At 40.8% G+C, this 50,664-nt stretch overlaps 3 protein-coding genes across 5 annotated transcripts; all 3 read left to right on the forward strand.

Annotated features, from left to right (window-relative positions):
* Window positions 1-1,203: 1,203 nt before the first annotated feature.
* On the forward strand, window positions 1,204-10,525 carry LOC146630349 (oxysterol-binding protein 1-like). 3 transcript variants are annotated; one of them, XM_085356868.1, is made up of 18 exons: window positions 1,204-1,277; window positions 2,063-2,233; window positions 2,499-2,707; window positions 2,838-3,000; window positions 3,099-3,210; window positions 3,303-3,501; window positions 3,614-3,728; window positions 3,815-3,878; window positions 3,976-4,143; window positions 4,234-4,479; window positions 4,727-4,847; window positions 5,066-5,169; window positions 5,298-5,393; window positions 5,674-5,858; window positions 5,987-6,216; window positions 6,398-6,436; window positions 6,631-6,678; window positions 7,925-10,525. In XM_085356868.1, the coding sequence occupies exons 2-18, from the start codon at window positions 2,100-2,102 to the stop codon at window positions 8,065-8,067; spliced, it is 2,376 nt and encodes a 791-aa protein (XP_085212994.1). In that variant the 5' UTR covers window positions 1,204-1,277; window positions 2,063-2,099; the 3' UTR covers window positions 8,068-10,525. The 3 variants fall into 3 exon arrangements, with proteins under 3 accessions (XP_085212994.1, XP_085212992.1, XP_085212993.1); XM_085356866.1 differs by lacking the exon at window positions 6,398-6,436; XM_085356867.1 differs by lacking the exons at window positions 6,398-6,436; window positions 6,631-6,678.
* Window positions 10,526-12,272: 1,747 nt separating this feature from the next.
* Window positions 12,273-19,124, forward strand: casp3a (caspase 3, apoptosis-related cysteine peptidase a). The gene is made up of 6 exons (XM_085356869.1): window positions 12,273-12,472; window positions 12,831-12,970; window positions 16,491-16,619; window positions 16,755-16,930; window positions 17,028-17,136; window positions 17,252-19,124. The coding sequence occupies exons 1-6, from the start codon at window positions 12,408-12,410 to the stop codon at window positions 17,479-17,481; spliced, it is 849 nt and encodes a 282-aa protein (XP_085212995.1). The 5' UTR covers window positions 12,273-12,407; the 3' UTR covers window positions 17,482-19,124.
* A 4,603-nt stretch (window positions 19,125-23,727) lies between these two features.
* stox2a (storkhead box 2a) lies at window positions 23,728-47,002 on the forward strand. The gene is made up of 4 exons (XM_085355770.1): window positions 23,728-24,310; window positions 35,838-35,990; window positions 39,450-41,994; window positions 46,524-47,002. Exons 1-4 carry the CDS (start codon window positions 23,971-23,973, stop codon window positions 46,723-46,725), a joined length of 3,240 nt encoding a protein of 1,079 aa, XP_085211896.1. The 5' UTR covers window positions 23,728-23,970; the 3' UTR covers window positions 46,726-47,002.
* The last annotated feature ends 3,662 nt before the right edge of the window (window positions 47,003-50,664 follow it).

Raw genomic sequence — 50,664 nt, forward strand, 5'->3', positions numbered from 1 at the left:
AATAAACCAATCAGATGGTGTAGACATACTTAAGATAACTTCCTGAATTTGAAAATGAGCACCAGAATAAGGATGAAGGGTGATTTCAGTGGCACTGGTGTTGGTACAAGACGGGCTGGCATGAGTACTTCAGAAAATGCTGATCTACTGTGATCTAGATGCAAGATCACATCTTTGGAATAGTGGAATAGGAGATTCACAAAGTGGATCTGCAGCAATGAAGATGCGGTCATGTCAATATGGACCAAACTCTGAGGAATGTTTTAAGCACTTTGCTCAATCTATGCTACAAAGAATTAAAGTAGTTCTGAAAGCAAAAAAGGCTCCAACCTGGAGGACTAAACTCTTAGTTATACGTTAATACATAATCTGTAAGTTCTCATATAAACTGGGCTGAAAGTCATGCTATACATACAACAATGTAGTTTGGATTTTTTTTTAAAGGAAAAGTAGATAAATGAACTTATTTTACATGCATAATACCATTCATATTGCTTTACACTGTAAACCAGAACAATACTAATGGGGCATAGCCAGTTGATTCAGATGTAAAGGTATTTATAAATATACATACCTTCTTTGAATTAGTATGAGAATGAGTATGGACATTAAGCATGTTTTCTTTACACTGATATAGCCTGCTTCTTTTTTGTCTGTGGAGAACCACAGACATTATTAGAGAGACAAAGACCCCTGAACTGAAACGTATGGGAGAATTCTACAATAGCAAAGATAGTATACATAGATACAGACATTCATACACTACGACAATTATAGTATAATAGTAATTATTTTTTGCATTATGTGATAAAATTATTTTTCAAACAAGGGATAAATAAAGTTTTTTCTCATGATCAAAAACGTCAGCAAACCGTTTTGTTGTTGTTGTTGTTTTTTAAGTTATTAAGTAGTGAAGATAATTTATGGGATGGTTAATTTTCAACTATAGAGTCTTACCAAATAACTTTGAGTCGTTTTTTTTTTTTTTTTTCATTTTCACTGCAGGTAACATGTATGTGTAACATTGCATGTGACAAATAAAGGCTTGATGGATTGTATTACATTGAAAATAAGAAAACAATATCTGGATCTTCACAGGGCGTACAACCATTTACATCAACTGCCGAGAGGCGTTTAGATTGACTGGCGGAACTAAAGCGCACGGTTTAGATGCTGGTCGAACCCTATTTTGTTGCACAACCTGTAGCAAAGTGGTTAGCGAAGCAAAAACTAGCGAGCTAACGTCGCATCATCAAGCTAGATATGCCCGCCCATCGGTGAGTCTTGCAGCTATATTACATTAAGTTATGCATCGGATGGATGCATAGTGAGAGGGCTGCACGGTTTAAAACGATAATTGTCAACGTCTGCGGCGTGTCAGCTTTTCCAAAGCTTCCTGTTGTTTAGCTAACCGCAAGCTTAGTGACAGCGGGCAGAGTTTTAAGTAGCTTTGATGTGGTATTCGGGGTAAGTTGACTATCAGTATCCATGCTGTTAATTTGACACTTCCATGTAATCCTACGAGACCAAGGGAACGGTTGAGCTCACTGTTATCGGCGCTGAGCTGTGTTTTCTGGATGTTTATTAGTTTCCTTCAAATGCGATAAAACTGTAGCGAAGCAGGTTATTGGAGTCGTGTCAGCGTCCCTCAGCTCGTTTTGTTTTCACTGGAAGGTGCCACGACAAGCCTAAAAGTTTCACGGAGCCAGAGCTAGTGCCAGTGTTGAGTCATATTTTTTTTTACCTTTGACAAGCGTGGCTATGTAGGTTTAATTCTGATGACTCGGTAAACATAAACATAAGTGATTGCAGCCGATCTTAGTGGCGCAGGTTGAATCTGCTTCCGTTACCCGTAACGCATTGTGTCTTATATAGCCAAAGATTGATGAATTATATGGTTATAAGATGGTATAAACTTTAGGATGTAGTTACAATGTGTCTTGATTTACTGTAAGTGTGATGTCTTTATAGTGAGCTTGTATCATGCACATCATGTATCAAATGTGATGTGCATGACACAAACTTTACAGTAATGCACCTGTAAATGTTTTTCTCTCCACAGCCTGTAACATCACTCAGTGAAAGCACAGGCTGTTGTGATGTCAGAGCCAAAGTCCCCTACTCCGACCCCTGGAGACACATACAAGGGTTGGCTCTTCAAATGGACAAACTACATAAAAGGTTACCAAAGACGCTGGTTTGTTCTCAGCAATGGCTTGCTCTCTTACTACAGGTAAGTTATATGAAGAATACTGAAGCTATAATAATTTGCAATGAATTTACTCTATTCCAAGCTCAAAAAGAAATTGCAAAAGTATAGCTTAAAGAGGATCCATGCATTAAAATTTTATTATAAGTATGCCTTGTAATAAAGGCCTTTTTACAGGACAGCAACAGAACCACAATAACACCACAAAGCCATCTGAGCAGTACACATCTATAAATGTAAGTGATTTGCAAACTGCAGATTTGACTGCTGTTGTCGTCTCTGTCTTCAGGACTCAGGCTGAGATGGGTCACACATGCAGAGGCACCATTAACTTGGCCACAGCCAACATTGCTGTGGAAGATTCGTGCAATTTTGTGATTTCTAATGGAGGGGCACAGACCTATCACCTGAAGGCCAGCTCCGAAGTAGAGCGCCAGCGATGGATCACTGCTTTGGAACTTGCAAAGGCGAAGGCTGTCCAAATGCAGGCGGAATCTGGTAAGAGGGACTCTTACCAGAGGACAATGCAGGGGACTCCATAGAGAAAGCTTACAAAGCACCCAGAAGCAAACTCTTTCACTGAATTGTGTTTGTGTTGACTAATGACACTCTCTGTTTTCTTCCTTAGATGACTCAGGTGACGATTTCCCTGCAGTCTCGCCAAACTCAGGACAGGGTGGAGACTGCCGTAACACAGAAATCCAGTCTACATTACGCACACTTAACAGCAAAGTGGAGGATCTTGCCACCTGCAATGATCTCATTGTCAAGCATGGGTCTGCTCTCCAAAGGTAGTACTTACTAACAGACTATTATCCATTAACTAATCTTTTTTTTTTTTTTTTTTTAATTACGCTTACCCATTAAAATCTTTATTTCACAATTTTAGGTCTTTATCAGAACTTGAAGGACTTCGTGTCGCAGTGGACATGGGAGAAAAGGTCAAACAAGTCACAGAGAGAGCCACGCTGTTCCGAATCACATCCAATGCCATGATCAACGTAAGTCAATCAAGCGTTAATAAAAGTTGAGCAAACAGCTCTCCCCCTGAGTGTGTTACTGATGATGTCTATTTTTTTGCGTGATCCTCTAGGCATGTAGAGACTTCCTTTCCATGGCTCAGAGCCACAGTAAGCGCTGGCAGAAGGCCTTACAGACTGAAAGAGAACAGAGGATACGTCTGGAGGAGACTCTGGAGCAGCTAGCCAAACAGCACAACCACCTAGAAAGAGCTTTCAGAGGAGCAACAGTTCTCCCCCCTTCATTCAGTAATCCTGCCTTAGGAAACAAAGGTGAGAGTCTTTTCATCATCGGAAATTCTTACTCTGCCACCTTCGTTACCGATCTGCTGAGGTCTGTCGAACCGTTAAGTTATTCAGTCTTCCAACTCTTTCTTCATTTCAGGGGGTGTTTCAGGGAAAGCCGATGCCAGTGACGAGGATGATGACAATGAGTTCTTTGATGCTATGGAGGAGCCAGCAGAGTTTATTACTGTCCCCGCTGACCCCAAATATCACAGGTACAAACTGATATTTTCTATTGTCAGACGTTTCTTTTCCTCCACATGTGTTTTGTTTTATACTTGACTCTTATCCTCTTCTACAGGAGATCTGGCAGCAACATCAGTGGGATCAGCAGTGAGACTGGGACGGATGATCAGTCGGTAAATGTGCGTTAAATTTTTATATCTAATTATTTTTGTATTAACTGCATTACCATATCAAAGCCACCTAACTCCTGATGATATTTTCTTTATCTTCCATCAGTTTGATGAACTTTCTTTGGCATCAAACCCAGAGTCTCCACAGCCGCTGGAGCTGGAGCCAGTTAGGCAAAGGCGAACTCGTATCCCGGACAAACCAAACTATTACCTCAATCTGTGGAGCATCATGAAGAATTGTATTGGAAAGGAGCTCTCAAAAATACCGATGCCTGTAAGAAATCTGTGCACACAACAGCGTCAATGTGACTTTTCCATTTAAAAATAATCAGAAGTGATGAGATGTGTCTCTGTGAATTTTTAGGTGAATTTTAATGAGCCCCTGTCAATGTTGCAACGTCTGTCTGAAGACCTGGAGTACTACGAACTCCTTGATAAGGCTGCAAAGAGTCATAGCTCTCTAGAGCAGATGTGTTATGTGGCAGCCTTCACAGTGTCTTCCTACTCCACCACAGTCCACCGCACAGGAAAGCCCTTCAACCCTCTGCTCGGAGAAACCTTTGAGCTCGATCGGCACAGAGAGTGCGGTTATCGCTCTCTTTGTGAACAGGTAGTTAAAAAAAAACAAACACACATTGTAAAACACAGAAATGGTCTACATTGCATTGTTTTTTCACAAATTATAATCGTTTTGATTCAGGTTTTACCTGTTTCCATTGCAAACATGCTTTATTTACTCATGTAGTATTTTGTCCTAGTCATGTTTGTTTTCTTAATGCACTCAAAGCCATTGTATAACTACAGTGACCATATGTTAAGCTTCCTGACTCTTCTCTCTCTTTGTTACCTCTTCTTAGGTCAGTCACCACCCACCTGCCGCAGCCCACCACGCCTTCTCTGAAAAGGGCTGGACCCTCAGACAGGAGATAACACTAGCCAGCAAGTTTAGAGGGAAATATCTCTCTATCATGCCTTTGGGTGAGTGCGTGTGTGTGTTTGTATAGCTGCAAACAAAGACACAGCATGCGAGAACAATACACCTGCTAAGCCTGATGTTTTTATCCAGTGAACACCGTCTGTCTTACACTACTGTAATTCACTATTTCAGTGTAGAATTTCATTTTTTCACTTTAGTTCATGGGATATATGGGATACGTTTCCATCACTTGCAACATCATTCCCTTTTCTCTCTCCAGGTTCTATTCAGTGTATATTTGAAAAGAGCAACAATCACTATTCTTGGAAAAAAGTGACCACAACAGTTCACAACATTATTGTTGGGAAATTGTGGATCGATCAGGTAATGCCAAAATGTTTTAGCTTAAACATTATGAAAACATTAGATGTTTTCATATGATGTTTTGATTTTAATCTGCTAGAGAACAAAACACGCAGAACATTTTCTTTCTTTATTTTGTCCTGTGCCAGTCGGGAGAGATAGATGTGGTGAACCACAAGACAGGAGATCGCTGCCACCTCAAGTTCGCTCCCTACAGTTATTTCTCCAGAGATGTACCGAGAAAGGTTGGCTCCTTTTTTTCCTTTTTCTTTTTTTGTGTTTGTTTAAATAAGATAATTTGAGTGAGGTTTCCTCAGGCAGTATTTTCCTTTCAAGATGATGTTATTACATCCACTAGTACATAAGTTGATTCTGTTGAGTCATCCTCATCCTCTTTCCTTCTGCATATGAGCCGTCATTTTCCCAGGAAACTTATAGGAAGCCTTTAATGGCAATGGTTTTATTATTTTCTCTCCTCTACAGCCTGCAATTAACATATCTTAATTAATTAATGTCTCCTTCTAGGTAACAGGAGTAGTAACAGATAAGGATGGAAAAGCGCATTATGTCCTGTCAGGAACGTGGGATGAGAAAATGGAGTTTTCCAAAATTATGCAGAGCAGTAAAGGTGAAAATGGCACTGAAGGCAAACAGAGGACTGTCTATCAGACACTCAAAGCCAAAGAAATCTGGAGAAAGAACCCGTTACCGTAAGTGTTTTAGTCTTAAAGCCTGGCGACGTTCAGAAGTGTGAACGTGTTCTCAAACATTTGGAGCGGAGCTGTTGTAAATACTGCTGCTCTTTACTTTTAATGTTTTTATATTGTTGAATTTGCAGGGAGGGAGCAGAGAACATGTACTACTTCTCCTCTTTGGCTCTGACTCTCAATGAACCCGAAGAGGGAGTTGCGCCAACAGACAGTCGGCGGCGACCTGACCAGCGGTTAATGGAGGAAGGCCACTGGGACGAGGCCAACGCAGAGAAACAGCGTCTAGAAGAAAAACAACGCAGCACCCGTCGAGAAAGAGAGAGAGAAGCTGTGAAAGCAGCCAGCTCACCTGAGGAAGGTAGGACGACGGAGAGCGAGTTTGTGTTTAGCATGGGTTTGATTTTTTTTTTTTGTTTTGTTTGTATTTGTCTTATATTTCTGTCTGATGTTGTGTCCATTCATCTTTTATCCATTTTTGTCTGTCTTGGTGTTTCTTGTCTTTCCTTTTTTTTTACCCCCCCTCCTCTCTTAATGCTAAGCTGTCACTGAGGCTTCGATCAATGACTCGCCTTTGAAAAGCAAGTACTCAGCTTAGTCTCTTCTCACCTTTGGTGTGAACTTCAGACCGCACAATCAAAAGTGCACACACGAAATGTTTGTGCGTTCAGTATTAAGGTGCTCAGCATCCTCCTCTCTTAATAACAGCTTATTTATATTAATATGTCCCCCCCCCCCCCCCCCCCCCTCCCCCGTTCCTTTCTGTTTCATTTAGCTGATGCAAAAGAGCCTGCTCCTGCTTCAAGTGAGATTTCTGATGAAAGCAAGTATCATTTTACAGTTTTATACAAAGTGTACTTTTAAAGGTGCTTTGTGTGGCTTTTTTACTGAGCAAGTACCGTTTATGTCCACGGGGTGGTTGCTGGGTGCGTTTGCTGCTATCAGTGACTTCACAGCTCATATGTGTCATTTTGGATGTTCCAGTGATTTTCACTTCCTGGTTATAATGAACAAAACTATAAGTGTAAAGAGATTTTCACTCATTGTTAACTCATGTTCACATTTTAGACCAGCAAAGAGAAGATCTATAATCTAACCCTCTATAGAACCACCTAATCAGGTCAAATCTAAATGACCTATCAGTTCTTAAAGCACAATCAGTTTATTACACAAATCAACTTATTTCTTTGTTACGATTAGTCTGTTGGGCTTTTGTTAAATTTTTGAGCAGAAAATAATGCCTTAGATGCGACACATGGCACTTTTAAAATTTGAAGAAATCTTTTTTATGTGGATTTTGGATGTGTCTTTATGTTTGTGCTGGGTTTTGCTCAGCTGACACTGAGGATTCCCCCCCTCATACACCTGTTGCATGCAAGTAGTCCATTTCGTTTTCACTCACTGTCATTTTCAAATCACAGCAGTTCTGTTATGTCTCAACTTCCAAAGAAGAATCATCCTTTTTTTGTTTTTCTTTTTCTTTTAATAGCCCCTTATGGACCGTCACTCTTCCCTTATATAAGCAAGTATTCTGATCATGATTTAATGCATAGCACCAGTATATCACATTTTCTAGTAATGTAGTTGAATCCTAATGACCAGAAAAACATCCAACTTCCACCATTTTCCTCTTTACAATTTGCTCTCTTAGTGGAAGGCAGGGAAGGCCCTTATGGAGCTCCAGCCAAAAGCAAGTAACATTCATTTCGACTGTTGTCCCATCTCTTAGGCCCTCTTAGAGTAGCTGTATACAGCTGTAGAGGCCTCACAACATTGTAGAGTGGCAGTTTGTCTGTGATTGACCAGCATCCTCTGACTCTGAAGCAGCTAGTGTGTTATTTGTGAGCCTGGTCCTCTCCAAGTGGTTATACAGAAAGAGCCCCCTGCATTTTGTTTGTATAGGATGCATCTGAAGATCAAGGTAATGCTAACATTTATTTGTTTCTCATGGGCAGAACTCTGAATGCATATCGGCTTAATTTAAGCATGATATGTAATCCTGGCTGAGTGGGGGCGGGTTAACCTTTACTGTAGCTTCTAAATTGAAACGTTCTTTTCTTTTTCAATAGGTGCCCATCCAGACACCTACCAAGCACTGTGGTTTGAGAAGATAGATGATCCTGTGTCCGGAGAAACGTTGCACATCTACAAGGGGGGTTACTGGGAAGCTAAGGAGCAAGGGAACTGGGATATGTGCCCTGACGTCTTCTGAGCACAGCTGAACAATTTCCCCACTGAGGTGTACAAATGACACGATCGTTAGAGGGACCCCTTTTTCCTATCACATTAATTAGGAAATCCAGTTTGACATCAGCCTAGCCCGTCATCTGACCAACCTCCTTCAGCCCCTCCGTTCAGCAGGATCAAGGTTGGCTGGACTTCGCGTTTAAGTACACACGATTGCCTGTGTGGCATTGTAGTCACCCTGCAGCTGGTTGGTGTTCCTCCCACTGCCTCTCAAACCCTGAAGTTTAGCTTGGTTTTGGTCCACAGCTTCTTCCCAGTCCAGGGTTTTCTGATCCAGCCTTCAGGTTGCAGTTTGCAGCAGCTCTTTCTGAAAATGTCATTCTGCAGTTTCTTTGGATGTGCTATTGTTGGAAGGGTTATTGACCCAGATGGTACCTTTCGATATGAAAGGCTTGCTCTGATAGGTTGAGGTACTACCTAACATGATTAATGTATGTTTTTCTGCCACATTCCTGTTTGTTTTCCAAATACTCCAAAGCCTCCTCAGCACAAAACCACAGCAAGTCAAAGTTAAATCGCATCCTTTTATAATTCCCACAGTAATATCCACGTTACCATTTTCAGGCCACAAGTTTAGCTTTTGGCATTTTGGAGATAAATGAACATACATTCGATACAGAGATACAGAGCCAGACTGATATAGGATTTCTAAGACTGATATACTGGCCTAAATTTGACACAGTGACCTTTTAATTTTCTTTTTGGGCACATAAACACATTTCCTTAACATTTGTTACATGTATTTATTTATCTACTCGTTTACGCTCTGCCTGACTATGCTCAGAGCATCTGGTTGTGTTTCTGTTGTGTTTCAAACACAGTGTAGCCAACAGGGAAGTGGACAAAGCGTAACATCAACAATCAGAATATTCCTTGTGTTTCTGTGTTCTGCATTTCATTCTCATTTATAGGTCATTCTAAATGCCAATACTGACAAATCGGCAAATAGCTGATATATCAGTCGGCCTCTAATGCAGAATTTGCCTTTGAATTTATAGTGATTTGTGGTGCTGCTTCAACCCCTGAAACAACAACTATGGAGGTATAATATAGCTATATACTAAGACTTTTAAAAAAATGGTTTGAACTGTCTTATTTTCCCCCATTCTAATACTCCTCCTATGCCCTGTAAGTACACCGCAAAGATCCAGAAGTATTTATTATAACTGTGCTGTCCCGCTTATTGGTGGAGTTACTCATATAAAACCTGAATATGGCTTCATACATCGTTCATTTCATACTACAGGAGTAGTAGAGTACTACTGAAATGGCAGTTACTGTTGCAGATGCATTTTTAGGTTGTCTGTGTCTGTGGTCACTGTCACTTAACCTCAGAAAACACTCTTTTTTTGGGGGGGGGGCGTCTTTGCTCAAGAATTGAAACAACAGCTATGACATTTGCGTTTGTGACATTTGCATTGGGGAAAACTGCCCCACTTCTCAAAGCTGATAAATTTCAGATGTATTTTTCTAATTTAGCTTTAAAAGTTTCACTCCTGGTTTCACAGTAGATGTCGAGGCCATCCACGTGAGTTTGTGACTAAATTTAAATCAGCAGATCTGCGCGCTGAGTTGTCACGGAGCTGCGTGGAGTTTACTGCTAACTCGAGGATTTGCAAACTGAGGGCATTTGAAGCGAGTGGTTTGGCCTTTGTGGTTAACTTCAGACTTAGCGAGCATAGCTTTAATCTTGATTACAAATATTTGTGTGCTGTGAGTTTAGATTTTCTTTTTTGTTTTTTTTAAATAGCAATAACAGTGCCTCTGCTCCTACAAGAGGCACAAATTGAAATGCGGGGGTAGCGTTGAGCAAGAACACTAAAGCTGCACAAACCGACTTTTGTCTCGGTCTTTGCTGTTGTTTGTCTCGAGGTGGTGGATTGTGCAGGTGATAGAAAGTTTTAATCAATGTCATATTAAAGTGTACTTAAAATAAGCTCTACCAACAAAGATGACAAAAACAGCGCTAGAAAATGATTTCCGTGTGAATACACCAAATAGTGAAATAACTGTGATCATAAGTAGTTGTGTTGATGAAGAATATAAAAAGAGTGATGCACTTTTAAAGTTTTGTTTTGGGGTTTTTTGTGTTTCATTATCATTGTTTACTCCATATGAACATAGTTTCATTTTCTGAATCGAGGGCACCGTGTTACAACATGTAGCTCTTTAGCAACCAAGTTAGCTTTCAGTTTGAAATATTCGTCTTTATTTGTGTTCTGCCACCGTCATCTTCACCGAGGCTCTGCGAGCTATTTAAAAACACTTCTTTATAGAATAGGTGTACAGATTTGTGTCCTCTGTTGTTTTTATTACATGTAACATTTCTGTTTCTGTGTTCGTTTGAATTGTGTGGTTCTGTCATTTCATCTTTATGTTTCTAGTTTTTTTTTCTGTCGGTTTCCACCAGTTTCATCACTTTGTTCCAGCTAGTGTGTTTTTTTTTTTTTTCCTCCTTTTTTTCTGACTGTCCTCGTCTACAACTGTCCAAAGCTCAGTTGGTCAGATTTTGATGTTGGCTATTGAGATATTTGTGTGAGCTTGTTCTGGAAACTTTTCCTAAACCATGTTCAATAAAATATGAAATGAATTACAATTCTAAGGAAACTTTTCACCTTTTTCTGTCCTTTTGATGGAGTTTTTAAAAGGATTGTTTTAGAGCAGGGGTGCTCAATCCCAGTCCTCGAGAGCTACTGTCCTGCAGCTTTTAGATGCATCCCTACTCCAACACAGCTGAATCAAATGTTTGATTACCTCTTCAGCATGCCATCAAGTTTGGAAAAGGCCTGATAACAAGCCATTCATTTGATTCAGCTGTGTCGGAACAAGGATGCATCTAAAAGCTGCAGGACAGTAGCTCTCGAGGACTGGGATTGAGCACCCCTGTTTTAGAGATTGTGGCTGGATTAAAGTCTGAATTGAGATGAACTGCTTATCTTTGGTATTAATTTTATCAACTCTCAACAAAGCGGTTTTACTAATATAATGTATATGTGTAATTTCAAAGCAGATGACTACTTTTTATTTCAACCTGTTTGAATTGCTGTACCCCTTGAAAACAACATACCAACATTTAATAATGTAGTGTCTGTGTAAATAAGCTCCACGTCTAGTTAAAGGTGGAACTTGGGTCTTTTATAAACAAGTACTCCTGGATGTGCAAAGGTTTAATTCATTTTAAAGATGAAACTATACTTTCAAATGTTCACACACTGGACACTATATTAGGGACACCTTACTCATACAGGGTTGGGTCCTTTTGCCTTTAGAGGTGCATTAATTACTTGTGGCATAGATTCAGCAAGGTGCTGGAAACATTCCTTTAGAGGTGACATTGTGGACCATATTGACATGATAACATCACACAGTTGCTGCAGATGAGTTGGCTGCGCATCCAGTGATTCAAATCTCCTGTTTCACCACATTTCAAAGGTTCTTTCTTGGATTGGGCTCTCTGTAAGCCCTAAAGATGACTGCTTGGAAAAATCCCAGTAAGTCAGCAGTTTCTGAAATGTATTTGCAATATTTTCATTTAAAATGGGTCCACAAGAAAAAACATTTTATATGAATTAACATAAAAAGATTTATTTCATAAATACGGGACAGCAAGCTACCAAAATGTTTCTGTAACTTTACACATTTACAATGTAAACCCCGAGAATGTGCTGATAGATTTATTTCTTTTCAGTTACTAAAGATGAAAAACTTTGGCATAGAAAAACTAATTTGCACCGTAAATGTGTAACTAAACGTTTTTACACTGACGGTCTGATTGAGTTTAGATCATAGTGGGCTGGATGTGGCCCACGATATAAAATGAGATTGACATCTCTGGTGTCTACGCTCGAATGCATCTACCATGTGATTGGCTGATATTTATGTAAAATTGTGGTTGAATGGGTGTACTCAACAAAGTAGCCAGTGATTGTATTACACGAGTTAAAATAAAAATAAAATGTAAGAACCCGAATTAAATTATATTTCTGTTATTGTGAAACGCCTTGGGTCGATTGTTAGTTAAATTCAGTGATCAAACGTATGTTGTTTGCGTCTGGAGAAGTCGTTTCGTGGACGTTTGTAGCTGTTCTCGTCTCGGCACGCCCCTGAACGTAAAACGAGCGCATCTCTGAGTGACATCAGCATCTTTTGTTTACCAGTCAGCAGAGAGTCCCTCAGGACCACACAGCAGCAGTAAAGGGAGAACATCCGCTGCCAGAGCACGACTGGGCATTTTTGAGGCCTTCTCTTTGTCACATAGAGAGCGTGAATTTGTTTGGGTAGCGTTTAATTACTTGCCTGTGAAAAATGTCGGAAAACGGATCCGGATCTGGAGTGGACGATACAGACGCAAAGCCAGGCAACGGAAAACAGTGAGTCACTGGATTAAGCTAGTTAGCGATCTTTATGTGTTGCGATCTATTGTGTTCATATCCTGTTGACGGTTCATGGTAAGAGTGAAACCGTTTGTCGTCCTTGACCTCAAAGATCACAGCCGCTCGTTTTGTCATCATCTTCTTCTTCTTCTTCTCCTCCTTTTTTACTGCTGTATTAACGCTCTGCTGTACTTTAACATTGTGCTATTTGATCGTTTGATATAACGGAGCTGCAACTGTAGTCCAATCTTTGCATGCTTCTTTCTTTATTTACAGCAGCATTTCTCTGACGTGCATTATTTGCTGAGTTTCTAATCACACAAACTTCTAAACTAAATGTTGGCTTGTCCGTCAGATCAGCGGGCTCTTCGTCTGCTTCTGTCCCCATGGACGTGGATGCCAAGCCCCAGTCACACAGCTTCAGATACCGCCTCGATTTCCCCAGAATTGGCCAGTGTATCATCATCAACAACAAGAACTTTGACAGGAGTACAGGTGAGCATTTGGGCGGTCTGTTAGTTTCTGAAATTTAAACTCTAAACGAAACAGCTGTAAGTAACATCTAAAATTAATCTTCCTGATTCAGTTTCAGGCGCAAAGTGAAAGAGGTGATAAAATGTCACATATGTGAGAAGCTGTAGAGCTACACTTGGTATATACAGCAGGTCTGTGACATTTAACGTGTGTAACATTAGACAAACTGATGATCCATTTCTCTTTAGGTGAAATGTGCGATGATTTGACCAGCACTGCATAATATAGATGAGTTGGGTGAAGAAATTAAGGCTTTAATTTTGGAACTATGCATGCAAAAGAGCTCATCAGGGTTCTGCTGCATGCATACAGTTCATAATTTAACTTGGATCTACTGAACTCCATTATGCACTTTAGACATAAAAATTGACCTAGAGCTCCCTTGTCACAAAGGGTGACTTTAGCAGGGAGCTCCGCATGTTTGATTTGGCAGAGTTTTTACACTTGACGCAACCCCGAAGGGATTTGTGTCTTCGACTGGAATCAAACCAGTGACCTTTCCCTTCCTAAGAGAATGCATAAACCACTCCAGTATGGCTGTACATTTGACATGAAGGTCTTAAAACGTGTTAAAGTGTTGGGATGTGTGTGCGGGAATTGTGCTGCTGGAGTTCAGGGCTTTAGCAATTTATATTACAACCAGTTCATTGCAAGATATTTTATGGATCTGGACAAAAAAGCAACCACTATGTGGGTTACAGGTTATTTATTAGCTCAGTTTTGCTCTTGTTGCACTTTGTTGTTCAGCCAAGTTAGGGCCCTTACGTGAAGTAATAAACTAGTGATACAGAGACCAAAGCTGATATAGAGGACAATGTTTGCACAACTGTTGAAACCAGTTGCTGTATTAACACATTAGAAAATGTATTTGCTTTGTTTTCTTCATGCTTAGTAAATAAAAACAGGTATGGGTGGTGCACCGAGTTAACTATTTACATAGGGAAGTGAATCCAGACTAATGGTAAAGGTTAACTTTGGGTAATGGATCCATTGTCTCAAATTTTCTTTGTTAAAACTTTAATTAGGTGTCATTCCCATACTAGTGTTTCTATTGACAATACATCCACCCCCCCCATTTTTACTAGACGCCTTTGACACAGGGGTGTGCATGGTAGAAAGCTGGAGGAGGGGACTTCTTTGAGTATTAAATGTGAGGTGATGCCACCTTGTTGTATGAGTGTGTGTTGAGGCTAAAGGCTCACGTTTCATCTGCCTGTTGACAAGTGTTTGTTAGGGCTTATTTGCAATGCTAAGCTCTCCCTTGGTAACGTGTCGCATCACTGCGTTGAGGCTTGAACTCTGTGCAGTAATGGCCCACACTGTGGAGGCAGTGCTAAAGTGTGGCTTCTCTTCTCCTCTATTCTCTATGTAGGACAGAAACCAGGTGATTCATCTCACTTCTACACCTTTTGAGAGTTTATAGGTGTGGAAGGTTTAACCTTAATGCTGTGGATTCCTATTTCCTCCATTTACTGCAGGTTTATTAGATGTTCTGGTTGGATCTGTTGCAGTTTACGTGTTAAGTATCCTTGCATTTGATGACAGTAGGTTTTGGGAGCTGCCAGCACATTTTACTGTCAGCTGGCTCATCAGCAAGTTCAGACACATGACTCAAAGTATGATCAGGCACGCAAGGCATGGGTGTGATCTATAAGATGACTGGCACCACAAGAGAGTATGCTGATCAGTTCCTCTTCCTGTTCAACATTTGCTGTGGAGTATTTTGTTTGAGAATATTCAAAATGTAGATTTTATTAGGAATGAAGTTGTTTTAAATATTGTTGCTTTTGGGTGTTGGCACAGAGTTCTTTATCATTTTCTGAGGCTCAGATGATTATACTGGTTGCGTGATACTGGCTTTTTTTCCATTTACTTTCAGAGATTAACCTTTCCCTCTGGTTTGTGTTCTCTAACTTTTTCTTTTTTGTCTCTCCAAAAACCTGTTTGCTGTTTTACTGTTTGAGGTAATCAGAGGGCCTCCAGGCTTGGTGGTTGTGGGCTGTGTTGTCCTGTTTTCATGTTCTTGTTTTAAAAAAGAAAAAAGGTTTAACCTCATTTCAGTGGGGTTGGAATGTAAATGACAGAGAAAGGAACAATACATTTTAATGCACTTCTAGCAAATATATCATTAATCGGCACATATTAAATAGTTTAAGAAATCAAACTTTTAGCTGATTATGTTCTCTGAAATTGTTCAGAGCCCTAAAACTGTAACGGATGGTTGGTGCCATCATTGCGCTCGAGTTCAGGCTCCTCGAAAGCTGGTGTGTCCTTCTCTGACCTTTCATCTTGCTCTAATATCTCATCCCTCACACTGCGATAAGTCTGAATCTCCTACAATTCTGAGCAAAAGTGAAGTACTCAGGAATTAGTAACTCCTATTGCCAACCATAGAGGACACTGAATCAAAGTTTTGCCCATCATTTTGAAAAGAAAGCCAGAAAGCCCAAGATGTACACCTGACTATACTGATGGATATACAGGTCTCAGGTCCCTTACGTGATAGCAATGAATAAACATCAAAATAAACATCAAATGGCAGCTTTTCATTTATCTTTGTCAGTATAGCCATGTGTTATTTGTATCTACTGAAATGGGAATATCTCTTTTTTTTCTTTTTTTTTGCCCTCTAAAAATCAGAAGTGCCCCCAAACCCCCCAGTCTCAGTCAGCTTCTACATCTGTCTTTACAAACGTCCTGTGATGGTCTTAATATTCCATCAGATTTGTGTTTTTGAAAACTTGTCTGGCAGGACTAAAAGGGCACACACGACTGCGTATTCAACATGCATCTCGATGTTCTCAGAGCAAACACGTCGAGTCAAGTAAACATCAGTAGTGGTTGATCCTGTACTTCGTCGTTTAGTTAGCGGAAAGGAGCAGGTGTTACCTGAACAATAACAAAGCTCTTTTTCTGTTCAGGTGCCTCATGACGAATAAGCCCTGACAGTGTGACTGTAAAGCAGTCTTTCTTTTTTTTTTCTCGTTTCTTTACAGCTGTGTAGGTTTTGTTATTTTCTGGCTCATTGCTGCTCAAGATGGGCGGAGATCATGCGTTAGTAAGAATAGGTGCGCCTGTTAACACCAAAGTCATTGGGTAGATCCATGCAGACTCGCTCCTGCTTCGCTTGAGTCTAGCACACCGAACAGCACATGCTGCTAATGCTGACCTGCCAGTGGCAAAAAAACCCTTGTACCAACAGAATCCAATATAAAACGGACCGATAATGTGGTTTTGTACAACACTTAGAAGCGTGTTAAAAGAAGAAATTGAAGATGCTGCTGTTTAGCTGCAGTACACCTCCCTCCTGCTACATCCAGTCAGGTTTCTCATGCCCGGCTGTCGTGTGGAAAAGCTAAATCAAAATGCGCTCCATTTATATTGTTTGTTTGTTTGTACACTCAGAAGGAGGAAATGTTGATTTGTCTTGCACATGGTTTTCATGTTGAAGTAACCAGAATTGTGGTTTTGTGTGTTCCAGGCATGAATCAGCGAAACGGTACTGATGTGGATGCAGGCAACGCCATGAGAGTATTTAAAAATTTAGGTTATCATGTGAAGCTGTACAATGACCAGACAGTTGATCAGATAATGAACGTTTTAACTGCTGGTGAGAATGATTTAAACCTCCCACTGCTACTCGTAAAATTAAAAATAAGCCTCATGCTACTGACTCTTTTCACATGCTTTTGTTATGTATCAGCTGTACGTGTATTCATTTATCCATCTCTTTGTTTTTTTTAAGCATCCAAGGAAGATCACAGCAACTCAGCCTCTTTTGTCTGCATTCTTTTGAGTCACGGGGATGAAGACTTGTTCTTCGGCACGGACGGCTCAGTAGCGCTCAAACACCTAACTTCACTTTTTCGAGGCGATCGCTGTAAATCACTGGCGGGAAAACCCAAGCTCTTCTTCATCCAGGTACCGTGGTGGTTTCTCTTCTAGTCCACTTCCTCTAACCTGCAAACCTGTAAACGAACACTGCTTCTTTTTTTGTGCATGTGTTGACATTGAATAGGCTTGCAGAGGTACAAATCTGGATCCAGGCATTGAAACAGACAGCGGAACTGATGGTGTTAAGATCCCTGTGGAAGCAGACTTCCTCTACGCCTTCTCCACTGCCCCAGGTTAAAATAAGGGCCTTTCCTTTTTCTTGTCTTTGTTTTTGCATGCTTGCATATTGTTTCCTTTAAGAAATATTGTATTTGAACAAAGCATATTCCATGACTCATCTACACACAGGTTACTACTCATGGAGGAATACTCAGACTGGGTCCTGGTTCATCCAGTCGGTGTGCGACATGATCAGCAAGTACGGAAAAGAACTGGAGATCCTGCACATCATGACCCGAGTGAACCACAAGGTGGCAGTAGAGTTTGAGTCTGCCTCCAATTCTCCGGGGTTTCATGCAAAGAAACAAATCCCCTGTATTGTGTCGATGCTGACCAAAGAGATGTATTTTTCTGGTTAATGTCAGAAAACTAGAAGAAAGGCTTTGGGAGTGCTAGAATTTTTTTTTTTTTATTTAAATGTACACTTTGCAACTCGATATCTCTTCTAACGTTCATATTGCTTGGAGGGCAGACACGATGCAAATGTCAGTGATGCTTCACCACCTTGGCATTATTAAGTTTATTCAGTGTTGAGTAGTTATTTAAGTCTGGCATTCACTTTTACCCCAGCAGCAGGCCCTTTAACCAAAAGGAAGGTTATTTTTCACATACCAACATGACATAAAACCTACAGATGTCTACAAGTAATAACAGCTTGAATTTCCGGGCTGAGTGTGTTACACGTAGACGCCTTTTTGCTGTTTACACTGCACATTTCAGGGAACACTGTTGTGAGTCAGTTTGATAGGAAGTTTGACCTTCTGCGTTTGTGTAATCATGAAACCATAGACGGGCTGATTGTCCACCAGCAACAATATCTCATACATGAGGAGCCTATTGTAACTTAAGTGTCTAAGCACGAAGATGGTCTGTCTTTTTTGTTTTCGTCTCCATTTACATTTGTATTTGTCTCCATTGTTGTGTGAGTGATGTCATTCACTGGATCGGTACCTGATGCGTTGTGCAAAGCCTGAATGAAAGCACCACCTGAACCTGGTGGGTAAATTATTATGTAGCAAATTCAAGAGCATCCTGTAAGTTAAATGTATGTGGGTTAGAAAGCTCAGAATTACATTTTTAATTTTCTGGGTTTTTTTTTTCTTTTCTAAAGGTCTATTTCTTTCTCTTGCTTGTGAAAATCTTTGATGGGGAAACAGGTTTAATAGCCTGCATGGGAAGTGCTCAGCAATCCGCACAATGCTGTCTTTTGAGCCATATTTTAACACGTTAGACATACTTGAACTTTTTTATTTCACTACTCTTTTCATGGCTTCTTGACTGGGCCGATTAACCTCATAGGCAGTCCACGGTGCAAAGTGTTAGACATTTCAGGATGTGGTTAGTTTAATTTGTCAGACAACCGGAACTACAAAGACGGATTTGTTCAGACAGGTGATACTTTCACTTTGTTTTTTATCTTGTGTAGACACAAAGTGTAGTACCATCCTTTCCCCGTAAACTTAAGAGGTTTGGTCAGACCAAACATGATCTTTGAATATGTTCACTTTGGCTTCAGGGATCAGTGATGTGCCTTTTTCCACAAACAATGAGCCAGTAAAAGAAATATTGAATATTGATGGAAAAAAGCTTTTGGTTGCAGCCTTAAAGAAACATTCATGGTGGCTTTTAAAAAAAATTAATAATTAATAATGAAATGCAAATTTACTAAAGACATTTTGTACTTCAGTGATGCAATTTTCTTAATAACCACAAGCAAACTGAGTAAAAGTTCTTCTGCAAAACTCATGTCACCATGAATATCAACTAATTCATAAGAGATGAAGCACAGTTTGATTGCACATTGATGCTGTTTTTACATGTGACAAATCATGAGAATGCAATTGTTTACGTACAGCAAGCCAGCTGTATGTGTCACTTACGCTGTTAAAATAATTCATCGTTGCATGTTTGACACGCACTTCTCAATTTGGCTTTTTTGTAAAATCGTGATTTTGTAAGCAGCTGTGATGTAAGGTTGATGAACTGTCTTTCACGCAAAATAAAGACCACTTTGTATTCTGTGCTGTGGAATTGGTTTCATTGTTTAGTTTTGGCTCATCCGTTGCAAGAATATTCATAGCACCAAAGATTACCAAACCCATTTTTTGACACATTCTTGGCAAACTCGTTCCAGTTTTTTCAGAATATCATAACAAGAGCTAACCTGAAACAACAGTAAAAGATCCGCTTTTACGATGCCTTGAGTTTAAATATGCAGGATTTCTCTAGATTTGCCTGTAGGTGAGAAAAACTGAACCACCGCAACTTGAGACCCGGGGCCAGATAAAACTGTCTTGAGCACAAATGCACTTTACTGAAACTGCTCCCACAAACAAGTGAATTATACATTTACAATCGACAGTGATTAAAATGCTTTATCTTAACTTTGATACCTGAAACTAATAGTATAAATAAATATGGCATAACTGAACCTAAAGTAATAATTTCTAGCTGCAGTGATTAGATTCACTGTGTTGTATGATATAAAAAGTAATTTCCCTCCCCCAACATAGCCATTTAAGACTTTCAGATTCCACTAAACCACGGTGAGATCATTTTCCACAAATGGAGAAAACTTGTAACGGTGGCGAGCCTTCCCAGGACCAAAATCACTCCAAGAGCGCATCAACAACTCATCAGGTCACAAAAGAACCAGAACATCTAAAGAACTGCTGGCCTCACCTAAGTTCAGGTCAGAGTTCATGATTCAGCAATAAGAAAGAGAATAAACAAAAATGGCATCCATGTGATAGATCACCATTTACCAGAAAAACACCTTGATGATTCCCAAGACATTTGGGGAAATATTCTGTGGACTACTTTTTTCTGCACTTTTTTGCTTGAGGCTTGAGTCCCGCTACATCTAATGTGAAACTAACACAGCATTTCATAAAAATAACACCACCCACAGTCAAACATGGTGGTGATAGTGTGATGGTCTGGAGCTGCTTTGCTACTTAAGGACAAAGGGCTCCAGAAAACAAACAAACAAAAACCCAAACACCTCAAAGCGTTCCCACTCCAAAACCTGTACTGGCATCTGATTGAAATTCTTTTGCGCGACTTTAAAAAGGCCATTACTGCTCGCTGTCAGTTATTGCAAATAGCTGATTGCAGTTCTTGCTACCAAAGGTAGCACAAACAGTTATTAAGGTTACAGGGCAATCACGTTTTTAGAAAGGGTCAGGTAGGTTTCGATAGCTTTTCTCCTTTAATAAATGAAATCATCATTTAAAAACTACATTTTCTTATTTTGCATGTTATTTTCCTATAATATTAAAATTTGTTTGCTCTGAAAAATGTGACAGGTGCCAAAAAAAAGTCAGGAATTGGGCAAACACTACTCAAAGAAAATTAAAGGAACACATTAAAAACTTCAGATCTCAAATCATGCTGGATACCTATACTGATATGGACAGTGTAATGTGTTAGGAATAGGCCGAATTCTTAGGCAAACCAAAAATAAAAATGAAAAAAATTTGTGGCAGCCTCATCATTTTTGATGTAAATCCTTGCAGTAATTCAAGATAATACTCAGTAGTTTCACCCCTACCTGGTTCTATCCATGCCTGACAACATCAGGGCATTTTGTCCTGGAGGATCCCGTCTATCAGCAGTCAGGTCATTAATAAACACGAGTGTTCCTTTATTTCTCCATACTTTTCTCTTCCAGTCATTCTGGTAAACGTTCATCTTGGTTTCATCTGCCCATAGATTTATTTCCACCCAGAACTGCAAAGCCTCTTTTAGATATTTTCAGACATCTGGCCTTCCTGGTGATAATTGTCACCAGTGGTTGTTGTAAACCCTCTCTATTTACATTCATAAGGACATCTCTTAATTTGTTGAGTTATGCAATATTATGACTCAACTCCTTACAAGTGTTGTCTTGTGGTGAATGAATTTTTTTTAACTAAGGAAAGAATTCAGCACTCCTCCACTTTAATTGTCTTCTGTGGTCTTTTAGGCCTTTCGGTGTTGCTGAGCAGGCTGGTGCATTCCTTCCTTTTAAGAATGTACCCGATTGTCTATTTGGCCACTCCTGGAGCTTTTGCAGTCTCTCTGATTCTTTTATTGTGTTTTTCAGCCTAATGATGTCCTCCTCCAGTTGCATCAACATCTCTTTGGATTTCATATTGAGCTACCAAACACAAATTCAACACTTCGAATCATATCCACATTTTTTATCTGCTTGGTTTGTAAAGAAATCACAAGGAAACATGAAAAAAATATAAATCTACTTGAGAGTCAACTGTACAATTTTTGTCTATAAAAATGTCTGTAATACCCACGCAGTTACTTCAGATTTTTTTGTTAAACATCTTCATTTAAATCTGCCCTTCAGTCACACCTTAATTGTTTGGTTTAAAATTCACACAGGCAAACCTGCAAAAACCATGCAAGGCTTGCTTTGTCCAAAATCTTATAGACCTGGCTATCTAATGGCTTAATGTTCAGCAAGTGCATGATATATGGTCCATTTTGATAGTTTATTTTATGGTACTGTTGGATTGCATAATAATAAGGCATTTTTAACACTATATAGAGAAAACTCGTCTCTGCAGTGGTCCACTTTGTTAACATACAGACAGATATATATCTGGAGTCTAACTGTAATCATTATTGTTTCAGTCCGGTGCACACTACGTTTTCTGTGGCAGTGATAAACGGCACTGATGACCATTTATGTTTTACATATTGTGTTGTGTGTTTTATCTGTTTTTTAATGTTTTATGTGAAAGTCTATGTGTGTTCTGTATAGTTATAAAAAATTAAACCATGTGTAAATTGTAAATATCAACAGAAAGTAATGAGTTGCAAATCTGTTAAACACATATTTATTTTCACAATAGAACATAGAAAAGAAATCAAACGTTTACACTGAGAAAATATAACTTTCGACAAATATTGTCTCATTTATAATTTTTTAATTTGGCAGTAGCCAAGTAACATGACTGGGTGTAAAAAGAGCATCTTAGAGAGGCAGAGTTTCTCAGAAGTAGCGATGAGCTGAAAATTGAGCATCTACAGATTGTGAAACAATTTCAGAATGACGTTTAACAACATAAAATTGCAACGATTTCTCTACCATACATAATTTCATTACAGAATCCCAGGAATGTGGACAAATGTCTGTGTGCAAGGGACAATATACAAAAACTCAGTGTGATCTTGTGGTGATCTTCAGGCCCCCAGGTGGCACTACATTAAAAACAGGTGTGATGCTGTCATCAAAAACACTGCATGGGCTCAGGAACACTTCCAGAGACTACTGTCTGTGAACACAGTTCATTGTGCCATCTGCAGGTTAAAGCTCTATGATGCAAACAAGAAGACAATCCAGAAACACTACCATCATCTCTGCTCATTTGAAATGCAGTGATGCAATCAGGAAACTGTTCTGTGGACAGATGAATCAAATTCTGAAATTCTTTTTGGAAAACATGGATGCCGAATCCTCCAGAGTAAAGAGGAGAGAGACCATAGTCCAACTTGTTATTAATTCAAAGGGCTGCATCTCTTATACTATAGGGTTGTGTTAGTACCTATTAACTTGGCTGCTTACACCAAGATACCATCAGTGCTAAAAGGTATATGCAGTTTTTGGAGAATCACGTGGTCTCATCCAGATATAATCTTTTTCATCAGGACAATATTTCAGCAATGCTAAACCTCACATTGCAGCTATTACAACACATAACATTAACAGTACAAGAGTCCAGGTGTGGAACTGGCCTGACTGTTCAGGTCTTACACCAACTAAAAACACAGCATGAAAGGGAAAATACAACAACTAAGACCCAGGACTGTTCAGTAACCAGAATCCTATTTTATAAGAGAATACGATGATATTGAGCAGCTGCCCTGTTCAGTTTCCAAACGTTTACAGACTGTTTTTAGAAGAAGAGGTGATGATACACAGTGGTAAACATGGCTGTGTCCTACTTTTTTGGGGTGAAATCTTGCTGCCATCAAATTCAAAATTACCTTTGCAATATCCTTTTTTTATTTTTGAATGTAATTAGATTTTTTTTTTTAAATTAAATTAACTTTCATTTAGGCTCCTGTGTGTGTGTGTGTGTGTGTGTGTGTGTGTGTGTGTGTTTAAAAACTTTAGTTTTTACTAGTTATATTTGGGTATTTAAAATAGAAATGAAAGAAACTGAACTTGATTCTTGTGTTTACAAATGTGGCAAATACCGAAATCATTACTTTTTGTTATTATTACTTTAAGTATTGGCTAGTTTTCATTTTTCATTGTAGCTGTCTCCGATCACTTTGGTTGTGTAAAGCCGGCTGCTACACATTTGCTTTCCATTCAAGCATCGCGAAAGCTTGAATTGAAATTCCGTTTGCATGTGTTTTTTTCTCATATTAGAGTGCTCCATTGGTGTTTTAAGACACTGATGACATTAAATTGTCTTAGACGGTTAAGTAAGGATTAGACCAGATAGGGATTTCTATCAAAAACGTGGATTTTGACCGTCTAAAGTGAAGTGTGGTAGTTTACAGGGAGTGCTTGAACGCATCACAAGTGCTCGCCTTTTTTGTCGCTGAAAGTAGGACCTAAACGTCTTTGACAGTTGGGAGAGGTGGCTGCAGGGGACGGGTATCAGATTGCTGATTTCCCTGGTTTTACATGGAGCACCTGTGTTTGAAACATTTAAAACTCTTTTTCTGGGAAGTCTGGAGCTTTCAGAGGAATCTGTTTCTTGAAAATGCCCAAACAAACAAAAACTCTCAGTTTGGAGATAGAACCGCGATGGAGACCTGCACTGTCCGAACCATGCCGTGCAAGGAACAGATTGTAGTTTCCGTTTGAGTCCCAAATTTTGACCGGAGCGACTATGGACAAGTTCCTCCAGATCGCTCCGCACTCCCTGGCGCTGGTGCTGTCGCGCCTTTGCAGAGGAGATGGAGAGGACTCACCGTCGCCACCGGCCTTGCTCTCAGTAAACTTAAAGCATCACTCTGGCTATGAGGTCTTCGCTAATTTCAAAGCCGTCAACATGCAGCATTTCTGGAACAAGGCGCTGACACACGCGCTGACAGAGATCTTCTTCCTGGGCTGGATAGATGAGCATGTGCTGCTGATCCAAGGGAAAGAGGTGCACCTTCAGGTCCTCAGGAACGGATGGACGAGACGGACCTTGCAACCTCCCGAGGGCTTTGACATCAAATACATAGGTGGGTAAATTGTCTAGACATGCGTGATAACAACTACAAAGCATCTTAGAAAGTTAAATGTAGCCTCAGGGTTTTCTTGTCTTCCCAGATGGATGTGTTCTAATATGGGTTGTTTGGGTTATAGAAACAAAGTACTGAGTCCTTTAGAAGTTTAAAATACCCTATTCATAGTTGGAGACAGTATTCAGCAGTAAAATAGACAAATCTTATCTCAAAGTTGTGTTAACGGAGATATTCATCAGAGTGAAAAGAACTTGCTCAGATGTCCTTATAATAATAGCCGAAGGAAGAAGAAGAAACAAAAATGTTCCCCATGTTCACCTTCTAGTGCTAGACTTCAGACTAGGCCTTTGAACTAACTGAAATTTTTCTTCTACAACATTTGTGATGATTAAATCCTGACCCATGAAGTTCAGGTGCAAACAACAACAACATTAAGCCGTACATATGTTTTTATTATAGTTTCATATGAATTCAAAGCACTCATTAAAAGAATTATCAGCTTCATTAAAAACAAAAAAACATTATAATTACTAATTATCTAGTAATGATTACTATAATTACTAGTTATCTCTGGCTCTCTTCCACAGCATGTCTTTGTCCTGTCTTCCTCCCCTAACTCCAATTATTTGTGGCTCTCTGTCGGAGCTTTCTTCCTGTTAAAAGGGAGTTTTTCCTTCCCACTGTCGTCAAAGCACTTGCTCATAGGGGTTCATATGATTGTTGGAATTTCTCCGTTTTCTTTGTGTGATTGTTGGTCTTTACCTTACAATATAAAACGCCTCGAGGCAACTATTGTTGTGATTTGGCGCTATATAAATAAAACTGAATTGAATTGAAAGCTGGATCGCTCTATTAAAATGCTGTCCACTTTATAAACTCCCTTTTTGGTGTGTCGTGTGAATCCGTTCTCATCAGCAGATCTTCTCGTCTTTTCTGGCTCTTCAGAGCTCTTCTGTGTTTTTGTTTTTCACGCTGACGTCCACACCTCTTTTTTTACGAGCTGGCAGAAACTACTGATTGGCATTTTTAGAGGTGAGAGCTCAAATATGTTCTCCTGCAGTTGAATAATTGAATAATGTGAGTCTGTGAGTAACGTTTCGACTGGCTAGTCTCAGCGAAAAAAAAGGGAGTGTAGGCATCATATCACCTTTTAACCTCAGCTGCTTCATGTCATGAGGCTTACTCATCCAGATAGCACAGACAGGATTGGAGCCCAGTTTGACTCCAGTTCAGCATTCCCACACTCTGATTCCGATTCTTCTGACAAGGCCATAACTCATATATGTGCTGAGACAGGTTGTGACGACTTGAAGTGTTGTCTAACCACTGCACCATCATACTGAGAGTTCATCATACTGGGTTTGCTCTGTGTGTGCATACGTCTGTGTTCAAATGAGACAGAGAGGCGTGCAGCTTGTCAGAGATCATCTTATTTATGTTTATTTCACAATAGAGCCAGGGTTTGAATCATCTTGTTTTATCGGTGAGCAGCATCAACCTGCAGCAGGGCAAATGCAAACAGAAAGGTCAGCAGGGTTGGGTGTGTGAAAGAAGTGAAGACTAAAAGTTTTAGTACTTGTCTTTTACTGCATAGGCTGATATCAAGAGTCTGCAATTTGAAGAATATGAGCAAAAGCATGGTTTCCAGGATTGTTTGCCGTGGACGTGGATCCTAAAAACCTAAATGTGGAGGAAATTATTGTGATTCAAATGATTGCAGCCATGACAGTTAATAACTTTGATAATGCTGACAACATTAGTGGTCATTTGAGAATAAAGTCCTGTCCATATATAAGGTAAGCAGTTGGCCACTGCTTACTCTCTGGCTGGAAGCTACTAGCCCAACAGCATCCTTTGCTCCCAGTAGTAAAAACTTAAATTCCATCCATCCATCTTCTTCTGCTTTATCCGGGGCCGGGATGCAGGGGCAGCAGCCTAAGCAGAGAAGCCCAGACCTCCCTCTCCCCAGCCACCTCCCCTAGCTTATCCAGGGGAATACCAAGGCGTTCCCAGGCCAGCCGAGAGATATAATCTCTCCAGCGTGTCCTGGGTCTGCCCCAGAGCCTCCTCCCGGTGGGACATGCCTGGAACACCTCACCCAGGAGGCGCCCAGGAGGCATCCTTGTCAGATGCCCGAACCTCCTCAGCTGGCTCCTTTCGATGTGGAGGAGCAGCGGCTCTACTCTGAGCCCCTCCCGGATGGCCGAACTTCTCACCCTATCTCTAAGGGAGAGGCCAGCTGCCCTTCGGAGGAAGCTCATTTCTGCTGCTTGTATTCGCAATCTCGTTCTTTCGGTCACTACCCACAGCTCGTGGCCATAGGTGAGGGTAGGGACGTAGATCGACCGGTAAATTGAGAGCTTTGCTTTTACACTCAGCTCTCTCTTCACCACGACGGACCGGTGCAGCTTCCGCATCACTGCGGCCGCAGCACCAATCCGTCTGTCGATCTCCGGCTCCCTTCTCCCATCACTTGCGAACAAGACCCCGAGATACTTGAACTCCTCCACGGGGCAGGAACTCATCCCCGACCTGGAGTGGGTACTCCACCCTTTTCCTTAAAAACTTAAATTGATTGCCTTAAAGTTGAGATCCGTTTGACTGCACAGTGGTATGTTTGCCATTACAACATTAAATTGACTTCACACACTCACCTACCACACTTTCACTGCTTGTTAATATGAGTACCTACTCAATCAATCACATGGCTGCAGCTCAGTTCATTTAGGCATGTAGACATGGTCAAGACGACGACCTGAGGTTCAAACTGAGCATCAGAATGTGGAAGAGAGGTGATTTAACTGACTGGTTTTTGGTTCCAGACGGACTGGTCTGACTGTTTCATTAACTGTTGATATTCTGGGATTTTCCCCCACAACCGTGTCTTGAGTTTATAGAGAATGGAAAAAAAGAAAATATTCAGTGAGCGGCACATCTCTGGATAGAAATTCCTTGTTGATGCCAAAGGTCAGACGAGAATGGCCAGAGCTGATATGAAGGCAACAGTAACTCATGCTTGTTACAACCAAGCTATGTAGACGAGCATATTCATCAAAGCTGATGAGCTACACAGCGGAAGGCCACACCTGTTCTTAGCTTAGCTTACACCTGTAAGCTAAGAACAGGAAGCTGAGGCTGGTCTGATGGGGGTCAGAATTTAGTGCAAACAACAAGAAAGCACAGATCCATCCTTCCTGGTATAGGAGGAATGGGAGATTAACAGCTGACAAATCTGGAGCGTTATTACTGAAGCAGCATTATGTTATCATGTTAAAATGAAATTTTGTAAATTGTTGCTAGACCTTTTTCTTAGGTGAATCTCTGGATTGGGTTCTTCATATCATCAAATAGCTCAGCAGATATTTTCCAGGTAGACTTTCAGGGTTATTCACTTCATCTTGCTGTTTAAACAGTTGTAGAAACACAGACCATCAAACCAAACTCTTCACTGTTAAATTTAATAAAATAAATAATTATTTTTGTCTTGAGTGACTTTACAGTGAGTGTTATCTTAACTCTGCCTTTGAGCTGCTTGAAATCAACTCTGCTGAGCTGAAAAGCTGCTAGTTCTGTTACAAAAGACGTGATAGATTGGGATTGTGTTGTTCTGTGAGAAAAGGTGGCATAGCTTGATTGATACCGGTGAAGCAAACACAGATAAGCTCTGGAATGTTTGTCTTATAGCTAATAACTCACCAGACGTTATAAATCCTGAACCAGCTGACTTTGTATGCTGTGAATCCAGATGCAAATGACTTTCTTATGTATGTAAGCTTTGTGTAGGATACATATTTTTAAAACTGAACCCCAAAAAAGACAGACTGACATCATTTAGAAGTCATCAGTTAGCTGAAGGCTGTTTTTGTTGTTCTGTTGTAGTACAGTTTAAGGGGTTGTGTTTTTGCACTTACCACCACTAGGAAACCTATTCAGTCTCTGATTTTGTGGTGTTGTGTTGAACTTGAACCATTTTGCCTCTTTTGGCCTGATTTCAGTTTATTTTTTCCAGATTGAAACACTCAATATGTGTTTCTTTACTTCTTTGTGAAGTAACAAAATGAACTATAATTGTGATATCTCAATGAAATCTTCTGATTTTCAAAAGTGAGCTGCAAGTTTTACTGACTCGTTTTCCCAGCTGTGGTGTCAGGATGTTACTTTTTGGTAGACAAGTTCTAACAAAGATCAGACAAATTTCCACCATAGGGTACTCATTAACTAGAGGTAAGTGTTGGGGGGTAATACATACACACACACACTGATATGATATTTCATTAGCATTGCTATGGAAAGAAAATTCTTCAGAAAAAAAGCTTCAGGACTTAAACTATGCAGTGAATTTTAAAAAAAAGGACTGTACTTGCACATAGTCCAGATTATCAACCAAACAGTCTGAGAATGTTTGATTGGGGCTGTGAGCCAAATAGCAGTCGGATTAATATATTTAGAGAAAAGTTGTTGTTTTTCAGCTATGTGGAAACAAAGTGTTTTTTAATAGGCGACTCAGTCTGATTAACAGAGGGACTTTGTATCCTTTAGCAGCCTACAAACAATAGACAGGGGATGGGGTGTACCCCTTAGGAAGGAAAAGTCGAGTATTTGTTCCACAAAAAAAATTCTACTCAGCTGCATTCCCAGCCACAGCACAGCTCTCCACTGGACGGAAAGGGAGGGTTTTAGGAGAGAATTGAGGGAAATGTTTGACGCAGCGGAGAGATGGGATGCTATATATCTTAATGTCAGATCAGGATGTGTTATGGTGACTGTTGTGTCAAAAAAACCCCAAAATATTAGTGTCTTAATTCGAGAGTTTGAGGGAACAAAAACATGTAATGCTACGAATGTGCCGCAGGAGGGCAGACCGCTGGGAAAATGCTTCTGCTTCTGTTTGTGAGGAAGTTGGATGTGAGTGTGTGTTGAGTGGAATCTCTCCAGGAGCATCACTGTTAGTCAGTCGACCAGTTTAGTCCAGTATGGTGGACTAATGCTATGGTGTTTGGTGCAGTGTCCTTTTGGGTTTTTTTTTTATTATCAGGTGACTATTTTTTGCAATATTTTTGTTAATGATCAACTAGTAGCAAAATTTAAAAGTAGTAGATTTGAATTTATATACAACCAAGTACAAAAAAATTAAAAAGGCAGCTGATAGTGGTTTAAAATTTGACCAAGACATCCCGTTTTCCTTACTACCTTTCTTTCCCATCTTCACCACATCAGGCTTGAGATGATCTATAAACAAATGCGTTTAATGTACAAAAATTAGTTGGCAGCATGCGTGATGATAGCGTAGATGCACCATATCGCCAAAAGTATTCGCTTATCTGCCTTCACACACATATAAACTTGTGTGAGATCCCAGTCTTAATCTATAGGAGTTAATGATGTATGCCCAACCTTTTGCAGCTGTAACAGCTTCAACTGTTCTGGAAAAGTTTTCCAAAAGACATAAGAGTGTGTTTATGGGAATCTTTGATCATTCTTCTAGAAGAGCATTTGTGAGGTCAGACGCTGATGCCGGACAAGAAGGCCTGGCTCATAGTCTCCTCTCTAATCCATTCCAAAGGTATTCTGTCAGGTTGAGGTCAGGACGCTGTGGAGGCCAGTCAAGTTCTTCCTCACCAAACTCTCTCATCCATGTCTTTATGGACCATGCTTTGCACACTGGTGCTCAGTCATGTTAGAACAGGAAGGGATAATCCCCAAACTCTTACCACATGAAGCATTAAGAGTTCCTTTCACTGGAACTAAGAAGAACTCCTGAAGAATAACCCCACATCATAATCCACCAGAATTTACACTTGTCACAGTACAGTCAGACAAATACCATTCCCAAACCCAGACTCATCCATTGGATTGCCTCAGTGGGATTTTTCACTCCAGAGACGATGTCTCCACTGCTCTAGAATCCAGTGGCGATGTGCTTTAAACCAGCGGTCCCCAACCTTTTTTGCGCCACGGACCGGTTTATGCCCGACAATATTTTTACGGACCGGCCTTTAAGGTGTCGCGGATAAATACAACAAAATAAAACTAGTACTGGTACCGAAAAAAAGAAGATTTATTCATAACACACGTGAAAAGACCCAGGAAAACAGAGTTAATGATAAAAACAATAACAAAATAACGCTGAAAACCAATAAAAACCTTGAAAACCATACATTTCACACCTGAGCCTCAACTCTCGTGGCCCGGCACCAAACGACTCACGGACCGGTACCGGTCCGAGGCCCGGGGGTTGGGGACCACTGCTTTAAACCATTGCCTCCAATGCTTTGCATTACGCTTGGTGAAAATATGTAGTCTATCTTTAAAAAGTAGGTGAACTAGCAGAAGGCAACAAACTGTGATCAGGAATGGGTCACCATCAGTCAGGATGTGTCCCAGAAGTCAAAGAATTATGATAAGTCAACGTTATGATGAGGAATGGTCTTTATAAGTACTGACTCTTAATTAAGATTAAATTGCCACTAAAAGTCTTCAAAGCATATTGTTCTTCACAAAAACTTTCGAAGATCTATTCCTGCCCTGTCAGTGCTCTAAGGTGATCACAACTTGTTGACTTCTGCTCGTCATCCTGCTTCTTAGCGATTGAGCACAGATTTTTAGTCAGATAAAGATCTGATCATTGATCCAAATTGTAATTTGACAGTTTCTTGCCTCATGGTTAGGCCTTTTTCCTTATGACATGCATAGTTCCACTATGGAACATGAAACTAATGTGCTGCGCATAGAGTTTATAGCTCTGTTATTTTTCAACCTTTCCCTTGTTGGGCTTCTACCAATTCATTGTCAAGTGTCTTAGGCTACGTCCACACGCACCTGGGTATTTTTGAAAACGCAGATTTTTCTATGCGTTTGCACCTTTCGTCCACACGTAAACTGCGTTTTCGGTCACTGAAAACGGAGATTTTTAAAAACTCCGGCCAGGGTGGATATTTTTGAAAACTCAGTTTTTACATTTACGTGTGGACGAGAAAAACGCAGAAAACGCAGCGTCAAAGGTGTGCGCCTTTTTTGACGTCACACTGTGCACCACATTATTGTTTCGGTGAAATGAATTTCTACAATACTGTTACTGTTAATTGTACTCTCTGCAGTGTTTAAATGCTTACATATACACACACAGTTACTGTCCCTCCACACATACGACTCGGTTCTGCTTCTATGCCCCATCCTTGTTTACTATTTCCCACCGAGGCTTCTAGACTTCTGATTGGCCAACATTTCTACACGGTTAGGAATATATCGCCACCTGTTGCTTTGGCATGTCCCTAGCAGCGTTTTCCTTCATTTCTGCGTTTACATGTGGACGGGATTATTTTTTAAAACGAAAACGGAAAATCTCAGTTTTCAAAAATACCCGTGTACGTGTGGACGTAGCCTTAGTTTGTGCTAACTTTGTCTTAGTAGTCTCATCTTTACATTTCCTGAGGATATCTTACAAGTATTAAAAGTTGAAATAATCAATAAAACAGTAGATTCACATATTTATGTGAATTTTTACATCATTACTACTTTCTCATGCGTGCTCCAGCCTCAAACCTTTCTAGAATTGCCCTCAGGAGATGCAAGCTTAAAGGCAAACAGCTCACTTACGACAAAGTCCATGTCATGTCTGATAAGGACAAGAGCTGATGCACACTACCTACTTTGGTGTTCTGTATTAAAAAAGGAAAACTTTAATCATTCTCTCGGGTCCAAGTCACCAATTTCAGGAGAAATTTGTGAAAACAGCTCATGATGCATGTTTTTTTCTCAGTATATGTACCCGTGTCTTATAGGCAAAGTTGAAGGATCTCCATTTTTCAGCATCACTGCAGGAGCATCGTGTGTCCGTAGAACAGGCAGTCCTTGTGCGTGCGTGTGTGTGTGTGTGGAGCCTGTCTGCTTTCTATTTTGAGTAGCTGGCTCTTTAAGAGAACAGCACTCAAAGGTAACAGCTATGAGATCATCGGCTTGCGTCGTCATGGCAACAAAGGCTGTTGCAGCACTACTGAGAAATAAAATGGCTGGCATGGTGGTGTCGCTCTCCCTCCTCCTCCTCCTCCTCACCACCCCTCCTTTGCTCTCCTCTTTCTTTTTGGTATCAGTGAACTGGAGCAGATTGGTTGTGACACCGTCCACCCCTCTGCCTGCACCCCATCCTGCCCTCACACTTTTCTGCTCCTTATTCTATCCCCCACCTCAACCGTCCATTCACACTCCACGCATGTGAGTCAGCACGAGCCGGCTTCGAGCGGAGGAGCTGTCACTTTTGGACGTTATTAGGGTGATGCTTTTGGGGTTTTTCGGTGCTCCACACAGTTAAGTTACTGAATCAACTGGTGGAAAGCGCTGATGAGAAAGACCCAAATCAGCAGGTTTAAAATGACTTCCACACTAGGTTGTGGCTTCACAGTCAGCTGAGAGACAGAAAAAAAGAAAAAAAGAGGAAGGCTGATTGTTCAAGGGGCCCCTCATCCTTCAAGAGTACAGCCAGTAATACTGAGAGGGTTGGAGAACAAGAGTAGGAAGGGAGGATGTAGAGACTGAGAGTTTTTGCAGTTCCCCTGGCTATCATCTGGATGCTGACATTTATTTATTTTTTTCTTGTATCTATTTTTCGAGCTGTTAATATTTGCTCTCCTTTCTGCCTTCTCTACGTCCCCTCTCTCTCTCTTGCTCTCTCTTGCATCCTCTCCTCTCCCCTCCCCTCAGCCTCAATCACCCAGACACAGACGCATGCATGCTCACGCAGAATCGCGCGCAGCAGGCGGATGCGCGCATACACTCTCTCTCACACACACATACACACACACACACTCACACACTCTCTCACACACACACACATACTCACACACCCTTCCTGGAGGTGCTGGGAGCAGCTGCAGCATTAGCGTTGAAAGAGATTTGCCGTTGACTGGAGTTTGCATCCCCCCCGTTAATGAATGGATGCTATGGCGATCAGCTCAGGAGCTTCTTCCGTCGGATTGCGGGATATGGTGGATATCTATTCTTGAATTTATTTATTTATTTCTATGCTCTCCATTTTTTTCTCCCCACCCTCTGCTGGTGTGCTGTTGTCGAAAGGACGATGGGGTCTTGTGCTTGATCGGATAAAGATGGAGGTGAACGTGGCGTCTCCGCTGCTTGGCATACTATTGAGGTTTCACTGCCCATTAGGGTGAATGGAGCTTTTATTTCTGTGTTTTTTGAAGCGGGCTCTTTTGTTTTACGGGGATCGGCCGAGCACTCCTGTGGTGAATTGAGCTATTGTCGAAGACTGGGCCTCTCTTAAGCTTTGAATCTTTGACCATCCATCCGTCCCCTGCCTCTCTCCCCCTGCTACCTTCTACTCGAAAGGAACAAGCAGATCCCAAAAACCTCCGCTGAAATCTTCCCTCACCGTCCTCCTTCTTTCCAATGCCCCATTTCCCTCATCTCTACCCCTGCCCCCCCACCTCTCTCCTGCTCCCTCCTCCCACATCAGAGTGGCTACGTAATGTGCCTCCCTACGCATGCAAATGGGGATGCTACGAATGGTGGCTGGGACTGATGTCGATGAAAGGGTGATGCCTCGCGCAGTCACCTGCACCTCTGCTGCCACTGCCATCAATCCAGATCAGCCTGGGAGAGCCCAGCAGCCGATGACAACCACCCACAGTGCGAACACGGTCGTTTGTAGCTTGCTCGTGGATGTAAATGAGACATGTGTATGTGTGTGAAGGAGCACACTGGTTCCTGCCATGTCTGGTGTGTGATCGCTCTAGCGGGACGTTCTTACTAATGCGGGGGAGGCACTGAGCCCGAGGTTTGTCGACCTCCCCCTGCACACACCCCCCTTCCCCCTTTCCCCTTCTCCCTCCTTCCCTCCCCCCCCCCTCCCTCCCACCCCATTCCACCCCCCTCCCTCCAACCTTATCCCGAGAAGCCCAAGGGGGGTGAAGACCACCTGGTTTAAAAAAAGAAAAAAAATACGATTTTGAAAAAAGGGGGTCACGATGAAGAAGAACCGCAGCAGCAATCTGCGGCGGGCCTGGCCCAGCTCGGAGCTCGCCGAACGCCCGCTGGAGCACAACCTCTCTCGTAGTGAGAAAGACATCCGTGTGCAGAAGCAGCATCTTCCTCCGCCTCCTCCCCCTCATTTCTCTCCATCCCCGCCAAGTTATCGTGCGCCAGGTGAGTCAGACCCTCCCACTCTCAGAAGCTCCACCCTCTCTACTCACGACTGCTCAGTCAGTAAACTTTGGTCGCTCTGAAGTAGGAGGTGTTAACAGCTCCCTTTTTTCTTTTTTTTTAGTTTTCCAGGGTGTTATCATAGAATCAATGACTTTATTTGCACTTTAACGAGTCCTGCTTTCTTTCTTAAGGTTTAGGGCTTCTTGTTTTTCATATTCTGAATTAATATTGTAGTGTTTTAGTAGATTTATACGGTGTGTCTGAATAGTCTCAGTACAAGAACAAGTTGTGCATTCTGTGGCAGATTTGTATTTTGTGTTAGATAAGATTATGTAAAGGCTTGTGGCTATCCCAGTATCAGAAATGCAATTACCGGGAATTTTTTGATCCTTTCAGTACTTCTGTTACAAACATTAGCTTGTTCCTCTGTTCTCTTTCTCTTTCTGTTTTTTTTTTTTTTTTTTTTGCTTCTTTGGTATAAGACATTATAAAAGCAAACTAGGAGGGGATTTACTTTTGTGCCGATCTTGAGCATACGTGGCTTTTCTTATGTTTACTAGAATACACGTAAAGCCTTGTACAGCCACATACAGCTTAATAGGGACTGTGATACTGAGTAGAGATAACGTCATTGTGTTGCTTAACTGACCATTCAGCTGAGCAGGCTGAGGAGGCAGAGCCCTGCACACATTTCATCCTAGGCAGAGGAACCATGGGCAGCACCAGATCTGTTTTCAAGTTGCTGAAGATGAGGAAGCACAATGCTTAATGAAAGATTAAATATAGATGCTCTGATGATGCAGTTTCTGCACCTTGTCATATGATTGTCAATCACCTGATGCAGGTCAGAGGACAGGGTCACTACAGCAGATGCCGCAGCAGTGGATTCAGTGTGTCGCTTTGCAACCTTTCAGCAGAACCAGTGTTTGCTCTTTAAAGGGCTTGAAGCTCGGGCGCCTGGTTGTAAAGATGATTTCACTACTCACTACAGCTGACGGCAAAGCTAGCTTATGGAGAATTTATCTGGGGTAGGTCATCAAAAATAGCTTTTCATTTAAATTTCAGATATGCTGATTGTCCAAGTTCCTGTTTCTGTTCGTAAAACGATGTTAATCAGATAGCTGCGCTGTGGAGATTCAGGTGATCTCATACTCCGGTCGCCGCAGCAGCAGCTGCCTCGCTTTGCTAAGCTACGAGAAACGGGAGGAGCAAGAGGCTGAGGAAGCAGAGAGGAGGGGTGGAGCCGTTACAGGCAGGCGGCATACACACTGCTGCTGTTTGACCATTACATCATAGCTTCACACGCTGCGCCTGCTGTTCATTCATGATCTAACAGTTGTGCTTTTGCCTCCTCCTCCTCCTGCAGGTGACGTGTCTCCGATCAGTATGTCACCTATCAGCCAGTCACAGTTCATCCCGCTGGGAGAGATCTTGTGCTTGGCCATCTCTGCTATGAACTCTGCCCACAAGCCTGTCAACCAGGAGGCACTGGTGGAGCACCTCACTGCCAGCTTCCCAGGTATGCCCTCGCACCTGCGTCTTAACATGGTACTGCACTCAAACATGAAGGAAAAATTGTAGAAAAAATGTTAAAAATCAAAGCCTAAAAATCTAGATTTTTTTATTCATTTATCAGATATGCATGTTGTTTATTTACCATTTATTTGTCATATCTTGGTTTTTTTGTATTTAGATGTTTTACATTTAACTAAATTCTTCAAGCAGAAGAGTCATGCTCTTTATGTTTCACATTTTATGCACGTCAAATGCAGACGCTTTGTTCAAAGAGCAACTTAAACATGCTGATATACAGTTCCTTCTTGTAATATCTCACGAGTGGTTGATATCACTGAATGGCTTCTCATGAAACTCCAGATACTTTGTGTTGATTTGTTTTCTGTATTTGTGGACTGTTTTCCCAGTTTTTAGCTTTACAAATACAATCATATTTAACATTAATAGCTGGACTTCTATCTAGAATCAATATTCTACTATATTTACTACTGACGAATATCACTTGCATGTTTTTACAGTTAATATTTATCTTTATCTCCTGAGACAACAACAGGTTCTAAGCCTGACACAACTCTGTAATTGCCTGCATACAGTATTAAAATAAAATGGATCAGTTTTTGTATAAATATGATAAATTTAACACAAAATCATCCTCCATTTGGATTTATTCAATATAATTAATACACGGTTTGAACAGTATTGGCCAGTCAGTTTGTCCAGTTACGTTTAAATCCTCTGAAAATGGGAAACTGTGTATAAAAATGGCTATAAATCTTGAACAGTTAAAAATTTTAAACTCAAAGCATGCACTTTGATAACATCCTGATTATTTGATTTGGAATCCACTATAGTGGTGTACAGAAGAAACAATAACAACAAATGTATGATTTTCCGAAACATTATGGCCCTAGCAGCATCTTACTTTCATATTTAACATTGTAAAACTCGTGCAAGAGAATTCAATTTTATGAAACTAGAGTGTTTATTGAACAAGTACAAATTCAAAACAAAAAAGAAAAGACATTAAATCAGTAATATCACTTTGCATATGTGAGTTTTAAATTTAGCTATATCCAGCATTTTTATACAGCCGTTTCCTCACAATAGCTCTGCATGTGTTTTGACTGGTAGAGGTCTCAAACTGTGATCATTGTGTAGCCTGTTGTCATTCACAGATATACTTGCATATGTTTCCTTGCTGTAAAGCAGTTAAAATAAATAGTCGCATCATTTCTGTGTTAAAAACTATAACTGATATAATGTCAATACATTATATGAATGTCTATATAAAGGTTATGAGTGAAGTGAACAGCTTTTGATGATAACTGGGTATTTATTAAAGGGTCAGTCCATGTCAGATCATCACATGCCACCCAGCTGAATATGTCAGATATGCCTGAAAATGTCACACAATGCCTATATTTTACAAGGTGATATAAGATGTGAGTGATTATCCCAATCACTTGATGCATGTGGATGTGATATTAACAGAAACTTACTCTTTCTGAAAAAGGTGTTCATATCTGGAGGATATGATACTAAAGGTTGATGAAAATGAATTTTCCCCATATTTAAGTTGGAACTATTCACCTGTTTTGGACTGTTTTAACCTCCTAAGACCCGAACTCTTTAATGGCATGCATTTTTAATTTCTCTTTGATATTTGGGCTGATTGGGACCTGATGAATGTAAAAACAAAGAATTACCAGATTTTTTTTTTTTTACCTAATTTTTGTTTCTGAGAAAAATGAGAGCTACATATGAGGATATTCATTTGAAATTTCGATAGAACAGTAGCAGCATAATGTCCTGGTTATCAGGCCCTTGTAGAGCAAAATTGAGTATTTTGGTCTAAATAACCCAAAATGTGATGTCCATCTACAGGGAGTGCAGAATTATTAGGCAAATGAGTATTTTGTCCACATCATCCTCTTCATGCATGTTGTCTTACTCCAAGCTTTATAGGCTCGAAAGCCTACTACCAATTAAGCATATTAGGTGATGTGCATCTCTGTAATGAGAAGGGGTGTGGTCTAATGACATCAACACCCTATATCAGGTGTGCATAATTATTAGGCAACGTCCTTTCCTTTGGCAAAATGGGTCAAAAGAAGGACTTGACAGGCTCAGAAAAGTCAAAAATAGTGAGATATCTTGCAGAGGGATGCAGCAGTCTCAAAATTGCAAAGCTTTGAAGCATGATCATCGAATATAATGTGCCTTGTGTTTAATAAGGTTTAAACAAAATATTGCTCCTTTCCTGCAAAATTGTGGTTTCTGCAGGTCTCCAAATATGCTGCCAGAGATTACACATCCAAATTATTAGTGACATCAGACATTGATCATGTTTGCTTGTTTTTTAAATTAGGAATTGAATGGAATAGCCCAAAAAACAAATCTTTTCGGAAACTAAACGTGCATTGAATCCAGACTAGAAATTCTCACAGTTTATCTGGAGTTTGTGTGGAGACACTGGCACACATGGCAACAATAATTTGCACATTTGTGAAGGCAACATTAAAACCTGAACAACATTTTCAGGTTTTGGGGACAGCATGTGCTGCTATCCAGATGGCTTCTAATGGAGGGCTTTGCTTATTTCAGCAAGATAATACCAAAGAACATTCTGTACGTATTACAGCAACATGGCTCAGGAGTAATAGAGTCTAAGTGCTAACTTGGCCTGCATGTTGTCTCAGACTTGTCATCCATTGAAACCATGTACTGTATTGTGAAAAAAAGCATACTGCAAAACATGCATCAAGTTTCTGAACAGCAAGAATGGGAAATGCAAGCTAAACACCAATTAGCTGTAAAACACTCTTTTTATTTAAAGTCAAAACCCCTTCATTCTCACGGCATGGTCATGTTTAACCTAGAAAACACAAATTTATTTGGGATTATCAGGGAATTAAATAGATTACATTTAAAATTAAAATACTGGATCTGTTTTTGTGGTAAACTTTCACCTGTGGTGAACCATCAACAAACCAGAATCCAAAAAAATCCTGAACTACATTCACCAAACATAAGAAGCACACTAAAGATGGCATATGAGTAAAAAGTGAGACTACTACTACATTGTCCTTTAACACAGGGTATTTAATAGCCTGGATTTGATTACAGTTGCAGCTGGAAAAAAAATCCCTTGGTTAAGACTGTTCAATTGGGTAACTTTTTGCATATAAAGAGGGAAATTCACTTTGAGCAGCGTGTCATGAAAAGGTGAGGCAATGCAACACGTGTTAAATAAAAGTTTAAAAAAATAAGTAAATTCAAGACATTGCTGATATCATCCCCTTTTCCACTTCTTTCTAAGTCTTAGTCTCTAAGTTTTTTACATTCCACTTTCTTTGCCTGCAACAAATGTTACCTACATGCCTGTATTTGAAGTGAACTTCAGGAATTTGAAGCTCTTAAAATAAAGCTGTGACTCAAATAATTTTTCATCTGTTTTCTGCAGGTGTGCCTACACCCAGCTCAGAGGTTTTGCGACATACCCTAAACATGCTGGTGCGAGAGAGGAAGATCTACCCAACTCCAGAGGGCTACTTCATTGTCACTCCCCAGACCTACTTTATCACTCCTTCTCTCATCAGAACAAACAACAAGTGGTATCACCTGGATGATCGACTGCAAGAGCGTCCACAGCAGCAGCAGCAACAACAACAACAACAACAACAACAGCCACAGCAACAACCTCAGCATTGTGCTACACCTCAGTCTGGCAATGCCACACCATCCACGCCTGGCTGTCTGAGGGAGAGGCCTCCTCGCAAGAATAACAATGATTCGTACAATTCCTATCGCGAAGACCCGTCCAAACATCACCCCCCTGCACTCCCGAGCAAGTCACCAAAGGAGCACAGGGGAGATTCCTATCAAAGTAAGCCACCCAAGGATCACAGCGGCGGGGATCCTCCGCCGAGTGCGTCAGCCAAGGAGCACCGAGGTGAGCCGCCATCGTACCCCCATCCCCCGGCTCCCACCTCTCCCCCTGCCCAGCAATCGCCGTCTCAAGATCCAGCTGATAAGGGCAAAAGCATCACTTCTTTCCCCTATAAAACTGACACTCTGACCAAAAAGAAAGAAGGTAGTGGTGGGGGCGGCGGAAGCGGCGAGAAGCAATCCAAAAGGTTTGGACTCAGGCTCTTCAGGCTGAGTTTTAAGAAGGACAAAATGAGGCAGCTGGCAACCTTCTCAGCCCAGTTCCCTCCGGAGGAGTGGCCGCTTCGTGACGAGGATGTGCCAACCACACCCATCCCCCGCGAAGTGGAGATGGAGATCATTCGCAGAATCAACCCCGACCTAACGGTGGAGAATGTTGCGAGGCACACGGCTGTGATGAAGAGGTTAGAGGAAGAGCGCACGCAGAAGAACAAAGCGGGGTCTTCAGCCCAGCACAGCGCACGCAGCAGGAGGGGCAGAGGCCACCGGAGGGCTCCACATGGTAAGTCCCGCTCTCATAGCAAACCGCGGACCTCCAGGGGAGACCCATCTGAGGGTTCAAACTGGGATCTTGTGTTCATGGAAAGGGATTACCGCTTCTTTAGCCACTCGTTAGTTCGCTCACCCCGAGAGGCTATGTACACCTTGGAGCGCAGGCGAAGTGGCGGCGCGACATACCTGGTCCACAGCAACCCCAACATCACTGAGTCATACTGCCCTGTTACCCCTGAGTGGGATGTGTCTGGGGAGCTAGCTAAGAGACGGACAGAGATGCCCTTCCCCGAGCCTTCACGTGGAACATGCCAGTCCAGAGTGCAAAGGAGTCACAGTCACAATCAGGACAGGAAGTCTCGTCACGAGAGGTCAGATCAGGCGAAAGAACGATCTCGGTCCATGGACAATTCTCTAAAAGGCCCGTCACTGGGTGCACCAGAAGACTTTGAACCAAGTCTGGAGGAGCGTAGTCATTACTACACTGATGATGGCACCCTGCGGGCCACGCAGAAGTCCTCCCATTACGCAAGGATCATGTTCTCTGCTGCTAAGTTCCACTCTGATTTCAATGTGCCTGATTTGGGGAAAGGGAGTTTGGATGAGTCAAGGATCCGGAGTACAATGGAGAGGAACAAAAGCAGAGACAGCCTGCCAACGTACAATGAGCTAATGGGACTTTCTTCTAAGCCCTCAACAGATGAGTACTTCCAGTGCAATACGTCAAATGAAACAATCTTAACTGCCCCTTCGCCTCAGGCAAAATCAGAATATGACACATTAACCTCATCAGGGGGACTCCGAAAGGGCTCTCCGGCTGACCGCCAAACGCCTCACCTCACCTCTCCTCACACGATGGAGTACAAAGAGGACTTGTCGGCAGCAAAAGGACAGAACGGCTCAACGCGACTGACGCCAAGCCAGACGCCGGAGCCGGCGCAAAATGCCCGTTTGACGCCACACCAACACAATGTCGATCCCGGAGGGGGAGGAGGTGGTATGGTGATCAAGAGGAAAGAAATCTTCAGCAAGGACACTTTGTTCAAACCTCCACACAATGCCTTGTCCAGCGGCTACGTGGACAGCAGCTACACCAAGTCTGGCACATTGCGGAAAGCCTCACATGCCAAATCAACAGAGGCCCTAGACAATCCTGAGCCCCAGCAGCCTTCCAATTCAGCGACTTCCTCAGCGTCACCTGCAGTTTTACAGGGCTGCTTAGAGCCAACAGTCCCCTCCGCCTCCTTTGACTATTATAATGTATCCGACGACGAGGAAGAGCCAGAGGAGGACTCGCACAAAGAGTTGGCTTCGGCAGAGGACAACAAAGACCACGGGGAAGGGGGTGGTAATGGTGGAGGCAGTGGTGGTGGTGGGGAGGGAACCATGCAGTGGCTCCTGGAACGGGAGAAGGACCACGATCTGCAGCGAAAACTGGAGACCAATCTGACTTTACTCAGCCCCAAGGAGACAGAGAATAGCAGCAGCCAGAAGTCAGCCCACTCTGCCCGTTTGGACAGCATGGACAGCAGCAGTGTCACGGTGGACAGTGGATTCAACTCCCCCAGGTATGTGCTAAAGTAGAGCTGGGCGATATGAGATTTTTTCATATCACAATATGTTTTTTTCATTTCAGGCGATAACGATATCTATCACGATATGAGCCAAATAACTATATTTGTAAGATTTAAATGTGCCGTTGCTCACAAGTAAAATGTGAAATAATCAGCAGCTTGTTTTTATTTAAATATTTATTTCCCATAATAAGTTCAACAGGGTAGATGTACTTAAGGAACATGAGACTTTTTCAGATAAATAAAGGCAAATATTGCAAACTACACAAAAGGCAGCCGCTAAAGCGTTTAAGTTTCAAAATAGAACAAACGAAACAGACTACTAAATTGTCAATTCCACTTAGAAACAAAATATTAATTCTAAAAATAAATCTTAGTTTGTTTTACAGAAGAACAGACAAAACTGACTAACTTTTGTCAATATCAAATAAACTGAGAACTAAAAGGAAATTCTCAATCTCTCCTTGTTGTATAGCTGAGCTTTTCAAACAGTTTTAACAGTTACTTTAGTCTGACAAAAGCCGAATGACGAATTAGCGCTTCCAGTCAGAGACTGAGGCTACGTCCACACGTACACGGGTGTTTTTGAAAATGGAGATTTTCCGTTTTCGTTTTAAAAAATAATCCCGTCTACACATAAAGGCAGAAATGAAGGAAAACGCTGCTATGAACATGCCAAAGCAGCAGGTGGCGCTAGATTCCTAACCGTGCAGAAATGTTGGCCAATCAGAAGTCTAGAAGCCTCGGTGGGAAAAAGTAAACAAAGCTGGGGCATAGAAGCAGAACCGAGTCGTATGTGTGGACGGACAGTAACTGTGTGTATATGTAAGCATTTAAACACTGCAGAGTAGAATTAACAGTAACAGTATTGTAGAAATTCATTTCACCGAAACAATAACGTGGCGCACAGTGTGACGCATGCACCAGTTTATTGTATTTCCAGACTTGCTTTCGGCACATTTACAGTGCACGCTACTCTGTTTTTTGTCAGACTTGAAATAGCCGAAATACCTTCACCCTACGGAACTTCTATGGCTCTTCCGTTTGACAATCTCTCCGGCATTGGAACCATCATCTGTTTTCTCTTCGGTCACGCTCGGTTGATTTTTCTAGTCAGCACACTCATTTCCTCCATTACGCGCTGGTTCCATTACCCGCTGGCTGCTTCCCAAACAAACACACGTGCGGCGTGGCACTTGTGCTGTACGTAACAAGTCACGCAACGTGACGCTGCGGCTGTGATTGGTTCGGCTCTGCGCTACTTGATTTGGATTGGCTGACCCTTTTTTCTTTTTTTTTTTTTTTAAGAGGACAAGAGCGGCGAGGTCTATCGCGATAGCTTAATTTCTCTATCGAGTAAAAGTTATATCGCGATACATATCGTTATCGTTCTATCGCCCAGCTCTATGCTAAAGTAAACTGCGTATGACATAAAAGTGCAACTTAGAGTGCGGTTAGGATGCTGAGGTAGAGCACACGAGGGCCTGAATATTTCCTCTAAAACAGATGTCGTGGTTATGTGTAGTTTGTTGAAATGAATAAAGCTTCTTGCACCCAGACCTTAGTGAAAGATGTCATGGGTCAATATGAAGGCTCCAAGACCAAAGAATACTTAATTATAATTGATCTTTTATCCCGTCGTCAACCTTCCTGGTTATGAATCTATTCACTGTAGCTGGCTAACAATCAACTCATCTGAGACTACTCATATCAGTGTCGTGTTACACTGTTTGCTTATCACTAGGCTGAAAAAATATGAGCTTTCAGCTTTGGCAATAGTCCTGTAAAGGTTCTGTATGTATGTCAAAGTCCATCCATTGAAGATGCTGGTTTGTGCTCATCCACCGATGTGCTTATTTAGCTGCTGACTGCTTTGTTTAAAGCAACAATGAGGTTTGTGCATGTGTAAATAGGGTGTGAACATCCTCACAGTTATTCTTTTCAATAAATAGATGAAAGTGTGCAAAATGGCACGCATTAACATCAGATTCTTGATGGTGAGCAATAAACCAGTCTCTGCCTATCAAACTTCTATTTTTTTGGTCTTACAGGATCTGCACAGTTTTCAGTTTAAACACACACGTACTCGGTGGATGACACTGAGTTGTAGGAGGGTTGTGTCATCATACACAGTATGAGCTTAGATGGGCGTAACTACTGTGATGTCACTGTCGGCATCTGGCATGGTTGGAAAAGACAAAAACAAATGTGAAGAGGATGAGCGGGTCTGAGTGTGAAACTGCACACTCATTGATTTATGCCTTGTGATTGACAATTTATTAGCTAATGACTGTGTGGTTTCATACCATGGGAAATCTTACCACAGATGATCAGGATTTATAGCAGGAAATATACCTTATTTTTTCTTTTTTTTAATTCAGTATAACCCAAAATGAGTGATCAAGCCCATACAATCAGACTTCTACAGCACCAGTCTTTTTGACACCACAGCCCTCTGCTGGCCTTCAGACAGAATGCAGGGTTAAGGCACCTCTGCTTTGGCTTTATTGCTCAAACCTGGAAGCTACAGCTATGTTTGCAGTGGTCATTACTTTTTGGAGAAGGTAATCTAAAAAGGACTGTATAATATACTATATGGACAAAAGCACTGAGCCGCCTACATAGTGCATTTTGCGAAGCTCCTGGTGTACAGTATTTGTGCTGATGTTAATGCCAGAGGAGGTTTGGAGCTCTGTAGCTATTCGGTCAACTGAGTATTGGCAACATTTAAGCGCTACTGATTTGGTTCTTTATAGCGAAGTTGCTTTAGTTCCTAAACGCTTCCACTTTCCAATATTGCCACTTACATCTGATTGCGGAATCACTGGGAGGGTGGAAACTCCACAAACTGACTTGATGCAGCATAGCATCCCATTACAGTACCACGCTCAAACTCACTGAGAAACATTTCTGAAAGAACAAGCCTTTCTTCCAGAAATGTTTGTAAAGTCAGACTGCATGGCTAGGTGCTTGATTTTATGCACATGTAGCAATGGGACTAAAAACACTTGAATTCAAAGATTAAACAGCGTATCCCAATACTTTTGTCCATCATGTAACCAGAGATGGGCGTTGCTGTAATCTGATTACTTTTTTCAAGTAACGATTAAAGTAAGAGATTAATATTGCAAAAAAAGTCATTTGATTACTGCTGCTTTCCCATAGCCATGCTGCGTTACTGCGTTACTAAACCGTGATTTTGTTTGTGAGAGTGTCGCGTGTCAATGGTGTAAGCGCGCGCGACGTCTGTGGCAGCAACAGACGTGTGCAGATCAACATTGGATAACATGGAGGGCGGGAGAGAGTACGACCATGCAGCATTTAAAGCTTGGAAGTACTTACATTACTTTTGAGTTTGATTCCATAAAAAGTGACAAAAACATTAGCGTCCGCTGTAAACTGCATGGAAACAAAACGTCTTTCTACAGCGAAAACTTAACCTTCAAATCTGAGCAAGTACCTAGCACGCTGCCACAGGAATGTGAAATTCACAGAGAAACCCCCGGATCCTTCCACTGACATGACCTAATTAGTTTTTAAAATAAGTAATCAGTAAAATAACTGGATTACTTTTTTGGACAAATCGACAGTAATTAGTAACAATTACTATTTTCAAGTAACTTGACCAACACTGGTTTTAACTGTAACAAACTTAACTTTGAAAAATACCCAAAAGTAAACAGCGGTACATAAACGAATCATACAAAGCTATTCCAACTCCATATTTTACTGGTTGCAAGCATCTGTTTTACAAGCCATTTCTGTTTCTTTGAGTCAAATATGAAGCAAGATTAATGTGTGAGAATCATGTGTGAACCAGTTCTGGATAAACTGACAGACAGTACAGGGGTGTATATCTTCCAGAAGCTTCTAGAAGGCATGCATGCTCTCATTTAATATTATCAAAAAGTAAAAATTCAAACCTAAAGCAATCGATGCTGGGCAAGCTCCAAAAAATGTTGGATGCTACACTTGGTAAAATAGAACATCTGCCATTAAACCTGCCTTACTATTATAAATCTTTGCTTTTCAAACTCACTGGCACTTACAGTACTACTTCGCATTTTGTAAATGTCTCTAGTTGGTAAAAGAGAATGATGGTAGATGTTTTCACACACTGATGATCATGTGTAAAATGGAATCGCCACTGTAATACATTTTTAAATTTTGCTGTGTATTTAGTGTTGATACAAATACGAATATTTATTTATAAACTAATAAATATCCTGTATTTTGGAACTTAACATTGGGCTTAAAGATACAAGAAAGTAATTAGCATAATCGACATGTGGCAGATCTAATTGTTAACACTTGACTTACATTACCTTTTTGTTTAATAGCGTGATAATTTTGTCAGTAACCTATCATCTTTTTTCCCCTCAGCATTCGAAGTCTGCTTTAAAATGGTATCAAAAGTATTTCAGTGGGTTTCCAATATGTTTTTTTTTTTTAAACAAACTCAATTTATGTAACTCAATTTTCGTAACAAAAAAACTGCATGTCATGTTGTCTTTGTCGTGCAGGACACGTGAAAGCCTTGCATCCAACACATCCAGCATAGTGGAAAGCAATAGACGGCAAAATCCAGCGCTGAGCCCCGGCCACATTGGCACCAGTAGTATCGGACTGCCATTCAGCTTTCGCACCATCCCAGAGCCCCCCACCACACAGCCTGAGAAACTCCAGAAGTCATCGAACTGCCTGGCCTCCATCACCAGCGTCTGACAGGCAGCACAGACTGAGACCATAACGGTGGTGGAGGAGAGAGGAAAGTGGGGTGCTTCACCAGTTTTTTTCCACCCACGCTTTCCTCAACCAACACACACACATAAACACTCACACGCGTACATCTTCAGACTCCTGAGAATCCATTTACTGGGACTGTTATAAAAACAGGCATGGCTTCAATAGACTGTTCCCACAGCTTCAAGAACTTAACTGCAAAAAACAGAAGAAAAACTACAGAATATCCAGACAACTGTAGGTGAAGGAACCTACCTGAAGTACTTTGATTTTGGTGACATGGACTCTAGTTTGGCTTATATCAAGATTCTTGACTATTGGTATTGGAAAGTAGTAGACTATAGGATTCAAGTTACATTTGGAAATATCAAGGAAAAAAAACAACTTTTTATATTGCTTAACAATACATGTCCAATTAAATGTTCTCCTTCCTGAAATAGTTCTTCAGGACGATTTAATGTATCAGCACAATGTCAAGATAATAAAAGTTGATCCTGAGAACAACAAATGAAAGATATTAACACATAAATCAGCTCAGATTTGTGTACCGCAATGCAAATTATGTATGTATACTCGATACTTTTGATATCCTAATTATTATAATGGTGGTATTAAAGATGCTATGTGACCAAAAATGATGTTTGGGTAAAATTAGCTGCACCTCACCGCCTACACAAGCATTGCAGAAGATCAAACGGCTCTTGCAGCGCAGCGTGGTTTTGTGTCTGATTTTTGGAGCTTTTCTTCATATCACATGTGATGTTCAGGAAAAAGCAGATGTTTAAATTTCGTTTTTGCCTCAGGACCTGAGTGTTGGCCTAAAAGCTGAAGTCATAGGTAACGGCACACTTTCAACGCTCATGCTGAAGTTGTTTTGGAGCGCTCAGTAGTCTAATCATAATATTCCCGAGCAGATGGAGTGTGTTACCTGTGTTTTATCTGCTTAATGAAAGGTAAAAATGTGGTGCATTTTGGGAAAAATTGGGCAGATTTGCAATAGCTGAATCAGTTGTGGTTTTTGTAAAAAATTTTGTTGGTACTTTTATTCTTTTTTTTTTTTTAAATTTCAGTAAGTAGGCCGTTCCTGTGGCTTACACGTTAGCCTGCCAAGCAAAAGATCCATGGCGTGATTCCACAAGGAGATGCACATCGTTTTGGGGTTGCATCTGGTGTAAATATCAAACGTGCTGTGGTGACGCCCTGCAAATAAGAGAGTAGCTGACAGTCACTTAGTACATAAAAGTTCCTGTTAAAAGTCTCAAACTGACCAGAGGTGATTAATCAGTTAACTAAAAATCAACCTTTCTGATGAAAGTTTTGGTTGATCTTTGACCAAAAAATTCTAAAAACTTGTTTCTGCTCTCACTATGTTTTTTCGAGAGGGCTTCTCATAGTCCATTATTAGTCTCACAAAACGACTCACTGTGGGCTTTGAGTGGACTTTGAGGACTTTTGATGATCAGATGGTAAAAAATAGAATATTAATTAGATCAATCAATAATGAAATTCATTATTAGGTTTATCCCTACACACGGTGCACTAAGGCAGAGTACATAAACTGTATGAGAACAGCTACAGTAACTCAGCTGTTGTTGATGTTTGTTTAGAGAGAAAAAAGGCACGGGGATTTTTCACTTTTTTTTTTTTTTTTTTTGACCACAAAATCAGTCATTTATAACTCTATAACACAAAAGGTGTTGCAAAGCTGAAATTGTTCGCCCAGCACTACTGCCTTAAAGGGCATAAAGTCTTCCAACCAAGTGGGAGGAGCTGTATTCTCTATGGTATTCATTTAAAAAGCCTTTCCTTCAATTCAAAACAAACATGTTTCAGATCTCTATCAGGCTTCAAAGCCTTTTAATAAACAGATCTATCTTTTAAATAATAAATTGTACAATATTTTTGGACCAGTGTACAAGAGAACGTGATGTTTGCTCGTTTTTTCACCCTAAAACGTTGAGAGATGGTTACATCAGTCTGGCTGCAGTTCTCTGGGTGAACTGTAGGTGGAGACAAACACAGGTCTAACACACTGCTGCAGCAATATTGGGAAACAAGCATGAAGGGACGCTTTAAGGTGACTCTGTCCGGACGTTTATGGTTTCATTTCCTCATTTTAATGACTAAAAAGTGTAAAAAGTGTTGTACAGCATGTACATGAAAGTTTTCCCCATGATGAAAGTTTTAATTAACAGCCTTGTATGCCTTTAAAAGATTATTCAAGAGTTTTAAATATTTCTAATCAGTGTTGTGTTCATCTGGGAGAATACCAGAAAAACAGATTTCTAATAAAAAAAAAAAAGATTTCTTTTATTTTTGGGGGCTCTGACCTTTGAAAAACTCATTAAGGGCGCACTCTAGTGGTTGTCTCCTGGTAAAGCAGCGGCATCAAACTGTTGGGAGTTTGTTGCGCCGAATGAGAGAGTGAAGCTCATTAAACCGATCTTATAAAGGTAAGATGAGTTAAGATCTTCTCATGCTGAAAAGCTGTGGTTTTTTGATGTTTACAGGAGTCCAACAAAGAAAAAACTCATTCACAAGAGAGAGTGGACTGCTGTTCGCTGTGGCTGTGTGTTTTTATGCGGAGTGTGCGCCACTTGAATACTTATAGATATTTTTTTATGAGTTTATTTAAAAGTATAAAATTATTTAGTAGCACCAAAGTCCAAAATCTAATTGGACGACTGTTACTTAGCTCTGTGATGACGTTCCTGTGTGATCAGCAGCTGTCCAATCACGTCTCCCGCTCTGGCACGTTGTGTAAGCATCGTTAAATCTACAAATAGCAGTGTTTGAATTAAGAGTTGAAGCCAGAGAGTAAAGAATGAAAGACTATAAGATAACACAAATCAGGAATTCACCTCGAAATGCCAAAAGGTAGAAAGTAGGCATTCGAGCTGCACGTGCATACTGCATCCAAAGGTCAAAAACAAGGTGTTAGGGTCAAAAGTAATAATGAAAAAAAAAACAGCATGTATGAGAAACCCTTATGTTTCCATAGCAACTTGTCAAACCAAGCCAAATCTTTATCAATTTAATAATTGATAATTTGTGCAATTTCCTTTTAGAGGACAATGAGGAATTCATATTTTCAGCATGACAAATAGAACTGAAGATCCACGATGTTGTTTTTTCTTCCAAACAGTTACTGAACAATGAAACTTAAATTTAATCCAGTAACAAAGATAGAGTTCATCTGTACTGCCAGTGTGGGTTTGCGCCCAGAGTCCAAAGAGATGCTTGTTACGTAAAATGGTAAATTCTGACTGTGATTGTTTTTCTGTCTGTGTGTTAGCTCTGTGATGCACTGCCCTATATGCATACCTAAAACAGGTTTCTGCCCTTCTGAAAGATGAAAGTCACAGAGCTTTATGTTTTACTTGGTTTCTCTGAAAACTTTTTAAAAATGATCACTAAAAGTGATCGTGTTGATAAAACACGATGCTGTAACATCATTAAAACATTTTTGGTGGCAGGTTATTTAAATGAATGCAGGCTGACCCCTGCTGACAGCACAGAAAGAACCCAGCTGCCCAACAGTCTCAGACCCAGTCAACAAGTCAAGTCTTAAATTGAGGTTTTATAAAATACAATATGTGTCACTGGATAAGTGATGAGGTCACAAAAACTGACTGGGTTGTCTGGTGACTATAAATTTGATCGGCAAATTCAGTGAAAATCCATACGGAAGCTTGTTTCTGACACTGAATCTTGATGTATTTTCCTAAAGAAGTCCAAATTATGGGTTATTATCTCAAAAATGGATTTAAGGTCAGGTTTGGTCTTAGACTTACTCATCTGAAACTCTCAGAAAATGTTCTGCCATCCCCAAAAAAGTGGGAAAGTAATGCTGTGAGAAGGTTTCAGATATCAGATATCATGCTGTCACATGATAACCACCTCAAGGTAAATGCTAGGATT

This window comes from Diplotaxodon limnothrissa, linkage group LG6 (genome assembly GCF_057381915.1).
Source record: "Diplotaxodon limnothrissa isolate DT_005_m linkage group LG6, D_limnothrissa_male_GT1.1, whole genome shotgun sequence".
Classification (NCBI taxonomy): Eukaryota; Metazoa; Chordata; class Actinopteri; order Cichliformes; family Cichlidae; genus Diplotaxodon; species Diplotaxodon limnothrissa.

Coding starts and splice junctions, on each gene's coding strand:
- LOC146630349 (XM_085356868.1), top strand. CDS start 2,100: ATGTCAGAGCCAAAGTCCCCTACTCCGACCCCTGGAGACACATACAAG. Junction 2,708..2,837: donor CCAAATGCAGGCGGAATCTG/GTAAGAGGGACT, acceptor TTTCTTCCTTAG/ATGACTCAGGTGACGATTTC. Junction 3,211..3,302: donor CATCCAATGCCATGATCAAC/GTAAGTCAATCA, acceptor GTGATCCTCTAG/GCATGTAGAGACTTCCTTTC.
- casp3a (XM_085356869.1), top strand. CDS start 12,408: ATGTCGGAAAACGGATCCGGATCTGGAGTGGACGATACAGACGCAAAG. Junction 16,620..16,754: donor AATGAACGTTTTAACTGCTG/GTGAGAATGATT, acceptor GTTTTTTTTAAG/CATCCAAGGAAGATCACAGC. Junction 16,931..17,027: donor CCAAGCTCTTCTTCATCCAG/GTACCGTGGTGG, acceptor GACATTGAATAG/GCTTGCAGAGGTACAAATCT.
- stox2a (XM_085355770.1), top strand. CDS start 23,971: ATGGACAAGTTCCTCCAGATCGCTCCGCACTCCCTGGCGCTGGTGCTG. Junction 24,311..35,837: donor CTTTGACATCAAATACATAG/GTGGGTAAATTG, acceptor CTCCTCCTGCAG/GTGACGTGTCTCCGATCAGT. Junction 35,991..39,449: donor CCTCACTGCCAGCTTCCCAG/GTATGCCCTCGC, acceptor TGTTTTCTGCAG/GTGTGCCTACACCCAGCTCA.